General features: G+C 37.0%; 6 protein-coding genes across 13 annotated transcripts in view; 4 read left to right on the forward strand and 2 right to left on the reverse strand.

Moving 5' to 3' along the window:
* The first annotated feature begins 244 nt into the window (after positions 1–244).
* Positions 245–28,024, forward strand: phldb3 (pleckstrin homology-like domain, family B, member 3). 6 transcript variants are annotated; one of them, XM_079895143.1, is made up of 16 exons: positions 245–522; positions 1,841–1,906; positions 6,422–6,570; positions 7,370–7,480; positions 7,560–7,697; positions 7,792–7,920; positions 9,375–9,542; positions 12,803–12,913; positions 20,070–20,171; positions 20,277–20,358; positions 22,068–22,239; positions 23,298–23,382; positions 23,874–24,011; positions 26,066–26,273; positions 27,297–27,382; positions 27,557–28,023. In XM_079895143.1, the coding sequence occupies exons 3-16, from the start codon at positions 6,424–6,426 to the stop codon at positions 27,689–27,691; spliced, it is 1,812 nt and encodes a 603-aa protein (XP_079751269.1). In that variant the 5' UTR covers positions 245–522; positions 1,841–1,906; positions 6,422–6,423; the 3' UTR covers positions 27,692–28,023. The 6 variants fall into 6 exon arrangements, with proteins under 6 accessions (XP_079751269.1, XP_079751267.1, XP_079751270.1 ...); XM_079895141.1 differs by having other exon boundaries at positions 283–513; positions 23,817–24,011; positions 27,557–28,024; XM_079895144.1 differs by having other exon boundaries at positions 283–513.
* Positions 28,025–29,574: 1,550 nt separating this feature from the next.
* Positions 29,575–37,933, forward strand: LOC307171824 (polyadenylate-binding protein 4-like). Its single transcript, XM_079893696.1, has 11 exons — positions 29,575–29,800; positions 30,973–31,166; positions 31,255–31,370; positions 32,167–32,306; positions 32,387–32,481; positions 33,620–33,757; positions 34,029–34,124; positions 34,243–34,467; positions 35,753–35,831; positions 37,361–37,488; positions 37,822–37,933. The coding sequence occupies exons 1-11, from the start codon at positions 29,617–29,619 to the stop codon at positions 37,909–37,911; spliced, it is 1,485 nt and encodes a 494-aa protein (XP_079749822.1). The 5' UTR covers positions 29,575–29,616; the 3' UTR covers positions 37,912–37,933.
* Positions 37,934–39,245: 1,312 nt separating this feature from the next.
* LOC307171826 (polyadenylate-binding protein 1A) lies at positions 39,246–48,078 on the forward strand. Its single transcript, XM_079893698.1, has 15 exons — positions 39,246–39,920; positions 40,528–40,721; positions 40,803–40,918; positions 41,216–41,355; positions 42,628–42,722; positions 42,809–42,946; positions 43,054–43,149; positions 43,586–43,858; positions 44,588–44,678; positions 44,771–44,881; positions 44,967–45,115; positions 46,572–46,656; positions 46,755–46,885; positions 47,544–47,639; positions 47,746–48,078. Exons 1-14 carry the CDS (start codon positions 39,728–39,730, stop codon positions 47,631–47,633), a joined length of 1,902 nt encoding a protein of 633 aa, XP_079749824.1. The 5' UTR covers positions 39,246–39,727; the 3' UTR covers positions 47,634–47,639; positions 47,746–48,078.
* Positions 48,079–50,955: 2,877 nt separating this feature from the next.
* On the forward strand, positions 50,956–59,471 carry nr0b2a (nuclear receptor subfamily 0, group B, member 2a). 3 transcript variants are annotated; one of them, XM_079895148.1, is made up of 3 exons: positions 50,956–51,006; positions 57,884–58,514; positions 58,777–59,471. In XM_079895148.1, exons 2-3 carry the CDS (start codon positions 58,001–58,003, stop codon positions 59,016–59,018), a joined length of 756 nt encoding a protein of 251 aa, XP_079751274.1. In that variant the 5' UTR covers positions 50,956–51,006; positions 57,884–58,000; the 3' UTR covers positions 59,019–59,471. The 3 variants fall into 3 exon arrangements, with proteins under 3 accessions (XP_079751274.1, XP_079751276.1, XP_079751275.1); XM_079895150.1 differs by having other exon boundaries at positions 50,961–51,006; positions 57,919–58,514; XM_079895149.1 differs by lacking the exon at positions 50,956–51,006 and adding an exon at positions 57,606–57,749.
* Positions 59,472–61,760: 2,289 nt separating this feature from the next.
* kdf1a (keratinocyte differentiation factor 1a) lies at positions 61,761–67,720 on the reverse strand. Its single transcript, XM_079895147.1, has 4 exons — positions 67,440–67,720; positions 64,551–65,590; positions 64,385–64,462; positions 61,761–62,888 (listed from the first exon to the last, which is right to left on the reverse strand). The coding sequence occupies exons 2-4, from the start codon at positions 65,569–65,571 to the stop codon at positions 62,836–62,838; spliced, it is 1,152 nt and encodes a 383-aa protein (XP_079751273.1). The 5' UTR covers positions 65,572–65,590; positions 67,440–67,720; the 3' UTR covers positions 61,761–62,835.
* Positions 67,721–69,422: 1,702 nt separating this feature from the next.
* The window catches only part of tpbg1a (trophoblast glycoprotein 1a), a gene marked incomplete at its 5' end in the record, with an annotated part of 2,550 nt that continues 285 nt past the window's right edge, over positions 69,423–71,687 (reverse strand). Inside the window, one exon of the mRNA XM_079895146.1 lies at positions 69,423–70,782. Coding sequence (XP_079751272.1) covers positions 69,849–70,782 — 934 coding nt within the window. The 3' untranslated portion in view covers positions 69,423–69,848. The remainder of the gene's footprint in view (positions 70,783–71,687) is intronic.

Consider the following 71,687-nt stretch of genomic DNA (forward strand, 5'->3'; position numbering starts at 1 on the left):
TAGTTGTCATTTTAATACCAAAACCAAATTAATGTTTACTTCTTCCCAATATAACATTCTCATATTTTGATTGTTTAATATAATCTGAAGTGTCATTAAGCACTGTTGCTTCACCTGTTGACGGTCACATTCAGCTGACATTATGGGCTGTGCTTCAAACCCTAGTGAGTCGACTATATAGACAGCGGGATTGAGCGTCACGTGCGCGTGCAGCCAGCGAACTCCAACGCGCCGCCCACACGCTGTTTACGTAGGCGTCACATTAGGTTTGAGACGCGGCCAGAGACTCGCCGAAACTCTCTCTCTCTCTCTCTCTCTCTCTCTCTCTCTCTCTCTCTCTCTCTCTACAACGGCTGAGTGAAAGTTGGAAATCCCGCTGGTCATATCGTATCTTGTTGTTTCGGGAAAAGCCTGTTTAAATCCCCAGCACGGAGTTTATTCATCACTGTTGTCTCGCTATTTTGTCGGGTTTTTTTTATAACCCAGGACCGTTGAGGCGGAAGTTCTTGACAGGTATGATCGGTACGTATATATGAATTTATCGATAAAATTGGCGCAGTTAACTTTCTCTCGAAATTACGTATTAAGTCATACTTCAGATTTAGAGATTTTGATTCTTGAGAGAAGCAATTGATTGACAGGGATCTCCTGTGAGTGTTTTAACCTGGATCAAGTAACGTTAGGCAGTGTGTGTTTGTAATAGTGGAGAACCTGAATGACAGGAGAGGAGAGGCATGAAATATGGTAACTTACTAACTTACCATGAAATAAAATGAAATATGGTACTATATGGTACTCCCTGAAATTCCTATGAGTAAATAAAAAATACTATGATATCTATAACTTATATAATCATTCAACAGAATTGTATTTATGGATGTATTTTTTTGTTTAACGTACTGTTCATCTGCATTAATAACGGATGTTTTCACATTGAAGTGAATTTAGAGTAAATATTATGTGACAAAAGTGTGATTTGTATACATGTCATTTGCTGTCATTATTGTGTATAAACCAGCATTATATCAGCTGTACAACAGGGGATTTCAAACTGGATCACAGGAAAAAGTTGAGAGAAAAACAGTGTAAAAATGTAAAAAATAAATAAATATAATGAATAAATAAGAAGAAATGATTAAAATAAATTTAAAAATGTATAAAAGTAGATAAAAATTATTCTGATAAATAAAACATAACAGTACAGTACTATAGTGAGAAGGAATTTTTTTTTATAATTTAACATAATGGAAACTAAATATTTATTTTCCAAATAATATTTTAGACTCATTTATTATCTTATCATTATATTAATATTTCACAGTGTAAGTTGGGACTTTACACATGAAAATATATAGGCCTAACTGCCTTTTAAACATTAGAACATCCCCTTTCACGAGGATGCTCATATTTGAGGGTCCACGGCTAATAAAGATTGAAAACCCCTGAGAATAAACAGTATCACAAACTCTACAATTCAGCCCATCACTACTCTTTCTTTGAATAACTAAATTAACTATCTCTCAGAGAGTCAAGGCTACTTCAGGGCCTGTGTGTGAGGTCAATCTCAGTGAACACTGGCCTCATCAGTGTGTGGGTCACTCTGATATCTCTTTGTTTGCTTTATGATAAACTACAGCAAACCTGTTTGTTACGCTCACAGACTAAAGTGATGACAACATATGCAGGGAAGACGGCTCACATCTGAGTAAACATCCAGCTCATCTGATCATCTGGGCGTCCTGCGCCGTTCAGCTGTATTTCATGAGTGTTTCACTGAAGAATGTTGCACCTGTAATTATAACGAGGCGTGTTGAACGTGTGTGTTGTATTTGTTGTTTAGTTTGAGCAGTCGGTGTGAGGAATGCTGTCCTGAGACCAGCTTTACGCCAGAAACGGCTTTGTACAGGTAAGATTGACCAAATACATATGCGTCTGTAATAGTGATAATCTACTTTAATAAACAAGTTAAAATTTGACAGTTCCAATTACACTGTAAAAAATGATTTTGTAAATAAAACAAAGATTATTGAAGTATGAAAGAAAGTTTCTACTTCAAAATTTCACATTTAATTCAATGTGGTACTCATTATCTATATTTACTTGCAATTTCAGAGTGAAAATTGTTTAAAAGTAAATCCTACATAAACATTTTTTTCAGTGTATCTGCAGAAAACAAACTATGCATTTGTATTATCAGATTTCTTTTTGGCATGTACCATGATAGTACTATACTGCCCTACAAAGCAAAAAGGCAGTAGTGCAGAACTGAGAAAAATGACTTTAAAGTTATTCTGTCATCCAGCCTAAGTAGTTGTAGGTAGATTATTGGACATGTGGCTGTTTTGTTACTTTATATTAGCTTATTCTTTGTATATATCAATCCTCATATTTAATTTGATATTTTACCCCTATTTTGCAGTTACTGTATTCTTGCTTTGTAAATTTGCTTTGTATTACTTACCAAAAACGTGGCACAATACCAAGGAAAAAGGCAGTAACTACAGATTCTCCAAAAGCTATTACCATTTTTCTCCAAAACGACACACATTTGAGATAAGATGTTTTGTCACATAACAAAGGATGCCTTGAATGTCATGAAAATGATAATAACTCATTTTTGACCAAAAATGCAGTTACTGCCTTTTTGCTTTGTAGGGCAGTATAGTATTTCAGGTACAATGTAATTTATCATTTGGGGATGGTAATACATGATATTTGGGCATTTACCATGGCAGTATTGTGGTATGTTTTTTAATGAAGCTTGGGGTTCCATGTAAAAAAAAAAATGTTTGGCCAAAAACAATGATATTACCTTAATATTTGGACATTAGCCATTTTAGTACCAGGATAGTCTGTGTGTGTTCACACTTGTTGTTCGGTTTGCTTGGTTCGTTTGGTCCGGACCAAAGAAAAAAAACATTTTAGTCCTGGTCCACTACTCCGCTTAGCGTTCACATTGGCATTTAACACCGAACCTAAAGATACCGAACTTAAAGGCATAGGGATATGTTCACAACCTGATTGGTCGGCTTTTATTTCGTGATGGTATGTCATGATAAATGCCAGTGTTCTGGGATAAATGCGCTCGCCGTATGTGTGTAACTACATATGATGGTATGTTGACCAGCTGAGAACTCGTGAAGAGCTTATTAAATGTGTAAAGGAGTCAAAACAGCGCCAGGAATCCCTCCGTCACACACAAGCAAAGATCTGCTGTGAGGAGACGCGGTTCTGATGCTGTACCGAACTGTGATGGGCAACATCACGACTATGATGAGAAAAAATCGATATGCGTGATTCTGTCCTTTTTAGGGTCACATTTTGTGACATCGTGTCCCGTTTTTGGTTCGTTTACATGTCTTTGGTCCATGTTGCGTTCATATTTCAGTCGAACCGCACCAGAGTTCGTTTGGAAGCGGACGAGACTCATGTTTTCAGCGTCTCGGTCCTCTTGTTTGGTGTCACCAGGGCTCAGATGTCAGAGTTCACACTTATTTAATTGAATCGCACTAACAGAGCAATCGCACCAGGGTTCGTTTTAATCCAACCAAACATGCCAAGTGTGAACACACCCTTAAAGCACCAAGTAAAAAGATGTAGAATTTCCATTTGGAAGTATTAATTCAGTAACATGGTTATACATTCTCAGGAAAAAAAGGCTCTATATAGAACCCTAGTATGGTTACACGAGCGGTTTAATTCATAAAATAATCAAAATAAATAATTAAAACTAAATTCATAAAATGATCCCATGATGCAAACCCCAAAAAGGCTTGTCAGAAGCTTTTAAGGTTCTACATAGCAGCTTTTCTTGTGCTCCACAGTAAGGGTTTTTCTTCTGGGTTTTTATCTAAACTGGTTTTACAAGAAGATTTGGTGGAGCGCAACTGAGTCGTGTCGTATGAATATTGGGTTTTGTGGCAGGATGTGGAAGATATTTTGTTGACATACAGATTCTTCTGTCCGATGCCAAACACAATACGGACGGCGCGCACACACAACACTGACCCTATTTGCTGTAAAGAATCATGGAAGGAATGTGCATTGGGTTGGTGGCGAGTTACTGCCGAGTCAAGGAGAAATGATTATTAAGTCAGTGTGAACAGAGTCGGACTCGTCAGTCAGAGCAAGCGGTGTTAGTAATGACCAGGAGGGGCGCGTTATATAACAGGATGTTTATGCCACATTTTATCTCTTCTGCCACTCCTGTGCAATTACAAATGATTATTCACTCATTACACCCGTTTGTTTCACCCTTTTCTATAACTTTCACTCTTTGGTTTCTTTTGGTTTCTTTTGTGAGTGTATCACAGTGACCCAGAACTTTCATATCTGCATTTTCACTTTATTGTTTCTGGACTTCAAACCTTGCATGAATACTGCTCACTACTCTTAAGTTGGATTTTAGATAAAGGGCAGATAAGATTGTGTTTAGGCTTGTTGGCGTCACATGTGGCCGGGTCTTTTAGTTAACCAAACTAGACTTAACACCCAGGACAAATCTGGCTACAGGACAACATCTTGGTTTAGTGAGCTGTCTGCATAGGCAGCGTTTTATGGGAAAATGTTTTATGTTAAAATAAAACTTTTAGCCCAAGAGCAGATGAGATTTTATATTATTTTATATATTTATATTGTATATTATGCTATCTTATAAGACGCTTTCTTTTAGCAAAAGAGCAGATAGAAGTATTAGTATTGTTGTAATTATTTTATTATTTATATATTATTATTATATATTTAATATTATGCTGCCTTAGAAGATGCCTTCTTTTAGCCAAAGAGTAGAAATATTTTGTATGATTTTATATATTGTTTTGTATATATTTGTATTTTATATTATGCTGACTTATAAAACACCTTTCAGCCAAAGAGCAGATAAGATTTTATTTCACATTTTATATGTTAATATATATATATATATATATATATATATATATATATATACAGTACATACAGTATACATGAATTTACTATATTATTATTGAATTATTTGTATATTATTTCATATCTATATTTTATATAATGCTGCCTTATAAGATGCCTTCTTTTAGCCAAATGATATTATTTGTATATTATTTTACATTTATATTTTATATCATGCTGCCTTATAAGATGCCTTCTTTTAGCCAAATGATATTATTTGTATATTATTTCATATTTATATTTTATATAATGCTGCCTTATAAGATGCCTTCTTTTAGCCAAATTATATTATTTGTATATTATTTTATATTTATATTTTATATCATGCTGCCTTATAAGATGCCTTCTTTTAGCCAAAGAGCAGATAGAATTTTATTTTATAATATTGTGTACATGATAATTATTTCATAATTTTATTTTATATATTATCAACTTATATTTTATATTAGGCTGCCATCTAAGACTTTTAGTTAAATTGTAAGGCCGCATTGCATGTATCCTTTGCAGAGAAGGCAGTCCTATAATGCATTGCAACAAGTCTGTTTATCATCTCAACAATATCTCAACTACTAGTTCAAATCTTCCGGGTCTAGTTTTGATCAACAGTACATGTGGTAAATATACATACTAAAAAACCTGCTTTTGTCATGAAGGGCTAAGCTAAATTCGTGTTTAAACAAGCTATTGTGTGTTTCTGCTTTAGTGAGGCTGTGGTTAATCTAGGACTCCAGTCTCTCTCTCTGTGGAAATATGAAACCGGCCTGTGACATTTCAGAAGCCACTTCCTCCTCCAGAACGCTCTGTGTGCCAGTCTGTGTTTGGAACTCCTCATATCGGAGTTTTATATTTATCCTTGTGGCTCCAGTGCTCTGAATCCTAATAAGGCTTTGGCATGGGCAGGACTGATGGACAGGGCAGAGAGAGGGTGGGAAAGGGTTTTGACAATGGCGTACCGAGAGTCTGTTCCCACACTCAGCTTTGTCAGATGTGACGTTAAGAGCGTAAGAGGGCGATACGGGGTGGAGAGAACTAAAGCTCACAGACCGGCAAATACAAAAGCTTCAATGAACACACAGAGCCCATTTACAGTGAACTGTGGCCTTGTTGTATGGTATTGTGTAAAAAACACCTGAACAAGCTACAACCGCCCCCCGCTGTTGCTGTAAAGGCATTGAGCTAGTGTCTTTCATTTGTGCTTTCATCTTCACAGCCTTTCCTGTGGTTTGTTGAAACACATCTCACCTGAGAATTAAGAGCTGTTATGTAAAACGTTTTGCTGATTAATCTAATTAAGAAACATCCATAACACAACATAAGCTGGTTACCAGTCATGTGCATCTTTTTAGGACAGGATTTCACTGTTACAATGGTCAATGCATGTTAGCTTGAGCATCTGTCATTTGATCATTGTTTGCAGCCTCCCATGAGCCGGACTGAGTTACTGTAAGTGTCCCATACCTCCAAACTTAACTAGTCTCCACTCCTGTTTAATTAGACATGCCCAGACACAATATGGATACACAGAGGAGCCAGTGGGAGCCTGTCCGAAAATCCCCGTGGATCATGCGAGTGGCTGTGGAGCAAAGCCCCGCCTCTTCGGGGGCGGAGTCAGACACAGAGGGCAGCAGCACAGAGAGCGAACAGGTACATGTAATGCTGTCTTCCATTTAAAATTTATATATATATATATTCTTTTACATTAACCAAAGATTAGATACGTTTTACATTATTTTATATATTATTTTTTACATTTGTATTTTAGGTAACACTTTATTTTAAGGTGACGTTCTTACACGTTCTGTCATGTCGTTAGTCCCTGATTAGTTGATCTTTCTCCACCTGTGCCTGTTTAGTTCCCTCATTTACCCTGTGTATTTATACTCCCAGTTCTGTTCAGGCCTCTGTCGGTTATCGTCTATGTGAAGTGTGTGTGTTGATTCCCGTTTGACTGTCTCTTGGATCTTTTTGTTCAATAAACCTGTATTGGATTATATTCGTCTTCCTCGTCTGCCTGTCAGCAACCCCGCGTAACAGTTACTACATGTACTTACTATAGTAATAATAGTAAATTATGCATAATTACAAGTAACTAGACCTAAATCTATAGTAAGTACATGTATTTAATTAATATTACTACTCAGTATTTATTTAAGGACAATGTAACTACGTCACCTTCAAATAAAGTGGAACCATATTTTATTATTATGTTGCTTTCTAAGATGCCTACTCTTAGCCAAAAAGTAGATAAGGTTTTATATTATTTTATGTATTATTTTTCGTATTTTATATTATACTGCCTTCTAAGATGCCTCCTTTTAGCTGAAGAGCAGATAATATTTTATTTCACATTTTATATTATATGATCACACTTTCATCTTATAATCAGTCCTGCAACTTACCTGGCGTTTCAACCACATCGGTCTCTCATTCTTCACTTTACCAGTATCGGGTCAGACAAGCAGGCGGAGACTCAGCGAAGCTCTTGACGTCACCCTCGCTGGTGCAGCAGCACATCACAGAGCTCGACCAGCAGAGGGAGGAGCTGAAGATTGAGGTGAGCGGAGAACAGGTGTTTTCCCACCAGCAACAGCTCAGCGTGCAGTGAAGTGACCCGTGTGTTTGCTCTTCTGCAGCTGCAGCTGGAGGTGGCCCTGCTGAGAGGAGAACTGCAGGCAGAGCAGGAGCGACTGCGCAGACACACAGATCAACTGCAGGTGTTGCAAGAGAAGGACAGGCAAAGAAAGGGCCAGCGCTTGGCCAACAGACAGAAGGTCTGTGTTTGCTGTGCTCACAGCTTGATTTACAGATTATGCATTTCATAAAAAGCATCATTAGTGTTTGAGCTGGAAACGTGCTTTCCTTCAGGAGCGTGTTCAGCTGGAGGAGCAGCGTCTGAAGGTGGAGAAGATGAAGATGAAGTGTGAGGAAATGGAGAAACAGATTCCCTCACAGCCAGAAGACCAGCGGGAGCAAATGCTGCTTCAGCTGCAAAAGGTGATGACAAACTAGGGGTGCTCGATTACTCGGCCTGAATTTTCAGCATCATTACTGCAGTCTCCAGAAGTAATTATAATATGTTAATAGACCTTATTCACAGCAGCGCCATCTTTGATTTTTAATGGGAATGAAAGCGAGGCTGTGAGGGACAGACATGCATCTCTTCAATGGGCTGTATTGTTATTTAATGTGTTTTTGGATTGTTCTGCCCATGAAACACTGGAAAAATATCTTTCCAAGAAATTTCAGTTGACAAAAAAACTCCTGACAATATAAGCTGTGGAAAATTGTGAGTAATCTAGGAGCTTTATAGCTTTTTACAGCGGATGCCATTGGAAACACGGCAAGTCTATCCCTCACAGCCTCACTTTCATACCTGTCATGGCGCTGCTCTGAATAAAGTGTATTTGCTGCACAGTTATTATTAATTATTATTAGTGTTCAATTATTAAAGGTGACCTATTATGCAAAATTCACTTTTATATAGTTTTTTGAACATATGTATGTGTTACCACCCTATTGTGATAAAAATCCATCCACTCTGTTATTTTACCCATAAATCTGAAACAGTGTCTCAAAATGAGCCAGTTAGGAATGGGCTCAAATGAAACGTCACATTGAAACAAGCCCCGCCCACAACTGGCACAGAATCTGCCCTATTAGCTTAGCCCCTCCCCTAAATGAGCTGTGCGCAGTCCGCCATGTTTATCTCCTCGCCAGAGCATGTGTGCGATATCAGAAGTTTTAAAACTGATATGGCTTTAAAATGCATGCAAATAAAAAACGTTCATTATGACGAAGAACTGCAATGTCACATGAGCGTGACCGCGTGAGAGATGATGATCAAAACCAAACAGATGTTTTGATGAATAGAAAGTTCGAAAGAACAGCTTTTGAAGTAGAAACTTTTGTAACATTATAAATGTGCTGAATAAAATAAAAACTTACTTTCCACAAAAATATGAGGCAGCACAACTGTTTTCAACATTGATAATAATAAGAAAAGTTTATTAGCAGCTTATCAGCATATTAGAATAGGTCTGTTGGACCTGCGTAGACTGATCGGTGTATGGCATCAAAGTACCGCAAGAGTGATTTTAAAGCATATGGATTTGTGCGCTCTCTAATCGCTCTCGCGGTACTTCGATGTCATACACCGGTCAGTCTGCGCAGCGCCAATTCAAGTCGAACACACTTAAAGATTTCTGAAGGATCATGTGACACTGACTTCTGACTCAACCAGTCATGTGAGTCTGACTGACTGAGCAATGACAGATGGGAAGAGTGTTGTTTTGAAGCTACAAGTCAGTATTTTTGCAATTACTTTTGGTGCAGAGAAACAAAAGCATAAAAGTCTCTACTGACAGATTTATGCTGCATGCGTTGTCATGAACGGTGACTTCCTCCCTTATAATTTTGAAGAAATTTATCTGTATGTGTTTTATATTCAGGACAAGGATGCGCTTGAAGCCACAGTGCGAACTTTTGAAGACATGGAGTTTCACATTCTTGAGCTGGAAAGCGGGATAGAAGATGAGCGAGAAGGAGAGAATGGAGAAAGTGAAACGGTCATAGAGCGAGAGATAACCAGAGTGCAGCACATGCACAACGCATCTCAGGTGAGCTGAATAACTTTGTTTTAAGAAATGGAGTTTATCTGACAGTGTAGTTTAACTACTAGATTACCAACAACTCATCATGAACACAATCATTAACCATGTTTTATACTCCTGTCTTGTAGAAACTATTGCATGCTTCTCATTTTATTTGCTTATTTGTTCATGTTTATTACTATACGAGCACATCACACTTAGTGCCGCACAGTTCATGCCAAATCAGAGTTGTGAGTGCGACTTCAAGTGGAAGTTAATGGAAATTGGAAATTTTAAAAATTGGACACTCTCACTGACTTATGTCATCAGTAGAGGCAGACTGCCACACTGAGCATGAGTGTAAGTATTGCTCACACTGACAAACCAAACACAGTCACATGATGCAGTAAACAAGGTAATTACATCAGGGGCCACAAAAGAGAGAGACTAGACTGACTGAGAGAGAGAGAGATTGAATTGAATCAGGTTACATGGAGACTGTCTGCAGTGCTGCTCCTATAAGCTGCTTTAATCCATATAATTAATAATTAATAATATAAATATATTGCACTTAAACGATATTTAAAAATATTAATTTGAATAGAATTCATTACAATTTAAATGCAAACAATATTATAATAAAATGTAATATAATATAATTATATATTGCACATAAAAATATTTAAAAATATTATTTTAAATGTTATTATATATTACATTTTATTATAATATTGTTTGCATTTTAATTGTAATGAATGCTATTAAAATTAATATTTTTAAATATAACATTTTACAGTTTTACTTTTTTTTACTGTACTGTTGATCAAATGCAATTAAAATGGATATTTTTTATATTGTAAACATAAATTTTAGTGCCTCTAATTTTTTGTTTACATGTTTATTTCACTCATACACACACATGCATGTTTTTATGTTTTATATATATATATAATATATATATATATATATATATATATATATATATATATATATATATATGTGTGTGTATATATATATATATATACACACACATATATATATATATATATATATATATATATATATATTAGGGGTGTAACGGTACACAAAAATCACGGTTCGGTACGTACCTCGGTTTTAAAGTCACGGTTCGGTTTATTTTCTGTACAGTAAGGGAAAGAAATGCAAACATTAAACTGCAGGTTGTTTATTACTATAAACTTTTTTTTAACAATTTGTTTACACTTTTTTAAACACTTTTTAATAAAATATAATAAAATAGATATAAAATAAAAAAAAAAGAATAAGAAATAAAATACTGCTGCAAAGTTCTCCACTAAATAAAATACTCTCAGTCTCAAACCAATATCACATAATAAGATATAATGAAAAATATAAATAAATAACTATGATTACAGTGCAGCATTACCAATCCCAGCTTGTAGGCCTGCTCATATTTAAAAATGAAGGCTGGGAATCGATAAAAAAAAAAAAGAACTAATTAATTGCACAATTTGCTGTAATTAATTGCAATTCCTCCAAGCTTGTAATCATCAATAATTAAACTTATAATCACCTAATTAAATGAAACACGGGGAAAAAAGGAACAGAAAATAGCCCTATATTAAAATAATATTAAACATAAATATATCAATGTATTATTATTTTTCAATAATCAATCAACATAATCAATTTAAGAATTTTTTTTTTTTTTCACTTTTTTAATAATTATCAAAATAAAATATAGTCCAAAGCTATTATTACCAGAGCTTGTGATCAGAGCAGGTCATTTTACCATTTTTGCCAGCATAACTAAACCAGCTCAGCAAACAGAAGTGTACTACTGAGAAATTTCACCTGTTTTGGGTGTTTTGAGTGTTTGGGCCGTTAACGACAGAGCAGAACGCGCAGCGCAAACACGGACTCGAACATTGAGCAGAGAGCGCAGCGGGCCGACACACACACACACACACACACACACGAAACGGAGAGTGCGGCGGCGCACACGGAGCGGAAAAGCTTTTTTTCGCCCTGCAGTCTATTTTATTGGTTTAGGTTACAGTGACGACGGATAAAACACTGGTAAAACATTAGAATCAGCTGCAGGGCGGGATTTGCGCTGAACGCGGAGACTTCCGCCACTTAATATGTTCGTGTAGAAACACGAAAATGTACCTATGTTCCGCACACAAAATATTGCATGCAGTCATTCGGTACACACGTGCACCGAACCGAAAGCCCTGTACCGAAACGGTTCGGTACGAATACACGTACCGTTACACCCCTAATATATATATATATACACACACTACCGGTCACTATATATACACTACTATGTTTTAGATCGGTAAGATTTTAAATGTTTTTAAAAGAAGTCTCTTCTGCTCACCAAGGCTGCATTTATTTGATTAAAAATACAAAAATAACAGTAATATTGTGAAATAGTATTACAATTTAAAACAGCTGTTTTCTATGTGAATATATAGTAAAGTGTAATTTATTCCTGTGATCAAAGCTGAATTTTCAGCATTATTACTCCAGTCTTCAGTGTCACATGATCCTTCAGAAATCATTCTAATATGATAATTTGATGCTCAATAAACATTTTTGATTATTATCAATGTTGAAATGAATAGAAAATTCAAAAGAACAGCATTTATTTGAAATAGAAAGCTTTTGTAACAATAAACACTACCCTTCAAAAGTTTGAGGTCAGTAAGAATTTTTATTTTATTTTTGGGGGCAAGAAATAAAAGAAATCAATACTTTTGTTCATCAAGGATGAGTTAAATTGATCAAAAGTTACAGTAAAGATATTTATAAAGTTAGAAAATATTCTATTTTAAATAAATGCTGTTCTTTTGAACTTTCTATTCATCAAAGAATTTTGAAAAAAAAGAAAAAATAGGGGGAGTAAAATAGCAGGTTGTCCATTAACTGTACTCGTGTTACATCCACATCAGAAGCGTCTAGTGTCCATTGAGTATAATAGGAGTGATCTAGTTTTGTCAGGTCGTGCCAGCGCTCAAGGTGAGAGTGTCAGAGCAGTGCATAAGTGCTCATTGACTCAGCTGCTCCGTATGACAGATCTCTGACCCTGACCTGTCAGCTCAATGTGCCGGGTGGGCGGCACCACGCCGAATTTTCCTCTCTCTCTCTGAGTATATGCCATCAGTGCCACACAAACCAAACCATGGTTCATGAGTCCTTAACGCACCAGACCGAGGCTTATTGCTGAATGTGTAAGTTTCATATGAAGTTTCTGTTCATGCTGAAAATGTTTTAATGATCACGTCGCTGTCTTGCAGGAACGAGTCCAGCAACTAGAAAAACAACTGAAGGAAATGGAACAAGAAATGGATAAAGCTATGAATTCCCTCAGGCAAGAGAGAAGAGAGCTGCTCCACAGGTCTCAGAAGGTAAGACGTCCTACACGCTTCTTCTTTAGTAACACGACAAAACTAGGGTTTTATATGTTCTAAAAACGCGTGTGAAAACTCCTATATCTGTGATCTTCTGGTCTGTTTTGGGTTTCCTCCTTCAATGTGCGTCTGTGGGATTTTTTTCACCTATTTTATGGTGCAGCAGGTGAAAATGGTGCGTCTGATCACTTTGTAAAGTACCAAAACACCTCTCATCAACCAGTGCTAAACTAAAAATACTAAAAATTTACGTGAGTTGCAATAAATTAAATGTTTACAAGAAGAAAATCAAATATAACAAATTTCAAATTTCGTTTAGTTATAGTTGAGGTATTAAAATTGCTAAAGTTTAAAGTCGTCATGAAATCAAAATTGACCCTATTTACTTTGTTAGTGCATATTACTAGTCTTGTGGTGAACAATTAATCCGTGCAAGTTAATACACAGAAAAAAATAGTTTGTTGTGGTAATCTTTAATCAAAATCTGAAAAGTTACTTCCGGTCTGGGATGGCGTTCCTTCTCTGATGACGTCAGTTTGACGGCTTAACCACACGCCTCAAACCGTTAGTCTGCTATGAGCAGAGATGGAGAGGAGGAGCGCTAAAGTAAAACCCTGCCCTCTATTCAATATTTCGTTTCACTTGGAAATGCGTCACAACACTGGAGAAAAGTCGTTTGCAACTTCCGGTTCACGGGGACTTTTAACAGAAATAAAAATGTATAGTTTTTCATTTAATATTAACATTTAACAATAGAAACCAGTAACACATTACAAAAAGGTCTCATTTATTAACATTAGTTAATCTATTTACTAGCATGAGCAATACATTTTTACAGCCTTTATTAACCTTTGTTAATGTTAGTTAATTAAAATGTTCATGTTAGTTCATGGTGTCATTTTGAGAGCTGTCTCAATAGCAAAATCCTTCCAGTGCACTGAAACATAAACCCCCTAAAAATCCCACAATGTACCATGAAAACCAGGGAGCATCGATGTTCACTATGTTCCCTTACTGTAAATTCTGAAGCACGAAACATAAATTATGCGAGCCAACTCAATACATGACGCGTTAGATGTTTTAAAAAACTAACCCATTATTTAATTATATTTCAGCATAAACATACGTCGCTATACAGGCAGTGGGTCTCATTCAAGAAACATTCGTAAATATACGAGTAAATATGTGAGTGATTTGCGCGTAAAGAGACATTCCCGAAAACTCTTCTCCTGATTCACAAATACTTCGTAAACGTCAGATTTGATAGTGAAATGTGTGTGTGGGTTAATGAATTCCAATCAGTCGTAAATGGGACACGCGTGCACGCTCATTCGCAATTACCATAAATCCCGCCCATTAAAACCGACTGACAACTATATATGGGCATCATATTATGACACCAAACGAAGGATTTCAACATGTCTTCTCAAAAGCGAATGAAGAAGAGAAATTTCTCAGATGCAGAAATTGAAGTTTTATTATCAGAAGTTCATTCAAAAAGCCACATTTTATTTTCAAGCGTACATAGTGGCTTATCAGGTCCTAAAAAAAAGGATTTTTTTAGGTAATACCTAAATGCTTTAGATAAAAATGCTTGGCAGCATATTACAGATGCAGTTAATGGAGTTTCATCTGTTAATCGAACAGTCCAAGAAGTGAAAAGAAAATGGTTCGACATGAAGCTTGACTGCAACACTTGTAACTTGTGGACTTGTAAAAAAAAAAAAAAATTTAAAAAAAATTAAAAAAAAGAATAAACAGCTTGAATATAATAAATAAATAAAAAAAAAAAAAAAAAAAGACTTGCGGACTTGTGTTCCGTTTGCAGATGCTATTACTGGCTCTCGTAATAAAAGTAAAAAGAAAAACCGTATGTAATTACTATATATAATATTTTTTCAAAATGCTGTGTAAATATGTACCCGATTACGGTGAATTAAAAGGCAGCCTTATTAATGAGCAAAACGTTCGGATGTTAAACGCACTATTTACGCGTGGCTGGGAGCAGGTGTAGATTTCTTTCGTACCAACTAACATTTGGAAAATACGAACATTTTAATGAATCCGAAAATTTACGCCAGAACCACTTTACACACGATTTACACAAAAATTCGTTCTGCTCGTGTTTCATGAATGAGACCCAATGAACATAATCTAACTAACATTTATAATAAATTTTCGCGTTGAGTCTTTTGACAAGAGATAAGGCTTTAAGAGCTATTCAAAGCGAATGATTGTGGTCTTCCTAAACTCTATTTTAAACGTTTAATAGATATGAGTGATGCAATACCAAAATACTAGGCTGTCTAAAATAGGCGGAAATTAATCTGCACGCAAAGTCGGCGGTCGCGTTGAGCCTTCTGACAAGAGAAAAAGCTTCAATAGTTAACCAAAGCTAACAACTGTGGTTACATACATCTTCCTAAACTCCATTTTAAAGGTTTAAGAGCTATAAGTGAAGCAAAACAAAAAACGATGAGCTGACTAGGTTGTCTAATAGGCGGAAATTAGCCTAACCTGCACGCAAACTTACCTTCGTGGCTCACGGGCTTCCTTCTGCACCGAAGCATTACAGCTACTGATTTTTAACAAAACAGGCCTACTCAAATGTATCTAACCTAACTATTTTCACTCGTTAATGTCTAAAAAAACAGACAGAATTATCCAAAGATAGGCTTACTTGGCGCCAGTAGACAGACCTTTTTTCTCCCATAAATAAAAACCTTGCTACTTGGGGTATTTTACATGCACAGTGCCAATTTCGAGTCAGTAAAATAATAATAAAAACAATAATTTAATGCTGGTATCCAAAACATTTAATTCAATTCAAGTATTATATTAGATACATTTTAAACTTCAATGCACATGTATAATAAGCCTAGTAATAATAAGCCTAGTAATAAGTAGATATTTAAAATACATCAATAACTGATATCATAGTTTAAACACAGATAAAATCAGAGTTAAGGGAGCTGATTGAGACGAACACGTATTGTTCATTGTTAGTTCATGTAAACTAATGTAGCTAACTAATAATTACGCAGCTCTGTGGAATACTTGATTCTGATTGGTCAAACACACCATCCAGCGGTATGTTATTCCCCGATAGCAACCAGTAAAAACTGATCACACAAGCTCATCTGGGTAACTTAAGTCAGCGCTATATGCTTGCTAGGAACGTTTTTTCTTCGTGGAAGTTTTGCGTTTGGTGAGCTAATGAAATATTAAAACTCAAATCAATATTTTGATATAGTTATTTAATTATGTCATCCGGGAATCTCAGACTCGCTCACTCTTGTTTCATACAAACGCAGCTGCTGCTATTTTGCAATGATTGTTTTGTACACTGAAATGGATTATAAGATACAAACAGGTACGATTTTAAAACGAATCAAAATTACAATGAAAACTGAAAATATAACAATAAAAACTCATCTAAAATATTAATACAGTTACAATACTAAAATAACACTGTCCTCAAGAGGAAGAGGACGACACACACACATTCAGCTTTAATGCTAGCGTTAAGTTATGTTATAGTGATTATAGTTACACTAAAGTCAAGGATAAAGTAGGTGGAGGAATGAATTACGGAGAGGGAAGAGAGAGTCCGAGAGGGCAGGATTCCCAGAGAAGGGAAGGACCACAGGAAGTGTGAGAGGACAGAGCGATAGAAAGCAGATGTCCTACAAAACTCAACACACGTCTGGTGAGTGTTTCTGTCTGTATGTACTTCAAGAGATGTGTGTCTGCTCTGTAAAAATCAAATTCTGGCAAGCAGATATGACAGGATCAGGAAAGACAGGGAATGTGGGGAGGGATTTTTACAGAAGACAGGATTGAGAATGAAGCAGCTGTTAACTGGTAACATGACGGACTGTCTAACTGAATTAAGACTGATTTGTCTGTATGTACGGTCTGTAGGAAATAAAGACGTGTTCCTCGCAGCCGCTCATGTGTCTGTGAGTCAGAGGCTGCGATCAAGAGCTGTCTGGACCTTCTTGAATTATGGACTAAACAATTGGTTTTCCCCATGTGTAAAATTTGTTCTGCTAATAATTACCAATATTAGGAAAAAACTGGCTTTCAGATGACAGGAAATGAACACTTTAAGTAAAGATAGTTTGACTTCCCATTGCACTTTGTAAACGAGTGTCTGTGAGTCAGAGGGTGGGATGGATGCTTATCTTAAAGCTGCAGTACTCTTTAACTCCTTAAAGGGATGGTTAGGAGTAAAATCAACCTAGGGTCCTTTGCACCATGACCTCGAGCCAAACACCCCCAATGAAGCCTTTTTTCCTTTGGTCGAACATTATTAAAGTTAGAGCTTATTTAGAGATATCAGCCGGATGGCTTAGTGTAGGCGCTAATGGATCCTAGGCTGTGTCTCGTAAATTACCCCACTAATAATCCCCAGAATGGTACCAGACTTCTACAGAAGTACAAATAGGTTCTGTACTCATAAAACGAGGCATTGGAAAGTTTGTAAGTACATCAGGAGTTTATTTAAATAACACTTGCCTGATGGCTAATGCTATCGCTAACCCGCACGTCGAGGTCACTTCAGTGATTAGGGAAAAGCACGTAAAAGTGGGGGGTGCCGCTGGCAAAACCAGCAATGCAGGTTTGAGAGGTGGCGTCCCGACAAATCCCGCGAGAATCACGACTTGCTTTACGCCACATCACATACATCAACAACATATGAAGCAGCCTTTATGGAAGACACTAGCACGCATTTCAGACGTGAATTATGGCAGAGTCAACGAAGAAAACGAAGAAAGTGCGGTCGGAAGAATCAAGGAAAAGAAAACGACGGCTCTGCGTGTATTTACGACAGTAACGTTAATAGGGGTGGGAATCTCTAGGCACCTCACGATTCGATTCGATTACGATTCAGAGGGTAACGATTATCGATTATTAACGATTTTTTTTTTTTTTACTTAATTGGTACTTTTAAAGCAAAGTATTTATGATGACCCATAATGAACTTACTTCCATCTTCCTATATTAATTTTATTAATAAAACAAATGGAAGTGATTTGAACATTGCAAAGAACCAACAGGAAAATAAATGTGTGCCTGTACTAGCAGTGTACTTGTAGTAAATTAATACAAACTTCAGCATATTCTGAATCTCTAGCATTTAATAATAGACTTCTAACCAACATCCTCTTGTTATTTCCAATGAGCAATATAATCCTTCAGACAAAAAAACATTTTGCTGTAGCAAAATCACAAACAGTTTTCGTTAAAAAATATAGAATGATGTACCAGCAGCTCTCATATAATGCTTGTGGATTTACGCATATTCTGAATAATTAGTAACATACAAAGCCGCTCTTATACACAACTAAATAATAAAGAGTTATGACTTGAAATGTTTGCTGTATACCACAATCAAAAACAGCTTATACAAAAAAAGTGAATGAACATCTGCAGAGAGCACAGTTAAAATGTAACTTTTTGTGACTGGCATTGCACATATTGCAGGGCAGTATAACGTATGTATAACAGATCGGTTTACAGTATATTGATGTGAAAACTAAATACTGAAAGCAGCTTTCATAAAAAAAATACTAAATAGGTAACAATGAAATTGCCAATTTTCCATACATTAGCTTTTAACGAAGAGGGTGCCGTTCGAATTTGGCACTCAGCCATCATGCGTCTGTTATGTGCACGCCACAGACTGCACGCGCACACCACATCCGCTAGTTCCGCCTTTTGCGTTCCGTCAATATTACGTTATTAGAAAAGAAAAAAAAAATTGTTTAGAGAATCGATTTTTTGACATTTGTGAATCGATTCAGAATCGTCCACGTCCGCATCGCGATACATCTAAGAATCGATTTTTTCTCCCACCCCTAAACGTTAAATACAAGTACTCCACAGAGATTCTAGGGGTTGCTGTTTGAGAAAAACGGAAACTGCGTAGTGTGCCTTTAACTATCCCGAATAGTACTAAGTCAGTTATCACAAGGACAAGTACTTATAGTAACTCTCAAGGCCCTGATAGTGATATACTCACGGCAAAGTTCTTCTTCGCTGTTCGCATAGTCATTTTTATTAAAAAAAATAATAAGTTTGCTTTTTTTATATTGTATTTTATTTCCGTTAACTTATTTTAATTAATTAAACTTATTTAAATTGTATTTTTAGTTTTGTTTAACAATAACAGCACTGGTTGATGAGTTGTGCTGTTACTTTACTAAGTGATCAGACTCACCATTTTCACCTGCTGTACCATTAAACAGGTGAAAAAAATCACTCAATTGTCCTGACAATGAAAAAATGCTATTTTAATGAGCCATAGGAAGTTCCTAAAATGCATTATTCATTGAAATTCATAATTCTCTAGTGGGTTTTATGATTACAAAATGAACAACTGCCTTCTAAGATGCCTTCTTCGCATGCATCCATTATGGAGCAGGACGTCCCATAATGCAGGGGTTCACAAACTTTTTTGTCAGGTGAACTCCTCTGACCTAAAATATTTTCTTGAAGCCCCCTATGAAATTTTAAGTTAATATTTTAATAATTTAACAACACATTTGCATGTGCACAGTTCTCTAATGTGAGTTATTGATCACATGACTACCTGAGTGTCATGTGACCAATAACTCCCATTAGAGAACCATGAACATGCAAATGTGTTGTTAAATTATTAAAATATTAACAACAAATACAATATTTAATGTTTTTTTTATGTTTATTTATTTATGTATTATTTTATTATTTAATGTCTTTTTTTTTTTTGTTGATGAAAAGATAAAAATAATACCTAAAGTGTAATTTAAATGATTGTGTATTTTTATGCTCATAACATTTACAGCAACAACATTCTAATGCGAAACTGTATTGAAATCAGTGTTGAATGCTCTGTTTCTATGACACACACTTGTTGACTATGTAGACAGCATGGCAGTGCACTAGGTTTTAGAACAGAGCCTCTTTCCTCCATGAATGTAATTTAATGGCTTATTGTGATCATTTATGTTTTGGTTATTTGTTGTCTTAATAACTGCAGTTATTATTGTCTTGTAGCCTTAGTTTTTTGTTTAATATTTACCTCTTCATGTAACTAATATAACAGCATTGGTCAGGATGTGTCTCTCACTCACATGCTAAACATCAAGGACATTTACCTTTGTAGATTTTGAAAGAGAAGAAGCCTCTCACTGATTGGTCCAACATCACTGGATCCACCCCCTGCATGATGTCACTCAGCCCTCTGACCATTCACAAAGCAGCACAGGTACACTGTGAATGTGCATTAGATGGTTTGACATCTAGAACTTTAGTGATTCATGAGTTTGCTGCTGTCAGCACATTGACTTTGTTTTTAAAACCATGTTCCTAGGAGTCATTGAAGGATACGTCCAGCTTACCCCGCAGACGGAGCTCGCATAGGAAAGTCTCAGACAGACCTCTCTCTGCGCAAGGTGAGCAAACCAATGAGGTGAATGAAAATGTGATGAAATGCAGTTTAACTGGTGCTCAGACTGTAAGTAGGTCAAACAGCAACACAATTGTGCAAGACTATGAATGCACAGACAACAGGCAGCATGCAAAACAAAGTACAACAGCCAACCGTCATGACAGTCCTGCATGTCCTGGCTTATTTGCTGTGAAAAGCTTTTGTCAGTGTTTTCGTTAAGGTGTGCCAGTGTTGCTGATACAAACTGGAAAAGCGAGTGGAGCCACTGCAACTGCACACAGTTTTGCTTTTGTTTGTCTTTAATAATCCTGACAGTCGTTTATCTCATGAGGGAATTGATCAAACAAAGAAAATCTATGGAACAGTGTCTGTGTGCGAAGGTTCATGTGCATCTTCTTTACATAAATTAGTCTATTAGAAATCTGGTTACACTTTATTTTAAAGTATGTGTATTTGCAGTGTACTTACCCAAGAAAGTACTGGTAATATAAGGTAACAACATAGGTTACGTTTAGGTTTAGGAGTAGGTTCAGGGTTAGTACCTAGTTATAACCCAGTTATTGTAATTGCTATAATAAGTACATTGTATGTACATGCAGAACAGGACTGTAAAATAAAGTGCTACCTGAAATCTTATGAGGTAATGATTGAATTATGGGATGTGACTTTATTTTATTGCACTTCCTGATTTGATTTGATTCCACCTTTTATATGATGATGATGATGGAAAGAGAAATTATTTTATAGAGAAATTCTATTGAAATGTTGCAGTTGCCAAAGTGAACTGCGTGTGTGTTGCTTGGGTAAACCCTAAGATATGGGGACAAAATGTCCCCACAAAGACGGCAATATCCAAAATCCATTTTTTGGTCCCTATGAGGAAAACATTTTATAAATCATAATAAATTATGTTTTTTGAAAATGTAAAAATGAAGAAAGCTTTCTCTGATGGGTAGGTTTAGGGGTAGGGTTAGTGTAGGGGGATAGAGTATACAGTTTGTTCAGTATAAAAATAATTATGTCTATGGAAAGTCCCCGTAAAGCCCCGTTGAGCCATAGTAAAACTCATTTGTTGCAAACTACCAGACAATAAAACACCTATTAAGAGTGATTGAACCTCATTTCATAACTCTTCTTGCTTCTGTTTGATATATTGCTTGTGGTTTTTCCTCTCATGAAATCATGTGACCTCAAAAATATTTATTTTTTATTTATTTAGAATATAAAAAACTTTTTTTAGGATTTTAAAAGATGGGTAATCAATTATAATAAATGTAAAATTGATAGAAATGGGCAATTCCGCGCAAAACTGTCACATCCATAACGCCAACTAAATACCATGGCATTGTGTTGGCGTTATGGATGTGACAATTTTGCGTGGAATTGCCCAAATACGATATAGTGCATTCAGACCAGTATAAAGTGATCATATTCCCAAGTAATCTAATTCCCAAGTAATTCATGTTTTCATATTTTCTGAAATAAATCTAATTTATCATTATTGGTAAATCATAATCTCTCAATGTATAATGTCCACCAGCTCACCGAACTGTGTCCACCTTTGGAGAATCAGTCTCTTTGCAATAACTCCATAGTTTATGTTATTTTTAAAGGTGATTCTAATTGTATTATTTTTAAGATGTTTATTAGCCAGAAGCGTCTAATAAATGATTGAATGTAAATGTAACGTTTCCCGTTGCTTTCATATGCCAGTGTTGGTGCGAATGACTCCAGACAGACCAACCTCAGAGGCTCTGTCGCCTCGCCTTCCTCATCACACCCACAGACTGAGTAATGGACATTATAATGGGCTGAGATCAGCGCAGACCGATGGGAACGGCTCTCACGCGCCATGCAACAGCGCCAACACCTCCCGCGCGCCCAGGTGAGTGGCACAGAACAGCAGCCTGGCTTCGTGTTCCTATTACAATACTGAATAATCTGTACAGGAAGCTCTAACAGGTGTGTGTTTACAGGGGTGTGAGAAACCTTTTATTTGAGGCGTATGAATCTGAAGTGTTTGTGAGTAAACATTAAACTTACTGCGTGTGGGTGAATTCTGTGAACTTTACACCCTGGCCTGGAACATGATAGGAGAATTTTTAATGCAGCTTAATTATTAGTGCTTTATTAAGCACTATTTTAATGTAGCTTGTTTCCATACAACAACAATTTATAGTTCATGACCAGGAATATCGAATTTCAAAGGACAAAATACACCATAACAGTACCATAAAAACAGTCCATATGACTCGTGTCTTCTAGTCTTCTGTTCTGAGTTAAAGGTTTTGTGTGAGAAACAGACCTAAATTAAGTAAATAACATACTAGTGTGTCATATTCGGTTATGACGCATGTAAACCAATAAATTACATCAAACCTGGCACAAAAGTTACATTGCTTGGCCAGAAGGGAAGATGTTTAGATAAATAATGGCTTTAATTTAATTCAATTCAAATCTCTACATTATAATTTAGTATGTATTATATACTATATTACGCCCAGAAATATATATGAAGTTGTGTATTTAAGTATATCCAACTTTATTTGCATACATACAGTACACTTATGTAAAGCAATCTCTCTCTCTATATATATATGGTAACACTTTATAATAAGTATATAGAAACAAAGTACTTATAAATCATTAGCAAATGGTTAATTAATAGTTTATAAACTGTAGTTAATACATTAATAGACTTGAGTTCTTCATTCATTGTCACTGTAATTAACAAAGTGTTACTGTTTAATTAGCTCATATGTAAAGAGTTAGATAATGCTTTGTTAACAACTTATTAACCATAAATAGTTCTCACTTCAGATTAGGTGACGGAACATGGGAAAATGTCATTAATTACTTGTAATTACGTGCCTTTATTGGACATTAATTGCATTAGTATTAAGAGCTCCTTAAATGGGATCATGTGACCTTTCACCTTTACAGCCCTCAGAACATCTTGGATTTGGTGGAGATCGAACGGAAACTCCGAGAGGCCAAAGCAGAGCGGGAACGTCTGCTGAAAGAGAGAGTGAGTTACTGACCCGACACAACCACAACTATACTGATCACTGCAAACAAGACATCATCATCAGCTCACAAGAGACTTGTGTTTGTTTTTCTAATTTCATTTCAACAAAATCACACTAATTGTCATGCTGACTCACGTCTTCAGCTGTGATTCGATTGCATGTGGTCACATGACTTATTTTTAGGCCAACAGCGCGATTGTTCATGCAGCAGTTCCATAAACAACATTTACCTTTGCATTTACTCATTTAACAGACACTTTCATCCAATAGGCCTGTCACAATTATTGATTGATCAAGGTTATTCGATGAAATCTGAATTATGTGAGATAATTATGTGAGATTATGTGATGAAGTGAAAGTTACTGTTGAACGCTGCTGACTAAGTTTGGCCAGTTCATATGTTGTTTTTCCACCAATGAAAATATTTCCCAAGGAATCCAAACTAACACAGTCTGACGGCAGTTTCTCGTCTCCGTTTGTCTGGATGCAGGAGGAGCGTCAGCGGGTGTTAGCCGAGCAACACAGACAGAAGGAGCAGCAATCTTTAAAAACACACACGAATACATCACAACTAGAGACACTTGCTGAGGAGCGGCTGCAGATGAACTCACCGCACAGGATGCCCGAGGTACGTCTGATGATTATGACACTACTGAAATAAAATACACTTTCTGACATCATTTACTAGTGATGTAGTACTCGAGTCCGGTCTCGAGACCGATTTCTGCTTTCTCGGACTCGACTCGGACTTGTTCTTACAAAGACTCGGTCTTGACTCGGACTCGACTGAATTTGAAAACCAACGGACTCGGTCTCGACTCGGACTCGACCCTTCAAAGACTCGGTCTTGACTCGGACTCGGCATAGGCGGTCTCGTCCCCATCACTATCATTTACTCACCCTCATGTATTGTTTTCTTACTTTCGTGAAACACAAATGGAGATGAGGCAGAATGTCCGTGATTTAGTTTTACATATGAAGAGTTCAGATGCAAAAGCCTCTAAGTGCCATCTGAAATTTTCTTCTAGAATGATCATTTTTATCAAGCTTGTATATTTAAATTCAGTAATTTCACTTAAATGGCAATGAAAATGACCTATTAGTTGTCATTTAAGTGTAATTACTTAACTTAAATATACGAGCTTGATAAAAATGATCATTCTAGAAGAAAATTTCAGATGGCACTTAGAGGCTTTGGCATCTGAACTCTTCATATATTGATTTGTTCTGTCAAACTCAAAGTCTCTATGAGTCATACATACATTATAAGTCTTCTAACGTCACATGATGCTTTGTCAAGTATAGCACAGATTGCAGTAATAAACAGGAGGATAACCCTTGCACACTGAATCATGCTAAAAAATAAATGCGACCTCACGTTATGTCAATCACGCTCGCACACTGCCTCCGAAACTCTCGTCCGTCATAAAAAAATTCGGATCAGGTTCGATTTTCTGCGTTTTTCGCATCCATAGCAAGCATTTTGATTCAGAGCCACCGAATCACGAATATGAAAAAACGCATCTAAAACGCAAGCAAATTTCAGACTCAGTGTGCAAGGACCTTTAATGTTGCAAATTAATTATGAAGCAAAATCAATTTCAGTAAAGCAGCTGGTTCACACAGAACTTTGAAAATCACGAGACGCGGACAGTGGGATGGGGAAACCGCAAGGTCTCGAGAGTGCTGTGCTGTGAGTGATATTTGGAGATTGTGACTGTGATTTTGAACCTCTGTTTATCCTTGTTAACTGACCCACGCCTGTTTGGCTACGATTTTGGATTCTGTTTTTGCATTGTTAGCTACGGACTTATACATTAATCTCCTGTAAATATTTTTATATATATTTTTGCCAAATTAAGGGAGGTAGGGGGTTTGACGCCATTTTATTTTGTATATCTTTTCACATTGTTTTTGGTTTAGGGAGGTAGGTAAGGTAAGGAATGGTAGAGGTTATACAAAAGATTGTTTTTGTTTGTTATTTTGGCCTTGTCTGCCCCTGACGCTAAAACCCTTTTGGAAATAAACGCATGTTATTCTTGATATCTCTCTCTGGTGGTGAGACTCATTCATTTTCCCTTAAAGTGAAAACCACTAGACAAACAACAACAAACAAAGCAAATTTCATGAGTTCTTTGTCACACGATGACGAAACTCCAATTAGGTTTTGGAAAATTTATTTTAAGACGAGCCCCCAATTTCTGTTACGGCCGTCCCCCTAGTGGTCGTAACACGCGTCTTTTAAAAGTTGAACTTCAAACGCAACGGTCAAACACGTCCGTCTAGCGCGTTTACATACAATAATGGAAAAGTAGCGCAGTAGAATGGAAAAATGCGTTCTGTGTGAACGGCCTCTTATTCAGCTCTAGTCGGATTTAATGTCGATTCAATTCAGTTCAGTAATACTGTCAATGTTGCAATGGGGTCCATCAACCGTTTGGTACCGACATTCTTCAAAATATCTTCTTTTGTGTTGATCAGTAGAAAGAAACTCATACAGGTTTGAAACAACTTGAGAGTGAGTGAATGATGACAATTTTCTTTTTAAAGTGAACTATTCCTTTAAGAGTGCTGTTTAATATGCTTTCTGTTGAATCTGTAGAATGTCCCCCTTGTCCCTCCATCTGATCATTTTCATTTCAATTGTGCTTGTATCTTGTTTATTTCCTCTTCTTCGTACAGCAGGGTGTCCCGCTTTCTCTGACGGCGAACTTTGACCTGCGCGCTCACGTGGAGTCTCTGGGTCATAACGTGGCAGGGTGCATGGGAGTTAATCTGTCTCCCCGGCGGTGTGGCGGCTTTCTAACCAAGCGTGGAGGTCGAGTGAAGACGTGGAGGAGGAGGTGGTTTATCTTTGATCTGGACCACCAAAGACTGGCATACTACACCGGTGAGGAAAAGAGAATATATTACAACAACGCATCCATTAACACAGGGTTTTCCAGAGGGGGTTCATGAAAAGCTAATGATTATTAAATCCCAACGTTATATTATTATAAACAAATAGGGCTGCATTTGGAAATTTACATACACATTTGCATCATTTCCAACAGCACCAATATTCACCAAAATAAAAGCTCAAGGATTTGACATTAAAAAAGAAACAAAAACAATAAAAAATATATATTTACTATACTTAATTATATATGTATATACATATACTTGCATGTGATCTTTTTTTTCATATTTTGAATGTTTTATTGTTTTCTTATTTTTTCATATTCATTTTTATGTAACAGGGTGTCCGCGGATCCTTAAAAAGTCTTAAATTCCATAATGTAAAAATAAGGCCTTAATTAGCATTAAAATGTCTTAAATCTGTCTGAAAAATGCAATCAAACCGACTCCATAAAGAAGATTTTATTTTCATTTTAAAATCATGTAACATTACGTCTATTTGTCACGCAGAAAAAATAGGCGGAACCAACTTAAGTTTTAGTAATTATGTTTGTTTTTGAAATTGTAATAATTGTTATTTAGTTTTTATTCATTTTTATTTCAATTTTATTTGTACTTATTTTAGTACATCAAGTTAAACTAAACGAAAATGAGAAATGTTGCTTTGGCAACTAGCTAATTTTATGTTTTATTTAATTTAAATTATTGTTTATTTTATTAGTAGTTTTTATAGTTTTAGTTGACTATCATAACCCTGAATGTGACCATTAACCGACATCAGAGAACCGTGAACATGTGAATTCATACTTAAATTATTGAAATATTGACAATCTTCGGGGGACTGCAAGAAAACATTTGACATCTACAGGGTTTGGCTGACAAAAAGTTTGGGAATCGCTGGATTAACACGTCACGCTAAAAGTATTTCCAGTGTATGGTACACTTCAGATGAAATCTGATGAATGTCTGCTGCTTTCTCATTGAAATCTCAATGTTCTTCTCGTTGCTTTCTCAGAACTAGATGAGAAGAAACTCAAAGGGGTCATTTACTTTCAGGCCATCGAGGAGGTTTATTACGATCATCTACGAACAGCTTCAACAGTGAGTTCATACGCCTCCATATATGAAGTCAAATATGACCACAATCTGAAACGATAGACACAAAACTGTAACTCTAACCCTAATATAACTACATATTTTGTAAAACCACAGTTTAGCAGGGTTTCTGACACATTTCTGTATTTCCCATGCTGACTGTGTTTTTGTCATTCTCAGTCTCCACGGCCCAGCCTCACCTTCTGTGTGAAAACATACGAGCGGCTCTTTTTCCTCGTGGCCCACAGCGCCGAAGCCATGAGAATCTGGATGGATGTTATTGTGACTGCCACTGATGAACACAGCAGATACTGATGAACACTAGAAATGATGCTGAACAGATGATGAAGCCTGTAGATGAGATCGCTCAGGGACTTTAAGGGATGCCACAACACAAGACGAACATGAATGTCAGCGGAGCAGAGGACATTGGGATACGGAGTATGAACACTCATACACAGACTTGACCTTCAGTGGGTTTGTGTTCTGCTGCCATCTGCTGTTACACGAACAGAGCACATCACACACTGCACTCATGTGTTATGTTTCTTACATATTATTTATTATTGTTACATATACATTTTTGTCATGTTTTGCTATTGAAAGTTTTGGGGTAAAAATCCTGCAAAGTGTTAATAAACATTTACATTCCAAACAATGTGTCAGGACCTTATGTGACCTTATACAGCTGTTTCATCAACTGCAAAACCAACAGCTCTTTGTTATTTTGTGTAAGGAGCAGACAAAGAAAAATTAAATAAATAAATAAATTACATGCAAATAAATTTAAACCTAAAGGAAAAACAAGTTTGATTTGAAAATAATAATATGAAAATCTTCTAATATGACTAAAACAGGGCTTATATAATGTTTCAACAATAAAAAAAGAGTCTTCAAATATATAGTTCACTTAAAATGAAACTTTCTGTTTAAATAAATAAAGCTAAAGGAAAAAATAGTTTATATATATATATATATATATATATATATATATATATATATATATATATATATATATTAAAAACCTAGTTTTTCCTTTAGGCTATATGAAAATGTATCTTCACGTTTGAAATTTTTACTATTTTTTTAATTTATTATCAATGTTGGAAACAGTTGTGCTGGTTAATGTTTTTTTATAACCTGTGATACTGTTTTCAGGATTCTTTGATGAATAGAAAGTAAAAAAAGAACAGCATTTATTTAAAATAAATCTTTTGTGACAATATACACTAATGTTTAAAAGTTTGGGGTAGAATTTTTTTCTTTTTTTTAAAGAAATGTATACTTTTATTCAGCAAGGATGTTAAATTGATAAAAAAAAAGTGATAGTAAAGATGTATATTGATAGAAAAGATTTCTATTTCGAATAAATGCTGTTCTTTTATTCATCAAAGAATCCTGAAAAAAGTATCACAGGTTATAAAAACATGTTAAGCAGCACAACTGTTTCCAACAATGATAATAAATCAGCATATTAGAATGATTTCTGAAGGATCACACTGAAGACTGAAAATGTAGCTTTGATAACAAATAAATCCGATTTTAAAGTATAATAAAATACAAAACCATTATTTTAAATTGTAATAATATTTCACAAATGTTACTGTTTTTTTCTGTATTTATGATCAAATAAATACAGGCTTGAGCATAAGAGACATCTTTCAAAAGCATTAAAAATAGTATGTTTCCAGACTTTTGACCAGTATTTATATATATCTAATATATATATTAGACTTTTTTTTGTTTTGACAAAACAACACAAGTTTGACAAAAAATATAAAAATACATCTTGTTATAAGATTAGGATTGATGGGGCTTATAAAATGTTTCAACCAATTAAAATGAATTAAAAAAAAATAGTAAACTTCTTTTTTTTGATTTACCTTTTTGTGGAAAACAAAAAAAGTTGTTTTAATCAACTCGCGACTCTTTTCCAACAAAGTAACGTTAGTGACCGCAAGAAAAGTTCCATAAAGGAGAATTAAAATTTATCGTGCGCTGTAATTATAATAAGCTAAATAAAACATATAGCCATATATGCAATCATGCTATGTCATGATGTGATTTTATGTTGTTGTTTTTCAGAGTGCAGAATAAAACGACGATGATAAACGTAATGTTTATTTATGATCTGACTGAATCTTTTAAATCCGATTCGTTGTTCGTTATAAGCGTTTGTCAGATTGAATCTCGGCTGCTTTCAGTTCTGCGTCGATCATAAATTGTAATATTTCTATCTGATGAAGATGATGTTACCCAGCAGCTCGCTGTATGTGGGCGATCTGGAGCCGGACGTGACTGAAGCCATGCTGTTCGAGCGCTTCGGGTCTGTCGGTTCGGTTCAGTCAGTCCGAGTCTGTCGAGATAAAGTCACGTGCCGCTCGCTCGGATACGCCTATGTGAACTTCGAGCAACACACTGATGGTGAGATGATTGAGAAGATCACAATTTAACATTAATAATCAGTTGACCAGTGTGATTTCATAAGTTTCCTCTGAAGTATTTTTGTACTTAAGCAAGAAAAAAAAAAAAAAAAAAGTTCATATGTCACTCCAGTGGATGTCAATTTCTGTAACGTTAGGCCTAATTTCTTCTTTTTTGAATTTAGTATTTTTTTCATGCCATTACATTGTTTAGAGCATAAGAAACAATATTTTACTCATATGTTATGCTATATCCTCTGTAGTGGACACTAGGACTCAGTTAGGCTATTTTAAAAATAAAAAGGCATAAAATGACATTTCTTTTTTAATCAAACTTTGTATGAAGATGATTCTCAACTATGAAAGATATAACGGAATGAATTGATATACCATTATGCACTCAGATAAATGAAGCCTTTTAAGATTTACGCATTGAATAACCCTTATGTATTTTATTTGAACATGTGATTAAGGATTCTTCAGTTATTCAATTAAAAATATGTAGGGATTGTTCAGTTAAAAAAAACTTTTTTCAATTCAATTTCTGGAAAAATAAAGTATCAGAATGAATTTTCTTGAAACAAGAACAAATGTCTACCAATGGGGTCAGAAAAATACACTTAGCCTAATTCAAAGGAAAAGCAAGATTAATTTTCAGACCCGCATTGGCAGATATTTTTTCTCATTTTAAGCATAAACTCCCTTCATTTTGATATTAAATACCTAAACAATCTTAAATAATATACATTGTTTTCTAAAAATGTTAAAATTAAACGGGATTATATAGCTAAAAACAAATATCTGCCAATGGGATGAGAAAAATAAACTTAATTCAAAGAGAAAACAAGATTATTTTTCTTAACCCTGCACTGGCAGATTATTTTTAAAGCAAAAACATTCAAAATACATCAAGATTGCAAGTTATGTTCTTGTTCATCTCAAGTAAATTTATCGATTTAAGAATAGATTTTTAGATATTTATACTTCTGACAATTTTTTTGCAGTGAATATGGGACAAGCTGTCACATTTCTGATTCACGTCTTGTTTATTGATTTGGGAGGAATCAATAAACAAAAAGCATTTGAAAATCTGCACTTAAAATGATCCAATCATTCAAGAAATTCCTAATCACATTTGCTTCTTTCTAATGTTGGATCTCCTTCACATCGTAGCCGAACGAGCCTTGGATACCCTGAACTTTGACCTCATGCAGGGTAAGCCAATGCGGCTAATGTGGTGTCAGCGAAACCCTTCTCTGAGGAAGAGTGGCGTGGGAAACGTCTTCATTAAGAACCTGCAGAAGTCCATTGACAGCGAGGGCCTGTTGGACATCTTCTCATCATTTGGAAACATCTTGTCCTGTAAAGTAAGTAGGTCCTCCACCTCCAGCTCTTATATAAGATGAGATAAATATTCAGCGCAGGAGAATCTGAAGCACGTTTCTTTTCATTAAGGTGTCTAGCGATGAAAACGGATCGAAAGGCTTTGGATTTGTGCACTTTGATACGCATGAAGCTGCTGAAAAAGCCATCGAGAAGTTAAACGGCATGTTGATCAACGAGCTGAAAGTGTAAGTCGTGCCTATTAAACGCATTGATTTCATCATGTTGAGTCTTGGAAGCGGAGGTTAAAGAGTACCTGAATAACTTGGGTAAAAGTGCAGATACCTTACAGCAAAAAAAGTCACCAATTCCAATACAACTTGACTTGAGTAAAAGTCTTAGAGTATCTGATTTTAGCAGTACTTGAGTATTTTACTCGTACTGTAAAATAAAAGATGCACTGGTATTCAACACCTATAAGAGACAAGGAGATGTAAAGTCGAAATAAAACTGAAAACCTCAATATTGCAATAAATCAAGGTCGACACAACAGAATCTTAAGTCAGTTTAGCTCAAGAGCTCAAAAGGGGCATAAGCAAACCCATTATTCAAAAAGGCCTTCTATATAATATTAATAAAATAATGTTAATTATAATTAAAGCCTAAAAAAGTCCATGCCTACATGCACTGGGCGTCATGTCCTCATTTGAAACACCTGCAACTAGCTGATAATGCACTTACATTCCTGTATTTTTAACAAGTTTGGGTGAACAAGGGAAAAGCACACAAGATCTAGTACCTTCATTGTCCTGTAGATGGGGATATCTCTTCTTTTGTAACAAATAAACCTCAGCAGAAATCGGTAGGTGCCATGCAAAATGTTGCAATACTCATTTCAAATGTGTTGGAGTAAAGAGTATACTTATTCAAAAAATGTAGTCAAGTAGAGAGTAAAAGTAAATTACTCAGTCAAAGTACAAAGTAACCAAAAAGATACTGAAGTGCAGTAACTTTTATTTTCATATTATATGTTGCACCTTTAAGGTTCGTCGGCCACTTCAAATCGCAAAAGGAGCGCGAGGCTGAAATGCTGAATAGAGCAAAAGAGTTCACTAACATTTACATCAAGAACTTTGGACCAGATGTGGATTCTAAGACACTGACTGAGATATTCAGCAAATTCGGTGAGGATTTGTTTTATGGAAGTAATGAAACATTTGTCTCTTGTTCTGTTGCGTCTTTGACACTTTTCTTTTTATTTTAGGCCCAACCTTGAGCGTCCGGGTCATGACGGATGAGAGGGGAAACTCTAGAGGATTTGGTTTTGTCAGCTTTGAGAAACACATTGATGCCAAGAGGGTGAGAGATGAAACAGTGTAGTGAACCAAACGAGGGAAAAGAGTGATCTGTATTTTTGAGTGTTTATTGATTTTAACACTCCATCACAAGGCTATTTTATTCTTTCAACCAACAGCAAACCACATGCACAGGATTATGAATATTATGGGCTGCAAATGATCCTATAGGCAGCATTTGTCTGGTTCTGTGCTTTAAACTTCACAGTTTTTAGAAGTTAATGCTACTTTTTTAAATTTCAATTTAAACACAAGAGCCCCATAAGTTGTGTCCTAAATGGCACTTAATGATGAGGTTTTGTCACCCTCCCCTTCTGTAACATAGTGCTATTTTAGTATTATTAATGTTTTTAGTGCTGTCAAATCGATTAATCGCATCTAACATAAAAGTTTTTGTTTACATAATATGTGTGTGTACTGTATATATTATTATATTTATATATATATATATATAGATATATCTATATATCTATATATATAGATAGATAGATAGATAGACAATATATACACACATTATGTAAACACATTTTGTTTTTAGATATTATTAATATTAATTATTTAAAATTTTTCATTTGAGGTAATCTGTAGAATCTGCACTACATGGGTCTGTCCATTTAAAAACATATTTTGGATATACTTTTGCATGTGACCCGTGACCCTACAGAGGATAAGTGGTTTGATTAAAAAAAAATAAAAAAAACCTGGAGGGAGACAGAATCGTACTGGAATGGGACTGAATACGCCAGAGCGGTACAAAATGTAAAGTTTGCGGGAAGAAATATAACTTATATCTGTTTTTTTTTTTTGCAAGTGATAGTAAATAACTGGTCACATTTATTCTAAAACATCTATAACCGTCATGTTTACATAGCTCACCTCACACAATGTTGCACTTATGATTTCTCTCAGCGTAGGACAGGAGAGCTGTCAGTCAATAAATGAAAAAAAAAAAAGTAACTTGCGTACATTAAAAAAAAAAAGTAACTCTGATATTTAAAAGTAGTTCGTTACTTTACTAGTTACTTGAAAAAAGTAATCTGATTACATAACTCAAGTTACTTGTAATGCATAACCTCCAACACTGATAATAAGTGGACCTCAGGCGGAAGATAAATAAGAGAATTGTGTGATGTAACCCCAAGGCCGTGGACGAGTTGAACAGGACGGAGATGAGCGGCAGACTCGTGTACGTGGGCCGAGCTCAGAAGAGACGAGAACGTCAGGCGGAACTGAAGCGACGCTTCGAGCAGTTAAAACAGGAGCACATCATGCGCCATCAGGTACCAGTGACGCCTCTGAAACCTCCCGCATTTACTACCATTTATAACGATAACTAACAATTGCTCTAATTTTAAGAGAATAGGGAAGTGCTCACATTGTTGGAATCACTTTCAGCATTAAGTATTGTTATAGTCATCATTATAGTTATTGTTATAATGATCTTTGTTGTTTTAGTTATTGTTATCGTTATCATTATAGTTAACATCACAGTTCTTATTATAGTTGTCGGTCTTGTGAACGGGTCTTAACACGCTTTGATCATCCTAACAGGGAGTGAATCTGTATGTCAAGAATCTGAGCGACAGTGTAGACAGCGATCTTCTCCTCAAAGAGTTCTCGCCGTACGGGAACATCACCAGCGCTAAGGTAGGAATTCATTTTTCATCATAAAGAAATAGTTCATGTCATTATTTGATTGTAACCCAGTAAATGCAAATGAAACAGCAGCCGGAGATCCAGGATTGTGTTTTTTTTTTCCATTCAGGTGATGTTAGATGGCGGCCGCAGCAAAGGCTTCGGATTCGTTTGCTTCTCCTGTCCTGAAGAGGCCACCAGAGCCATTACTGAGATGAACTGCCGCATCATCGGCTCCAAGCCCATATACGTCTCTCTCGCCCAGAGGAAGGAGGAGCGTCAGGCCCACCTCATCCACCAAAACATGATGAGAAGAGCGAGCTTCCATAGGCAGCAGCCGCTGCTAAACCCGCTGGTGAGTCCACACGCTGAGCACTTCATACAGGTCGAGATTCACATCAAATACTCTCATCACAATACAGAGTGTGAAAGGGTTACTTCACCCAAAAATGACAATTCCGTCTGTAATTACTCTCCCTCATGTTGTTCCAACCCCGTTAGACTTTCGTTCATCTTCAGAACACAAAGTAAGATATTTTTGATGAAATCTGAGAGCTGTCTCACTCCTCCATAGGCTTCTGTGTTATTGAAACTTGCCGGCTCAGAAAGTTAGTAAAGACAATGTGTAAAATAGTCCAAGTGACTACAGTGGCTCAACCTTAAGTTTATCAAGCGACAAGAATACTTTTTGTGCGCAAATAAACCCTAAAATAATGACTTTTCTCCCCTGTGAAGGCCTCCCTCCCCTCCCTTTACCTCTCTAATTCTGTATTATTTATTTAAGTAGTTTAAGTAGTTTCTTGAGGGTTGGTTTGTAGGGAAGGACTACACGCCTGCGCACATATATTCAAACGCGCATACCTATAGATTGAACTCGTAATATGCATGTGCACGCCATCAGCGTTCTCACGGGTTCGCGTTTTTAAAGTTTGCGCAGAGAGAACTTAAAGAGTTTTCTGTTAAAACGGTGTCGTGTTAGCGGCCCCTAAGTTAATAACTAATGATCGTTGCAACGGAAGTGAATTTGAAGTAACTTTAGCTGGACAATAACTTTATTCTAGAGCTGCTATAAAGCCAAAACAATCTCTGTTACTTTAATTTCCTAGTATCACTGTAAAGCCGCTTTGGAACAATCTACATTGTTAAAAGCGCTATATAAATGAGATGACTTGACTTGACTTGCCTTTATTCAACTATTAATTTTCTTCTGTGTGGACCTTTGAGTGAGCTCACGTAGTGTAACGGCGCAGCACTTCTGGGTTGTACGTCTCAGAACGTAGGCTCACTATTGGCCGACGCTGGTCATGTGTGTGATGCGTGTGATGCTGGCCAATAGTGAGCCTACGTTCTGACGTACAACCCAGAAGCGCTGCGCGGTTACACTACGTGAACTCACTCAAAGGCCCACACAGAAGAAAATTAATAGTTGAATAAAGTCGTTATTTTAGGTTTTTTTGCACACAAAAAGTATACTTGTCGCTTGATAAACTTATGGTTGAGCCACTGTAGTCACTTACGGGGTTGAAACAACATGAGGGTGAGCATTTACTGACAGAATTTTCATTTTTGGGTGAACTAACCCTTAAAGAAAAGCACATGTGACGGGTTTTTATTATATGCTTGATCCGTATGTTTCACAGGATCAGAATCACTCTTCATACCACATCACCCAACCTCAACCCGGCACTCAGTGGGACACACAGAACATCAGCCCTCAGTGTGAGCAGACCTTCTTAAATAATACACAACGTGCTTTATTTAGAGCAGGGTTTCTCAAACTGGGGTTCTTGAGTGGATCGTACAAATGTAAAACAAAAAAAAATCTAAATAAAACACAAAAATGTATTATATCATAAAATAAAAAAATAAAGATAAATTAAACCATTCAAATTAAAACTCTTACTAAAATGAAAAGCAACTTTTTTTTTGGTTCAAAATTAACTTAAATTAATTTAAATAATAAAAAAAATCTCAAATTAATATAAAAATGTAAAAATTAAAATAAATAGGTAATTTGAAATAAAAACAATCAAAATAAAAACACTAGTACACAAAATTGTAGAAAACATTTCAGCATTATCCAATGTCAGAGAGCTGTAAACATGTGAATGTGTTGCTAATTTATTTATTTTTAAATATTAACTTAAAATCTTAAAACTCCCAACTCGGAAACTTGTATCAAAATTATTCCTGAGCTTTCCAGTGGTAAATAGGACTTGAAATGGCGTTCATGTCCAATTTTAAATTAGGAAACTCATATTTATGATAATTCCGATATCACAATAGAGAGAAAACACATAAAGTGACCAGGGTTGCACCAACCATTCACACCACTTAAACTGGAACGTAAAGTCCACACTAGAGGCTTAGTAACTATTAGCTAGTTTGTAACTAACTCTGTACTTAATTCCTTTGCACCATTTGTTCTTAATGCAGAACGTAGCTAGTAGGTCGTAAGCTCTCTGTAAAGTAATGCGTAGTTGCAAAATATGACATATACCCTCAATGATCCTCAATTACCCTTCAAATACGTGAGCAGAAATTGTTTAAATGCTGTGAATTTCAGTTTATCCTTCACTCTTAACTTCTTTTGCCTCACGTAACCAATGGTAAATATAAGTTTCCATTCACTACAATACTACATAAGTAGGCATTTTTATATGTAAATAACATTCAGAAACTGTATTTGAAATTAATAAAGATCAATAAATCAATATGGACATTACCTTTATTTTTTACATTTAGTTCATGTTGAAGAGCCTCTAACAAAATAATCTATTCACATAATGTTCTCTCTTAAAATGTAAGCAAGTGTAAATGTCAGCATTATCATATATGTCTAGAGAATTGAAGTCTGTCAGGTAAAACAAGAGCTTATTGATGCTGTTCTGTCAGTTATTCCAACCGTTTCTCATGATCAGAGGCTTCCATAATAACTATATAGTTTATTATGTGTACAGTCACGCTTCAACACAGTTTTATGGTGCAACGCAAAAATATTTAGTAGTGCGTAAGTTATAACTTAGTGCCCATTTACATCAAAACAAGGCTGACGCCACAGCTGGTGTAATCGGCCCTGTCTAATCTGACACACCCATTTAAGTTCTTGGAGTCTTTACTAATGAGCTGATGACTTGAATCAGGTGTGTTTGATTAGGGAGACATCTAAAGTGTGCAGTGCTAGGGGTCCTTCAGGGCCAGGATTGGGAACCACTGATGGATTTCTTTATCATCTGTCTTCCTCACAGTCAGTCTCACTCACTGGACGCCCAGCACAGCTGCAGTGAACGGAGAACTGCAACACATGTACACACCTGAAGATAACAACCATCGCAAGTTCACAAGCGCACCGCAGGAGCAATGGGCTGTGCAACAGGTGCACCTCACATCTCACTAAATGAGTCGCTTAAAAAAGCGCTATATAAATGATTCACTCACTCTCTCATAAAATAAATAATTTTTTTTTAAATACAAGCCATCAAACACTTACTAAAAACAAAGTCATACAGACATGAAATTAAGAGAAACATGGTAGGGCCCGTGGCGAATAAGATCATTGAAATGCTGTTAGAGATTGATGAATCTGAACTGATTCAGTTGCTGCACTGCAATGAATCTTTGTGCTTGAAGGTTTGTTCCCGTTAGTTTGGCTTTGGTTGCTTTGATGTATGATTTGTCTCTGTAGTGTGTAATTTTTGTGTGTGTTCAGGTGAATGAAGCACTTGCTGTTTATCAATCTTATCAGCCAATGAACGCGACACCGATATCCTTCACCAGCCCTGTTATTCTCACTGCCTAGGACAGATATCAATGCAATGACCACAGCGTATTATTTTTTTTTTTAATGAATGTTAAAATATTCTAAGAATATTCTTTTAATAAATGTAATTTAATGAGAAAAATATTGTTCTGCAACAATATAAATATATTTGCTTTTTTTCCAATGTCAATTAAAAAATGTGTTTGCAACAATATAAATAAATATATTTGCAATTTTGCTGGTTTGTTTGTTTTTTCCAAGGCATTTTTATTTTAAATGTTTTCTTTTTTTTAAAGTTAAAAATACCAATGCCACATTTAATTTCCCACATTGAAATCAAATTTGCGTCAAGGCAGATGTAACCTGTAGATGACAAGTGTCAAATAATAAAGATTATGAATATAGAGCAGTATAGCAAGAAGACTGCATATAATAAATGAGCTTTTTTTTTTATTAAAAGAAAAAAGCTAAAAACAAGGAGGCAAAAAGCATAAAGATATTTTGGTAAATTCATATGACATTGACATATGACAAGGGATAGTTCACCCATAAATGAAAATTCTGTCCTCATTACCTCACCCCCCTTCAGTTGTTCCAAACCTGTATGAGTTTCTTTCTTCTGTTGAACTATCCCATGACCGCTTTATCCAAAGCAACTTACATCATCACTTCACACATTCACTGGTAAACAAACACATGACCTTGACGTTCACCTCTTATTTAAATGGACACCCATTTTGGTCACATAAGAATCATGCTTTGGTAAATCGTAATTATGAAGAGATTATAACATAGTAAGTCATGAATGATTATGAGTTGAAAAGTAGAAATTATGAAGTCATAATTATTACAAAAAGTCGAAATTAGAACAAAAACCCTCGGTTTCAAAGACAAGGCTTCAACCTAGTCCCAGACAAAAATGTGTTTGAGCTGTTTTAACCTAAAGTCACCCATATTTTGAAATAAATGCCATTGTTTTGTCTCAATATGCACACACCAGTAAAGTTTTTTTTTCTAAGGCACGTTTATAAAAGCTACAAACCCATAATCTAAACCCTGTCTGTGAAACCAGGCCATAAAGTCATAATTATGACAGAAAATAATAATTTTGATTTTAATCCTAATTTAGATTTTTTTTTTATCTCATAATTATGATTAAGTGTCATAGTATGACATAATTTTGACTGTATCTCATAATATCCACATTTTATGTTATAACTATGACTTTTTACATCATAATTAAGATTTACCAAAGCATGATTTATTTCTAACGTAGCGGAAATGTGCTTCAATAGACTTTTATTCTATCAGCCCATTGACTCTTATTTTGTTCTTACGTAAAAAATATAAAAGCGGCTCACGCAACTTCCGGCGAGGACGCCTTCTTATCTGAGCCGTACTTCCGCTTCTCTCCCCCTACCTTGTGCGGTGCGAGAGAGAGCGCGTGTGCCACAGAGCCTCGGCACACTCATCTTATATAAAAAATCAAAAATACAAAAAAAAATCACAAAACAAGAAAAAAATACAAACAAAAAATCTACTTTTATTGCCGAGTACCTCGGTGAAGCAGGATCAGCGGACAGATTTGAGAAGTTTATTATTAAGGCAGCACCGCAGTAGGCCTGAGGAGATTTTAATCATCTTATCATCGATACCGCGAACACGTCGACGCCAAATCGGTACCAAACGCGTTTTAATTAGTCTCCAAGACAGTTCTTTAAGGGTATTTATCGTGTTAAAGCGTTTTCGATAGGTATTTAAACCGAGGAGATTGGAGCTCGTGCGTCGCCATTACTAAGCTCGTCAGTGTTTCCAGGTGTTTCGGTAGATTGCTCTTTTGTCGTACGGAAGAAAGATGAACCCTAGCGCTCCAAGTTACCCGATGGCCTCCCTTTATGTGGGTGATTTGCACCAGGATGTCACCGAGGCCATGCTTTACGAGAAGTTCAGCCCTGCCGGGCCCATTCTGTCCATTCGGGTGTGCAGGGACATGATGACCCGCCGCTCTCTCGGTTACGCCTACGTCAACTTCCAGCAACCCGCTGACGGTAAGCAAACACTCCCGGTTCATTTCTAACACGATGTTTTAAACTGCATTTAGATGTTCATCTAGTTGGGAATCACGGACACGTGCGGCACGTGACCGTCCTCCGTTTCGAATTTGAAGTTTAATATCTATGAACAATTCATACACGTGTGTATTAGGACTGATAGATGTCGTAGTTGCCGTTACTGAGGACAAGAGAAGTTTCTAATCCCAGGACATTAACCTCACGAACAGAAATCCTCAAATTTGTTTAACGAATCATGTCCTTTTACATATTTAATGTGTGTACCGGAAGCGTCAAGACAAATGCAGTGTGTAATGAATCTCATTCTGAAAAAAAAAAAAAATACTTGTGTATGTGGTTTGGAATATGGATTTTGTCCATGTCTTCATAATTTAATTTAACGACGACACAGCCAATGTACAAAATTGCAGAAATGAGTCGGCTACTTGTTTTACTCATGTACTCAGACTAGCGCTAGGGGGCGCTACACAACCCCTTTAAGTACAAATGAATGTTTATAGTACTAGCAATAACTGTACATACAAAGTTTGTTGGTCATAACCTAATGCTGACATTTAATATTTATTTTGATTATCTGTTTCAGCTGAGCGCGCCTTGGACACAATGAACTTTGACGTGATTAAGGGACGGCCCGTCCGCATCATGTGGTCCCAGCGAGACCCCTCACTGCGCAAGAGCGGTGTGGGCAACATCTTCATCAAGAACTTGGACAAGTCCATCGACAACAAGGCCCTTTATGACACATTCTCTGCCTTCGGAAACATCCTGTCCTGCAAGGTAATGAACGTGTGTTTGCGGTGATGTGCATGTTTCTGGTGTTTGGTGCTTGTGCTCAGTGCCGGTGTTCTCTTTCTGAAGGTGGTTTGCGATGAGAACGGCTCTAAAGGATACGGCTTTGTGCACTTTGAGACCCATGAGGCCGCAGAAAGAGCCATTGAGAAAATGAACGGCATGTTGCTCAATGACCGCAAAGTGTAAGTGTGCATTTGAATGAACTACATTGTACTAAATTGTCGGTTTGGAGTGAAGTGTGCTAATTCTGTTTCAAGCATGATTCATACTAATTTAAATTAAAAAAAAATTGTAAAGTTACTTGAAGATATTAGTATTTATCATGTAAAATTATAAGATTTTATACCTGTTCATTGAAGTGTTGGTGTTATGGTTATTTAAAAACGTATTACTCTTGAGTTTGCCATGAATATAGCCTCTATGGTCTTAAATAAATTCACTTATTCTGAATAATTATGGTAACTTATTGCATCTTAAAGGTTCGTCGGTCGCTTCAAGTCTCGCAAGGAGCGCGAGGCTGAGATGGGCGCCCGTGCCAAAGAGTTCACCAATGTTTACATCAAGAACTTCGGAGAGGATATGGATGACGAGAAGCTGAGGGAGATATTCAACAAATATGGTGGGTTTTTGCTGCTTGTAAAAGCCTGTTCACACCAAGAACGATAGCTATCCACCTTATTCTGCTCAGTCTAAATGCGCGCAGCCATGACGACGACTCCGGTTGCCTACTTCCGGTTCGTAGCGCTTGACCTGTACTAGCAGCGAGAGAATGAGTTCAAGCTCCTCATGTGCTGTTGTTAGTAGTTTTAACAATTCAAAGAAGATTTCAAACTTTTTAGAAACTGAGGGTTTCGAGCATAAGATAAGGAGATAAGAATTTATTTTTAAAAGAGCCGTGAGTCAAAAGAACCGGCTCTTTTCAGTGAGCTGAGTCAAACGAGCCGAAATGTTTACTTTTCACATCACATCGTTTTAAAAATGAAAACAGTACAGTATACAGTAGTCATAACTTAGAATTTTATTATAATTGTATTTCATATAATATACAATAATGTATTTTTTACTTGTCCATAACAACCCGAAAACTTGCCTGCTTGCCTTGCACATCTAATTAATGGGCAAAGTTTTCCGACTTTTTTTCTTATGCTTCAGTCTTAACGCAGCTAACCACTCTAAACGTTTACTTTATTGAATGAATCTGATACGGAACCGGACATGGGCATTATCTCCTTATGCTCGAAACCCTCAGTTTCTAAAAAGTTTGAAATCTTCTTTGAATTGTTAAAACAACCAACAACAGCACATGAGGAGCTTGAACTCATTCTCTCGCTGCTAGTACAGGTCAAGCGCTACGAACCGGAAGTAGGCAACCGGAGTCGTCGTTATGGCAGCGCGCATTGTTTAGAGCAGAATAAGGTGGATAAAGATGATTATAACTATATTAGCATCCACACCAGTGAACAATGTCGTTCTGTTTATAAGGGTGCACTGCAGTTGTCTTTAAATCGGGATGGATTCTGATTGGCTGTCAATGTTTTTATTGTTCATCAGCTGGGAAAAAGTAGTTTTTTCAGTAATATTATAGATTTGACTGCACAGACATTGTTTATAGCTTAATGCCATGTTTATTAAATGCTTTTAAAGTTTATCTTTGAAAAAAAATCTTCATCTTCATTAAAAATATTCAGTAAAGTGAAGAGACTTTAACTTTATTTCAATGAATTTTTTTCTCTGTGGAGTTATATTTGTAGTTGTGGACTCTGTTGTTCTATAATTAGAGTGAATTTACAACTGCATCTTTATCATTATAGTTATTGTCCTATGTGTGAACGGTCTGCTTTTGACCTTATTGCATGAATCAGATCTTTGACGTGTTCTGCTGTCATTACAGGTCCAGCACTGAGCATTCGCGTCATGACCGATGAGAGCGGCAAATCTAAAGGCTTTGGCTTTGTCAGCTTTGAGAGGCACGAGGACGCCCAGAGGGTGAGTAGAAACAGATTAATATCATTTTGTAATCCTCACTACTGTGACGAAGTGTTGTATCCTGATGCGTTTCCTCTGATCATCAGGCTGTGGATGAGATGAATGGAAAAGAGATGAACGGAAAGCAGGTTTACGTGGGTCGTGCGCAGAAGAAGGGCGAACGTCAGACAGAGCTCAAGCGCAAGTTTGAGCAAATGAAGCAGGACCGCATGACTCGCTACCAGGTAAAAAATGACCCGTGCTTGACTGATATGAACATTAGATGATGCAAATGAGGGTGGTGAAGTTCTTAATGGGTCGTTGACGCTTGAATTCATCTTGTTTTTAACAGGGAGTCAATCTCTACGTGAAAAATCTGGATGACGGCTTGGATGATGAACGCCTGCGTAAAGAATTCGCACCGTTCGGCACCATTACCAGTGCTAAGGTACAAACAAATCCAATAAATTGCCATAAGCTTTATTACTTTTACCCCTGGTTTCACAGACAGGGCTTAAGACTAGTCCTAGACTAAAATGTAAGTCTGAGCTGTTTCCACTGAAATAAACTTGCACTGACTGATCTTAAAAATATATCAGTGCCTTTTTAGTTTTAAGATGCACATCGGTAATGTTTTTTTCTAAGCATGTTTATAAAAATTACTTAAATGTCCTAATTGATCTATGGTCTAATCCTGGCTTAGTCTAAGCCCTGTCTGTGAAACCGGGCCTTAAAGTCTCAACTTTCAAATTGTCAATTTTAAATTGAATCATGAAATCTGTCTCAAATCATTGGTTTTCCTCAAGGTTTGTTTGGATGATTGATGTATAATCCCTCACAAGCATCAGAATTGATGGCTGTTGAATCTTTTGTGATCCACTCAGGTGATGATGGAAGGTGGCCGCAGTAAAGGTTTTGGGTTCGTCTGCTTCTCTTCCCCTGAAGAAGCCACTAAGGCTGTGACTGAAATGAATGGCCGTATCGTCGCCACCAAGCCCCTGTACGTCGCGCTGGCCCAGCGGAAAGAAGAGCGCCAGGCGCACCTCACCAGCCAGTACATGCAGAGGATGGCCAGTGTCAGAGCCGTACCGAACCCCGTCATCAACCCCTACCAGCCCGCACCTCCATCTGGATACTTCATGGCAGCCATTCCACAGGTCAGATAACACTTTTCTGTTAAAGGTGTGGTCACATTCACCATTCGTTTAAATATATTAACAGCAACGGTTCATTAGAATTTGTCATGTTGACCAATGAAAAGCTGCTTGGTTTGAAAGCTTGATCTGTGCGAATTCAAATTTGGTTCAGCTATAAAGCGGCTCTACAGAAGGAAATGGTGTCGTTATTCAGACCAATTCAAGTTTTGTTTTCAATAAATAGTGTCAGTGCAGTTATAAATCCTGTGGTTGATTGAAACCGAAATGTACATTTTGAAAATCACTGGGAACATATCTACACTCGCTGTCGAATAGGCCACTCCAGACTAAGCCATGTTTTTGTTAATGGGTGAAGATCCTCTATTGCCTTTATCGCTGTTCTGATGGACTGTGATGGCTTTAACTGTTACGACTTTTTACTTTTCACTTTACTCTTATGAAAATATTTTTAATGAAGTAGGACCAGATTTAATTTTTTTTTTTTTTTCTTTATTCAAAGATAAACTTTAAAAGCATTTAATAAACATGGCATTAAGCTATAAACAGTCGGTGCAGTCAAATCTATAATATTACTGAATATTAAGTTTCTACTGAGCAAGAAAATAGACAATTTAACTTTTTTTTTTTTTGTCTGAAGTTTTGCTAATTCACTTGAATCACGAAGTGATAATTCAGAACCGGTCGTTATTCCTCATTGATTCACATTCCCCTCTTTTGTGTGATTGACAGGCTCAGAATCGTGCTGCGTACTATCCCACCAGTCAGCTCGCACAGCTCCGCCCCAGTCCTCGCTGGGCCACTCAGGGTGTCCGCCCACAGCGTGAGTAGCTCCCCCCCTTTTCCTCCTGGTACACTTGCACTGTAAACCCTAACGGTTCATTTCATTGTTTTTGTTTCTCGTTTCCATTGCAGATTTCCAGAATATGCCCAATGCTATCAGGCAATCTGCACCCCGTCCACAAACCTTCGGTGCCGTGCGTCCCGCCTCCCAGGTCCCCCGAATGATGCCCTCCCAGCGCATGGGTGAGTGATGAACCTTGCTGTTATACATGCAGCAAATCCATTACTCAAGTTCATTGATTCTGAGTGTCCTCTTTCTTCCTGGCAGCGTCTCAGGCGATGGGTCCTCGTCCTTCTGGCGCAGGTGCCGCCACGGGTACCGCTCAGGTTAGAGGAGTGCCACAGTACAAGTATGCTCCAGGAGTCCGCAACCCGCAGCAGCACATCCCCAATCAGCAGCAGGTTCCCATGCAGCAGGTATTAGTTTTACATTTGATGGCACTTGTCGTTGACTCCCCAAAATGTATGGCTGCAATTTAAAATCATTTGAGAGAACTAGTGCATCCCAATATGCATCCTTGTGCACAATTCTGTGATATTTTGTAGTAGTGTTCACACTGAATGTTCCAAAAGAATAAGTGCACTTTAAGTATCCGGATGATGCACTTGTAAGTGTGGAATGTTGGACTCTTCATGCACTCAACTGACACACTTAAATTAAGTAGCCGAATCAGGCGTTGATGCTGGATGACAAAATAACCTTATACATTTCAGTACAGAGTACAGTGCATAGTGCGTCATTTGGAACAAAAAAAGTTGACATTTTTGCATATCTTCAGAAAATGTCAACTATTTTCGCACAGTTCTATAATAAAGTAGGATCTATATTATATCCAACATTATCCACATAAACGCACTGAAAATAAATGGTGTACTATTTTTACTTTGTAACTATAGCCGCTTTCCGACCGGAGGAACCTTTTCACAGTTCCTAGAACTATTGGCTAAAGTACCCGGATGTCGGCGTGTTCGCACCGCAGGAACTAGGAACGATTTTAGTTCTAGGAACTCCATTTGTAGGAACTAATTTAGGTCCTACTTCAGAGTAGGGTCTAAACCAGCACTATAGGAACTATCCGTGACGTTAGTGTATGCTGATTGACCGAACGCACGCAGGAACACCAGCACCCGCCATTTTTAAAACAGCTATAATGTAAACACACAGATTATAGCCTATATATTTACTCCAGAAACTAACTATACAAACATGGAAAACAGTGATAGATGGGTCTCTAAACCTTTATGCTGAAGAGAAAATCCAACGCAACTTTGAGGGGACCAAGTCAAACATGATTATGTATTTCTGCTCAGCTAGCAACACTGGACATTAACCAAATGGCATAGGCTAATAACCTTTTTCATATACTGTCTACTTTCTATAACAGTTCTATCTAATAAGATATTAAACAGTACTGTTAGACAGATCGCTAACTAATGAACACAGAGAATGCGAGCATTGTTTGCTCTGGCGTTCTCAGCGCCGCCAAAATAAAGGTCCGTCGCTCCGTCAAAATAAGTCACCGTGCTTGCGTCACTCCCTTACCCCTCCTACCAGTTCCTATGGCCACTTGGCCAGTGCGAACGCAAACAGCGAAACCGAGTTTGGGGGAGAGTAGTTCCTAGAACTGTTTAGAAGTGGACAGTTCCTATAACTAAGTTCCTAGAACTACTTGGTCGGAAATCGGCTAATTTGTGAAATTTACTAGCAGTTTTCTAAGGATCAGCAAGTAACATTGAACTAAATGTGAAAATTAAGTAGAAATACTGATTGTATTTTCTTGTAAAACATACTCTAGTAATGTTTTATTAACAGCTTTGACGAACATGAGCGTTTTCAGCTTCTCTAATGTTAATATATTTGACTCCTGTTCAGCCTGCGGTCCACGTTCAAGGTCAGGAGCCACTGACTGCGTCCATGTTAGCTGCCGCCCCTCCACAAGAACAGAAGCAGATGCTGGGTGAGTGGTTCGATCTGTCTCGCTCCTGTTTTGCTTCCCTTAATTGATTAGAAAAATGTTTATTTTAAATTTCATACATGCTGCTCTCCCCGCCACAGGTGAGCGCCTGTTCCCGCTCATCCAGAACATGCACCCCAGTCTGGCTGGAAAGATCACTGGTATGCTGTTGGAGATCGACAATTCAGAGCTGCTCCACATGCTGGAGTCTCCGGAGTCGCTGAGGTCAAAGGTCAGTTGTCATGTGATCTTTTCTTTTTTGTTTTTCAAGTTATCGGATTTGTCCTAATAATAGAGATGTCATTTCTCACTGCTCCTAGTGAAAATGTGCATAAAAACTATCAAGAATGTGTCAGTTTTCTTTTTTTTACCAGATATTTGTACCAGAATATTGTCAACTAATGTATAAATGGATTTTTAAAAATATATATTGGTTAATGTAGTGTAATAGAACTGCACGATTAATCGTTAAAACCTCGCAATCTCGATTCAAGCACCACCTCGATCTCATTTCTAAATGACAATGATTCTCCTGTGTCTTTTAAACCTTTGACAAAATCATACCGTAACGTTCAAATCTGTTGGTGCTGCTGACCCAGAGAGACTTGTCACGTATGAAATGGCTTTACAAACATTGTCTTCAATCACACTATCTTTTATTTCTGTGTATTTCATATCACAGAAGTACTGGGATAAGTTTATAGTTCGGATATAAACACTGCTGTCTACAGAAGCTATCAAAATAGAGTAAAAGTCACCTTTAGGAAGTAACGATTACATCATTAAGCCACCAGATGGTGACAAGTGACTTAGTCTGTTCAGAAACGTGGGAGAATAGTGATCTCTCTACAAGCAGGTCTAGTGTGTAATCGCTGTTACATGTATTCCAGGTGGATGAAGCAGTAGCGGTGCTGCAGGCTCATCAGGCCAAGGAAGCCGCCCAGAAATCAGTCCCCAGCACTGCTGTGCCGGCCGTCTAACACAAGGTGAGAGAAGATGGCTTTTGCAAATTCGTGATGATTTTATGCATTCATTTTTCTCTGCTTGACATTGTTTGAATACACCTTTTCTGATTGATTTGTTTATTTCCAGAATGAACCTCTCTGGCCCTGACTTCACCAAGAAGGACGCATTAAAAAAAGAGAATAAATATAGAAAAACCAGAAACTCAAAACAGAAAAAAAACCCTACAATGATTACATCCAAATATTTTGCCAGGTCGAGAGAGCTCTTGACCTTGATTTATAATTAAAAATGTACAAAAAAACAGAAAACTTTTAATTTTGAAAATTCCAAAACATTCCTTTCTTTTTATTCCTCTTAATTGAATGCTCATTGTCAATTGTGTTCTTGCAGTTGATGGCTGAACATTTGGAAAAGTACATTGGATTAAACTGCTTGAATAAATAAAACTTTAAACATTTATTGTTTGTTTTGTTATTTTAATAATTTGACTGTTGTGCTAAAAACCTTTGGATGAGTTAAAGCAGTTGCTTTCATTCTCAGAAATGCTCATTACAATTTTTTATTTTTAAAGGGGATGCACATTAGTTTCATGCAAACATTTACAAATGTGTAAGCTTGGCATACTGAATGCTGCGAAATTCATTTATTTCAGAGTTCACCAACTGTAAGGTCTGTGCCTCTGGGTTAATGCCCTGAAGGACGCGAGGATGTATTGGTGAGACTGGGGTCAGTTGTAATGCAATCAATGTCTTCAGTCACAAGCCTGAGTGACAATGCTTGGCACATGATCAAAGGAGTTTTCCACTATTGGAGAACGTTAAGGTTCATGGGGTTGAGTTAAATATATCAATTGCACATGTTGCATTCAGTTCACATAGTTGTATAGCGCTTTATCGTTTCAAAGCAATTTTACAGAAAATGCATGCTTCGTTCTACATTACAATTAAGAGTGATCTGTTATCAGAGGTGATGTCTAAAGTTATGTATTTTAGAAATGTACATATAAATCACACAGCTAAAGATTTAATTTAAAAGAAATTTAAAGCAGAAACAGCTCATTGAAGTAATGAATGCATGTTTAACATGATTATGAGTAAAATTGGTGCATGTTGCATTGGTTTATTGTATTTTTATTTTTCTCCTGAATGTATGCATAAAATGTTCACTAAACTTTCTTTGATTGTTATTCTATTGTGCTTAGTAACACCTTTCAGGTTTTTGCCATCGACTTAGTTAAGTGGAAATAGTAGTAGGCTACTAATAGTACTAGTCCTATCTAGCTATTAAATGGATAATAACATTTATTCAGATAGTAGCCTACTACATTATATAGCCTACTTATTCCTATTAAATCGATTTTTAGAACTTATTCATTAGTTACTAGTACTTTTTGATTAGATTAGTACACATTTTTAGATCAGTAATTATTCCAAATGTTACTAGTAAATTTTGAGTCTAACTCTACAAGTGGGCCATTAGTCATTGCAAGACGAGTAAAAAAAAAAAAAAAAAAAAACGTTGTAAATAAGATGTCGTAATTTCGACTTTTTGTCTTAATTCTGACTCTTTATGTCATAATTATAATTTAACAAAGCATTTTTGTCGAATGTGGCGGAAATGGACTTCATAGGGAACAGCTTGTCAAGACGACCGTTAGGATCAGAGAGCCGTTTTAAGCGCGCGACCATTGCGGGTGTCTACTATTTAGTCAGGTTTTAAAGCCTCGACATTAACATCACACATCTTATTTGGTGAGTTGTAAACAATTATTCTTACTAAGCTGCAGTTTGTTTGTGTTTCTGAACGTTAATGTGAACGTCAGAATTCCCTAAATGTTTGTTCACGCTTTGTGTAACGTAAGTTACGTTGTTACGCAGTGTTGTTGATTAAAATTGAGCATTATTCAGCAGAACCATCGCAAATATTATATATATATCACACATTGCGTATATGAGTATTATGTTCTATAGGATTATTAGGCCTGAAATAAAACCTTTAATTGAAAAAAACATTTACCTGATAATTAACGTTTACGTTAACGTTACTTATACTGACTGCAGGAAAACGGGTTATTTGGGTTCACCAACCAAAGAAAAACTAAACGATTTCGACCTGGCCTTCAACTTTACAGCTCAGTCATTCTTATGACCGTCATAAAAGCTGAAATATAAATAGATGCAAGGTGCTGTCACTGAGGAACATGAATCACGTCCTGTTGATAAGACTTTTGTTGTGTGGAATATGAATAATTGTGGCATTTGACCTGAAATAGTTGAACTATCACACAGTAGGCAGACAGGCAACTGTTTTCTCGATTCTCAAGTTCAAGATGATGTTAAACCTCTTGTTCTGTTGCAATAGTTATAGGTCAAGGCTGCAGAAAGTCATCTAGTAAATATCACAAGGGAATTTAATCTTATAAGTTACATCTTTACATTTACAGCAGGTTTATGCTGCTCTAAAGGTTTATTTGTCCTTTCAATAAATGTTTAAGGGCCTAACGATCACAAAATGTTGACTTGTACACACATATTGGTACAGTGTACATGAATGGAGGATCAGGCTAATCCACAGAAAGCTGCAGGTTCAGATGGGGTCTCAGGATGGGTTCTTAAAGGGATAGGCTAGTTCTCCCAAAAATGAAAATTATGTCATTAATGAATTACTCACCCTCATGTCGTTCCAAACCTGCAAGACTTTCGTTCATCTTCAGAACACAAATAAAGAAGTGTTTGATGAAATCAAGAGAGATTTCTGTCCCTCCATTGAAAGCTATGCAACTATCACTTTGACGCTTCAAAAAGTTCATAAAGAGACCGTAAAACTATATATCTATATGACTTGAGTGGTTTAATTAAAATCTTCTGAAGAGACACGATCGCTTTATATGATGAACATTGCATTTAGGCTTTTATACACATATAAACATTGATTAACGAACATAAACGGAAGCTCAACCGAACGTGCTTGATGCACGAGAACAAACCTCTTGCAGAAGCTCAAACGTGATGCGTAACACAAGAATGAACCTCATTGGTTCTTGCTGAAGCTCAAACGTGATGCGTAACACAAGAATGAACCTCATTGGTTCTTGCTGAAGCTCAAACATGCTGCGTAACACAAGAATGAACCTCATTGGTTCTCACACATCAAGCAAACATGCTTGAGCTTCCGTTTACCACAACTGATGTGTGAGTTGATGAACAGTCAATAACTATACAGCATTTTAACATACTGCATCTGTGTGATTTCTTAACTGCACAGCTAGTAATAGGAAAGCACTCTGGGTTGTCCTGCCAGCACAGAAGATAATCGAAGTAAAACTACTACTACCAGAGGACATCTATAGATCACGCTGTCGCTGTCTGATGAAAACTATCATCATCTGTAAGAACCACACACACCCATGCCATCATGTTTAAACTACTCCTTTCTGGCAGATGTTACAAGGCTTATAGACTGAGGAATAGTTTTATTCCCAGAACTATAGATGCTCTGAACCAAGCCAACCATATCGTACATTCTTTGACTTTTTAAGTGTCTGTAACCTTTTACTTGTTTGGCAAATATACCTGTTACCTGTTCAGAGATAATATGCGGTATTAAGAGTTTTGCAGTATAAAAAGACACACAAAGAAAAAGTAACTTTATGGACGTGAGAACATTGAATAGTTTGTTTTTTTTACCCATGAGAACAACTTGCATCATGCATGGCCAACAAAATGATCTGATGATGAGATACAATTATTCAGTTGGGCATGCAAGTTGGTGTCCATGAAGAAGATCTTTATATAGAATGCCTTGCAAAAAAATAAGTTAAAGTTCAAATGTGTGTTCCTGTTGGCTCTGGAACATTCTCATGTTGTGTTGTTGTTGTATACAGAAGTGTTTTCTAACCCTGTTCCTGGAGTTCCACCAACATTGCTGGAAATGTCCCTAATCAAACACACCTCAAGCACATTCACACTGTGTACTATTGAGGACCTCCAGGAACACAGTTGGGACACACTGTTTTAGATAGGCCTATATAATTTATGAATAATATTTTTTTTTAATATATATAGCCTATATTATATATTAAGAATGCCAAACGATTCAAAATTTTAAGCTAATTAAATACATGATGTGTCGATTAATATTAATATATATATTTTAATATATTATAAATATATTTTGATTCAGCATTTATTACACACTTTTAGGCTTCAATGGCCATGAAGGTGAGTACATGATGACAGAATTTCCATTTTTGGGGAACTATACTACCTTTAATGTTTTTTTTTTATTAATATGGAAATATGAAGTATTTTTTTTTAATTGAAATTATATTCTAAATGAATAAGAAACTAAAACTGCCAGTGGGTGGCCGTAAATGTCTCAGGCCTTGTTTACACTGGCAGTGAAATGTGACCCAATTCCGATTTTTTGCTCATATGTGACAGATCGGATGTGTTCCATGACAGTGTAAACAGGGAAAAAAACGCATGCATTTGGATATTTCAAAATCGGTTTCAGGCTTCATTCATATGTGGAAATAAATCAAATACAAATCAGATATGTGCCAATGCGACTGTCATGTAAACAGGCAGATCGGATTTTCTGAGGCATTAGGCTATGTCGTAGATTTTTCCCTAAACCTAAGTACCTAAGTCTACCGGGGCCGTCTCCAATCGACTATCCCTAATGTCTCCAATCGACGCTTAAAGGAGAACTCCGGTCAATTTTAACATTGAGCTCATTTTTTTGTAAATTTGGAGTGCTGTCAGTACAGAGAACAACGACAAAAATCGGTGTTGCCTACACCGTGTTATCCTCTTTTTAAAATTTGCACCCTGTTGACTTCAATGGGGCAAGTTTTAAACCTGCTTTTAGCCTCTTAACATCCTTGATGTGTCATTACAAGTGCACAGCCATGTGAGTGATTCCTTCAGAGTGAACACGGTGAATCTGACTGCAGTAGATGTGAAAGATATGAATAAAAGTGATGTTATTTCAGCCAGCGCACATACCTGTATTTACATCCTGTTTTTGGTTGAAGCCCACAGTAATCGATTGTCGAGTTCACGCGCATAGGTTTAGTACGTACGATCATGCGCCCGAACTCGACAATCGACTACTGTGGACTTCAACCGAAAACAGGATGTAAATACAGGTATGTGCGCTGGCTGAAATAACATCACTTTTATTCATATCTTTCACATCTACTGCAGTCAGATTCACCGCGTGTTGACTCTGAAGGAATCACTCACATTGGCTGTGCACTTGTAATGACACATCAAGGATGTTAAGAGGCTAAAAGCAGGTTTAAAACTTGCCCCATTGAAGTCAACAGGGTGCAAATTTTAAAAAGAGGATAACACGGTGTAGGCAACACCGATTTTTGTCGTTGTTCTCTGTACTGACAGCACTCCAAATTTACAAAAAAATGAGCTCAATGTTAAAATTGACCGGAGTTCTCCTTTAATATGCAGTAAGGTCTACCTAACTTGCTTCCCTAACTAGCTTTCTTCCTGCGCAGGGACAAATAATCGACAAACAGACTTCAGCAAATGTCCTTTAAATGCTTTAATCACGGCCGGAGGATCTCTCGAGCAGAGTCTCCCCCAAGAAGAAGCAAGGCCGGAGGATCTCTGACAAATTCCATTGAGAATCTCACCAACTAAAAGAAAACAACAGTTTTTATACAATAAGGAGGTATGGCAAAAAAGTCATACTGCATTACATAATTTCCCCAAAATTTGATTGGTTTTCATAGACAAACCCTTCTGTTACCAGGTAAAGCAAACTTTGTTTTTAATGATTACTTCATTGTTAATCACAAGGTTCAAATTTAGTCATCTGTCTAGTTTCAATTCCCAAATGTGTTATTTATACACTCACACAACCAAAGTAAAAGGGGTATGGCAACACAACATACAGCATTCAAAAACACAGGACAGAATGTTTTAGTACATTGTGTTTCAAAAAAGGAAGTAAGGTTAGATGTTAGAGACATGGTTAGTTTGATATACAGTTTACTATTTTATCTATTAAAAATCCACCACAGCTATCTCCGTGGTTTAATGAAGAGAGTAATCTCGATGCACATCTGCAAATGGACGGATGGCCAGACGAAACGTTGTGTCGTCTTAGGAGAGGAATGTGGACAAATGTTGACACAACATAGGCTATCAAAGGTTGGCTTGCTCATCCTAAAATTTCGGACCCGCTGCTCCTCATTAAAGCCCGCCACAATATGCTCCCACCAGTCCTGAGAACTCTCTCGCCCACAATAACTGAAGTATATGTGCAATAATGCAATGATGATGGCATTTCCGTCCTCCTCCGCCTCAAAATCATGGTGATGTTTGGCGAACTTCCATAGACAGTATATAAACTGGACACAACGGAGTTTGTTAAACACACACACATTGGTTTCAACGGAGAAAAGTGAAGTCAATTAGAAGCTCTCACTTCCTGATGGCTGAGCGTACTGCGCAGACTCAAACTGAGCTTGACGACGTAGATGTGACGTGAGCAACCCGTCTGTCTTCTAGTAGCTGTGCCAAGAGAAATCTGAATCATTCCCTTCCGAAACTTGCAGAGACAGAGAGCGTGAGTAGGAGGTGTCCATGAGCTAGGAGCAGGAGCAACTTTTGCTAAGTATTCTGATTAATTACTTTGTCATTTTGCCTCCACGTCCCCCCGATTGCCCGCAAGCTTCTCCTCCTGTCTATACGGTAATTTCTCTACTGTGCGACAGAGAGTCGCGTGGTTATGACGCAGTTGTTAGCCTATTTTTACAAAAACTGCATCTACAGGGCCATAACGTAAGATACAAGGTAATGGAGCCTTTTATACATTTTCGTGTTTCTTTAGAAATAAATAATGGACAAATGGAGTCTTTAAACACCTCAGATGTAAAGTTATTCGCTGTCAAAGTGACGCCAAAATGAATGGGAGTCAATGGAATGCTAACAGCAGGTGGGGGTCCGCTAATCAATGGCGGCCCCCGGGGAAGCTTCAATGTTTTCCGAAACATTGCCCCCCTGCGAACTTCGCATAGGCTATATCGTTTGTCCATCTGTGCAAGAACCACCTTTAAGCATGCGCGATGTTTCAGATAGTATGGCAAGTGTAAACACATGAATTGGATATGGGTCACAATTGAAAGAACGTGTAAACGGACGGTCTAAAAAATCGGATATAGGCAACAAATCAGAATTGGGCATCAAGACCTGCAGTGTAAACGAGGCCTCAATGAGTAAGTTATTGTCTTAGTCCGAAGGTACTTATTTTGAATAAGTAATTCACAAGCGCTAAAAAAGTATGTTTTTTATAGTATAGGTGGGTGTAGTATGAATGTAATCTGGAGATACTATATCCGGCCATGTTGTCATTATCATGTGACCTACCTGTTGCGTCGCTTCACTGCCATTCATAAATCTTCTCTTTTGGCTTCATGGTATCTTGCCGGAATAAGTCATCCGGGTACTTTTTGCCTAAACTTTTATGTGAATTCAGACTTCTTTTGTCACATACTGTTGTTTGCCTACTATATAGTAGGGAAGCTTGCGATTTTGGATGCAGACATTGAGTCATTCATTCATTCGATTCGTTCAAACGGCTGATTCATTCAGAAACTAAACACTGCTGTGTGTTTCTCTGAGACGCACAACAGTTCTGCTCTGGCTTTATAGGTAATATTTTTCGTTGACAAAATGTAGCAAAAGCAAACAATATTGTGTCTAAAATATAACAGGATTAACTTCTTTTTTATTGAACTGTTGTCTAAAATCAATGTCACATGTGCACTCGTGCTATTTGGGACAAAAACATTGCTAGTTACTCGTGTGATATTGATTAACTATATCATGATGAGACAGAAACATTTTTGCCCTGATATCTTGAATTTAAGGGTCATTCTAACTGCATTCTATAGGCTTTATCAGTAGGCAATATATGTCTGCACGCACAAAAGAGTTCTATCAATATAAAATCCTTAAAAAAAATAAACATAAACTTCACTTCATTTTCAATAAATTTGAGCTCATAAACATGTTGTTTACATAGTTGTAGAATAGAGTATAACATGTCACCCTAAACTCACATCAAAACAAGCTATTTATTTATTTATTTTTGCTTTATATTTAATCATTTCTAAAATGGCTCCAGTGGTCAGTTACATCAGCAGTTGTCTTTTTTTGGTTTCATTTGTCTGGCATGAGGAATTTTACTATCATGCTTATGATAAGATGGTGTCCTCAGTGTCTGTCTCAGACTGTCTCGACCTTCAATAAACATGGCCTTATCAAACACATTTACAACCCGTGATTCAATCACTATGATTCAGACACGGATTTGTGTGCTCTTGACTCTTCTCAGGATGTTCATGTACAGTGTAAACCACAAAACAACAACATCAAGAGGTGGAATATATCTGGCATTCTGTTTAATTTCATAAGGAATATAATTGACTTGGAATTATGACAAATATAAGATGATTTATCCGATGTTGTTTCTGCCAAAAACCATGAGAGAAATTTATATGAAGAACAAATGTTATGAAACTATATGCTGTACTAAGTGGTTTTGGTGAATGTCTGGGGGAAACATAAATATTCATAATGGAAATTTAAGTGGAATCGTACAAGTAGCTACTTGTTGATTTGATTGAAAGCAATATAGTAATTAGCTTATCTGGTTAAGCTCTCTGTGCTAGGCACTGCAGAGATAATAAAACAGGGCAAGTCTCACATGACTGACGACGCTACAGAAAAACATGTCAATGGTAGCGGGAATTTTTCAAGAAAGTGATAAAAGGTCTGGTGGAATTTTTTTTACTGATTCTGACTGGCAAATGATTGATGTTGATTAATTTTCTTTGTAGACTATGCTTCATTGATCACATTACCACCTTGTTTGTGTGTTCATTTGAATATGATTCAAGTGTTTGATCACTTCAATCTTTAATTGTTTGATCACTTCAATCTTTAATTATTTGACAATCAGTCAAAAGTCATTTTATCTGGCTGATTTTTTTATGTTTTCTGCAGAGAGTCTGAAAACAGTAAAAAGCAAACAAATAAAATTGGAGGTAATATAGATAGAAAAGGAGTAGATTCAATCAGCATTAACAAAATCTCTGTGTTGCACTTAAGAACAGTCCTTACTGTGGTAAAATCACTGTAATGCTTATTGTTTATTGAAACCAACAACAGCATTGAGACACCAACGTGTCATTGTTGTAAAAAATAATTCTTAATAAAGCAAATTGCAATATGGTTTTACAATGACTTTGGATGTGACATTCAAGCACAATTTAGAATTCAAAACTGTGTTTATTAAATTGTACTTTTGCAAACAAATAATCACCCACACGATCATAGTCACTGTGACTGGTAAAAAATTTTTTTATATATATATATATATATATGGGATTTATAATGTTCTTGCTTAAAATTTCATCAGAACACAATAGAAAAAATGCATTTTTCCTCATAATGGTGACACATTATCTACGAGTGGGTGCTAACCAGCTAGCCAACCTTGAGACCTTGGAAGTACAAGGTCAATATAATGGAAGAGAAAATCCCACACAGCTTGAAAATCTTTATTATATAAATACAATTCTGTTAAAGACCTTCAGGCATTGGATTTTCTCCAGTAAATTGAATCTTCACGGCATAGTTCACACCAAAAAATAATAATTCAAATGATCATTAACTCACACTCCAATTCCAAACCTTTCTTTCTTCTGTGGAACACAAATCAATATTATTTTGAAGAACTTTGGGAACCAATGTTAGGGGACAAAAAACAGAGCCATTTTTCAAAAGGTCTTTTTTTTGTGTGTCCCACAGAAGAAAGAAAACGGTGACAGAATTGGTGAACTGTCTCTTTAATGTTTGTGTGAGCTTCTAATCTTCAATAGCTAATGAAGTAACAGTCATCCTTCCCGTTCTCAAGGGTCAATAACCTTTTACATCTCTCTGTTCTAGATTCGACTGTTTGTAGGTTTATAGGCGGCACGTCTGTAATGATAGGGACCATATAACTTGAGGAGTCCTTGGTCGCTTGGTACAGCCTGGTGTAATGACTTCAGCAGAGATAATATTGCCTCACCTAGAGTATATCCCAGCCTACAGTGGGTTTGTATTTAAGAGGCCTTATCACCATTTACCCAATTGCTAAACAGCACAGGGCAGTTGTTTTGTTCACAGCAAATGTAGATTGACAGGTCAAGGTTCAGGAGTTAAACCACATGAATGCTTGTTATAAATAGGAGCCGTGTCAGTGACAGATGTGAGTCTCTCACAGCTTCAGTCTACATGCGGTTCGAGTGTTAAGACACTGAGTTCTAGAAGATACCACGCATCTGCGCCATCTGATCAGTGACAACATGGATTGCGAATGTGATTGTTCAGACAACAGTAACGGACAGGCGAACGCCATCCTCTTTAACATCCTCAGCCGAGGCGAGTCGACTCAGAACGAGATGAACTACAAGCGGGTTCCTCAGTCATGCCACTGCGAGAAACGCAGGAACGTATGTCTGAAAACACCCAACGAGACGTGCCAGGTTGCATCGGATGTGCTGGTCAAGACGATGCACTTCATGAAGAGTTTGCCGGCGTTCCAGCAACTACCACCCAAAGACCAGCTATCTCTGTTGCAGAACGGCTGGGCGCCACTTTTCATTCTGGGTCTGGCCCAGGACAGATTTCGTTTCGAGGTTGATGACATACCGGCACCCAGCATGCTGGAAAGAATTCTTCTCAACAACCTCAACAATCAAGAGCAACCCACGATGGCTGGCGTGCAAACCCTAAAAGCGTGCCTCATGAAGTTCTGGAGTCTGGATTTAAGCCCAAAGGAGTACGCTTATCTGAAAGGCACTGTAATATTCAATCCAGGTATGTTTTTCAAAATCAAAACTGTGTTGCACAAACTATTTAAACTGCCTATATTTTAAATATTTGTTTAATGGCATCTTTTTATGAAATACACCACTGATGTCTCCATGAAATTTATTATTTTCTCAATTTTAGCCATTCATACATATATTTAGTTATTAAAACAAAATATATGTAGTTATATATATTTATTTTTTACCCAAAAGTATTGCTTTTAGCCACAGATTTTATAATATGCTCACCCAATATTTTCTATCTGCAGATGTTCCAGGCCTGAAGGCATCTCTGTTCATTGAGGGTTTGCAATATGAAGCTCAGCATGCCCTGAAGGAGGTCCTGGTGCCTCTTCATCCAGATGATAAAGGGCGATTTGCTCGTATCCTCCTCGCCGCATCCACTTTAAAGACCATCACTCCGAGCCTCATCACAGAGCTCTTCCTTCGGCCGGTCATTGGTCAGACAGATCTTCTGGACTTGCTGATTGACATGCTGTTCACAAGGTAGTGAAGCAAAGACTCACGGACTTTCAAAAGAACATTATTTTCTCCAGTGCTGATGGGAAAACTGAGGTCCAAGCATTGGATGAAAATCATACTTCGTTACGTCTGAAAAAAGTCACAGACTTTTGCACATCTTTATTGTTTACACAGTTTAATGAAATTACTGCACCTTTGTAATGGTATTTAGGTCACAAGTATGTGATTTATGTCTTAATATTGATTGTTGTTGTTTTTTTTGTGCCTTTTGATAGAAGCATCGTTGCAGCTTTTTGTATGGGATGGATTTTAAAACTACAAAGTATTCCTTGATAAAACTGTAGAAAGCATCTCTGTGCCTAAGGGGGGGGGGGGGGGGGGTTCATGTATTGTCTCTGTGAGAAAGCTAGATTGAATCTGAGGAAAACATTTGTACGTTCATAATTATACTGCAATTAAATCTATTTTTACACATTTTGCATTATCACTCTGAGTCGTGTTTGCCTTATACTTCTAAATCACTTTTATAAATACTTTTTTGTACAAATTGGAACAATTATCACAAATGACATTTTCATTCATAAGAGAAACCCTAAAACAATTTAATCACTGCACATCAGCCCCATACAATTATTTGGAGACTTAAATTATATTTAAAATGGGAGAAATTGAAAACGTCATTTTCAAAGCAAATACTAAAGCATTTGCTCCAAGTAAAGATGCACAAAAACACTTGACAAAAGAGAAGATTGTTCGGTTTGAACTGCCAAAACATAAGATCTAATGTTGAAAATGTGTGTTTGTCCGATGTTAGTGGAACATGTTCATAGTTACTGTGATAAACTACACCTGAACTCTCACACTACTTAAGCAGTATATATACACTGTGCACAGTATAACACCCACATGACTCAACAACAAAGCACAATGCGCACAATACTTTGTCCTACAACGTAAATTCAACTTGACTTGACATTCCATTTCCGCTGAGATGAATGATGACTGAACACCACCCTCTTAAACATGCAATGTTGTGCAATGTAACAATGTGGAATATTTTTAGTTTTGCATCCTATTTAGTGATTAGTAATCTAGTATTTAATTCCAATTTCAAGCTGTCAAAGCAATTGCAAACAATAGTTTATGCAGCCTCATGCTTTGCTAGTGTTATACAGCTTCGTTTATGAAAATGGTCAAATTGCGCAATTGTAATAAAAAAAGTTGTGTCTGCTGCTACGTGTTACCAGAGGAAGTCTCATGGTGACACTACAGGGTCAGTGGCACAAGGGTAGATGCAGCGTTTGCACTGCACGTACCTGCACATTTGTTTTTATAGCAGATGATTGCTCAAGTGACTTACAAGAAATTCCATTCAGTCGCTTTAATGATGTCAGGATATAAATTGAGCTGCAATATATATATATATATATATATATATATATATATATAAAAAAACAGGACTAACTATACTGCAAAGCACACACTGTATATTTCAAGTTTTTTGTTTTTGTTTTTTAAAACCATGTACAATTGTTTACAATTCTAAAATGTTTCAAACATTGCATGTTTGTAAAATTTAAATAAAAATGGTTAATTTGCATTATTTTAATTAAATTTGTGTTAGAATTTGAATTCACTTTGAATTGTAGGATAGTGTGACCTTAGCATGCATGGACAAGTTATGCACATTTTATGCATTTAGAGTATGCACACAATATGCAATATACAATATATGCCTGGCCAAAAAAAAGTTGCTGTTTGGATTAAAATAGGCAAATGCTTAAGAGTCTATGACTGGATCATTATTGCAGTGGTTATTATGTTGCTATCGTGTTATGTTTGGCAACAGTTCTTCTAACCCTAATTGACGGAGTGTGTAGCTTTTCATTTCTTAAACAACCATGTTGGAAGACACATCATGGCCATATTCCAGGATGACAATGTCATGATTCATCAGGCTCAAATTGTGAAAGAATGGTTGGAAAGAACTGTTGCCAAACATATCACATGCTAGAAACATAATCTCTACAATAATGATCCAACCATTGACTCTTAATCATTTGCCTATTTAAATCTTTTTTTGTGTGTGTGTATATTGCAGAATTAGTACTAGTATAGTATATTGGATGTAGTCTAAATGTACAACTTTGGACTTATGTACATTTTCTGTACAACAACTACACAATAGTAGTCAATGTACAGATTTCCCAAACAAAACCTATGACAACACACACACACTATCTCGAATCACCCAGTGCCTAGCGGCTCTAGGTTCAGGTTCCGCTGTCATGATAATGTGTACAATGCTGCCCTCTTTTGATGATTAAGGCCCACACAAACAAAAAAGCTGTTTCACATAAATGTCTACACATACAATGTGGAATACTACCTATGCCCACTTTTTTAAAATATAGTACATGCAACAATGCATTATAGAAATAGAACCATTACATTGCAATCACGTCTTTCACTATGACATCCATCCATTCATCTCGGAAATAAAATTGTTTTTTTGGATTTTAAGTCATAAACATCTGAACTTTTGCCATTCTGACCAAACAATTAGCCTAGCTAAGAAAGATGTTCATGCTGTGTCATTGTGTATCACACATTTTTCCACTGTGTTCTTGTCATGCCATTAATGGGGTATGAAATGTTTTAAAATCCAAAAGCAATACAACAAAATGCTAGCACACATATTTAGCTTCCATGTTAAAAAAAGAAAATTAGTAAATTCTTCCCATTAACCCTTAAAACTGTATTTCATAAATCACAGAGGTAGCTTGACTAGTAAATCAGAGTATCTCTTTTACAGTAGGCAGCATAGTGTCAAAAAGAGGACAGTTGAAAGGGGAATTTTCTCTGGAGTTTGCCCCTCCTCCGCAAAGTACAACTCCAACAAACACTAGGATTTTATTTCCTTTCTATTGTCAAACCAGCCAAACAAGTTCATAGCAAAGTGACCTGAGGGAAACAGAGGGAGGAGGCGTACACCAATGCAATCTTCCGAGAAAAATGCTACGCTGTACAGAGAAATGTTCTGTGGTTCACACGTATGAGTGTAAATATGTTATTCATGATACAGTACTAGATTTGTTTTCTAAAACAACACAGCTCACTTTAATAGACAAAACGGAGCATATAGTTTAAATTAATACAACAATGAGTAAATACAAAAAATGAGGGGAAAATTCCCTTTTTATTTCAATATAAAAAAAGTTACCAAAAAAACTACATCTATACAAGGTATTTTAAAACTCCACCATACAGATGTGGGTGTATCCTCTGACCGTGAACAGTCTCAAAACAACATTAAATTGCATTAAATCGTTTAAACAAAGAACAATTGTTCATCTAAGGTGACATTGAAGGACGGGCTAACAGAGCAAAGCAGTCCGATGAACAGCAACTGATTGAAGTCTTTTTGTTGCTATTAATCAGTGCTCAATACAGGCATATTAATAGATACATCACCACTTAGGACGACAGCAGACTTGTCTCCGAAAGTATAATTAGATCCAATACTTAAATACCCTTTGATGCCAGTGTTTTGGTGAAGAAACTTGTCCATTATGTAACTATTTATCTGCATGGCTTCTGGCGAGGGTAGAAGGGAACCATCAAGTGCAACATTTATTTTGCAACAGGCTCCTTTGTTGAACATTACACTCTGTAGGAAGATGACAGAAACTGTGCCTAAATGGACATCAGCAGTCTTGGGGCATTCAGACAAACACAAACTGTCCTTAGCATAATAACTGCTTTCACTGAAATATAAGAGGAGCACAAGGACAGTAGAAGAACACTAGTAAGGCAGTAGTAATTGAGAGCGAACAGCTGGCGTGTTAGCGCAATAGCGGAGCCCCTGATGAATCTGTGGCCGAGCTTGAGTAGTAATCTGTGAAGGAAAAGAACATGTTGATATTTACAAGCGGTTTGAAGTTGGCGTATAACATGCTAAGTGCAACTCTGCATGCAACAAATGTTTTGAATTAAGGTACAGTCACATGTAGTGTTGCTAGGTGAAATTTAGTATGCAAAATCCAGTAGATTCAATGGGACACGGCACAATGATGGTCTTACTGTGGCAAAATGTAATCGGGTTCGAATTTGGTGCACTCTGATACGTGAATTCAGAGTCGATCGATAGCAAGCCTCTTGATTTGGCAGTGACCTCTATGTGGGGGGAGATTCGTAACTTCGCAACAAAGCAAAATTAAACATCCACAATGGACGGGCGCTCGTTCTGGCAGTTATTTACTCTAGTTTTGTATAAAGCTCCAGTACATTAGTTTTGTATAAAACTACACATCAATATTATAAAATGATTTCATTTTGTTTATTCACTTGCTTTGGATGTTTACTTCGTCATCATTATTAGGCTACTTCATGGTATTTTGTCACATCTGGTCCCACTTTCTTTCGCCTACAAAATTTTGCAGAGCAACATTAAATGTGACGGCACCTTCATCTCAATTGACTGACACTTTTCTCAATAATCAATAGAACTGAGTTACAATTTTAAGGAAAAACATTTTTCAGTACATAGTTTTGTATAGTTTGTAAAGAGACACTGCACTTGTTTTTTTTTACACATCTTTTGCATAGAAAGATTCCATAGCGCAACAATTCCGCAGAAAAGTGAGACCCCTAGACATGTTACAGAATGAGAGCACCACCATTATTGTGTGGAATGGTAGATGTGATTCGATATGGAGGAATACTGGATAAACTGCTTGGAGGCGAGCTAAGACCCCTCAAGAACTTTTGTAAAATGAGGTGAGAAGCTTCAGTGTTCACTGTCAAAAGCTTTAGGCTCAGCAACTACAGTTTATGGAGAATGGATGGGTGGGTGAGGACATTATTCTTGGCGGGGAGGGGTGAAGATCAAAGGCAGGAATGCCCATTTGAAAGTAGAGAATGAGAGACATTTAGAAATGTAACCATTACAATAGGGCATTGAGAAAAGAATACCCCATCCTCAGGGTGCAACTCCACCATGTTCATATCCCAACGCAGGATTGACATGGCACCATGGGCTGGGAGTAAATTATCTTTTCACATCAAGCCAAAGGCTAATTCAACGTCGCCTACAAACGGCGACAGTCACCAGATTACAGTGTCACTTTTCAGACTTTTCCAAGACCCAAAAAACACTGATTCAACATGTTCAATTGGCAACAAAAAAACAACAACAACCGACATGGGTTACACATTGATCCGACAAAACAAGCTAAATGTGTCAGTTGCCTTCGGTCAATATCTGTGCAATGTGAATTGGCCTAAACATGGACTAGAACAGAAATGTACTATGTACAGAATGAAATGTACAGAAATTGCCCCAAACGTACTAGAACAGAAATTATAAGGAGAACGAAGAATGTTGATGCTTACTTTTCCCGCTGGGGCCTCTCATATTTCGGGCAAGCTCATCCGACGGTGTCAACTCTGACACTAGCACCTCGGGATCCCCTGCAGGGAAAGACAAATATCATCAAAAGACATTCAAACATCGTCGTTCCCTACTGACACTCTTACAAACAGAACTACCATCACTCACCATCACTAAATGTAAAGGTCATGGTCTCATTCCCACTGTCGGGCAGCGTTCCATCCCTCCTCCCGTTAGTATGCTGCATTGCATCATGCGATTTATAGTCTTTGCTTTTGTAACCTTTTGAGGACTTGTTGCGGGTGCTGATGCGTATGACACCGTGCACAAGCCGACACTCCGCTTCCTGCTCCTCCAAGTTGTAGTCCTGAGCAATGCTGTTGATCAGATCGCTGATCTCATTGGTTTTACGAGAGAAGGACACATCAGACGTGCATTTTGCCAGCTGCTCAATCTGGTGCATTTTATAAAGTTCTAGGAGCTTTTTAGTGATTAGCGAGTCGATATCAGTGCCGCCATCATCCAGGTCATCTAGATCCAAATCCTCTCGAGAGTAGATACTGGTATTACTGATAGGCCGCTGGTTGTCACCCTTCCCAGCCGTCCTGGTCCGTCGTGGATGTGCCTCTGAGTTGGCAGGGTACTCCACCTTCTTGCCAGCAAGATAGACGTCGCCATACCTGAAGCTACCAGAGCTTGGTAGCTGCTTCGGCTTGCTGGGTTCAAAGGTTACACCACACGTGGGGTTGGTCAGTGCCAATCCATTGGGCTTCCTGGGTTCTGGCTCAGGTTTTAAAGTGTGGTCAGTGCAGCTCTCATTGGGTGGCAAGCAAGGTTTGCGTGACCCATAAAGCCCACAGGTGAGAATGCAGCACAGCAGAGCTTTGCAACCACTCCAGCCGAGGGAGGCACACGAGCCACAGGCTTGAGTACCCTGAGAAGAGTCTGCAGATCCTGGTATAAAGCCCAGGGTTTCCGAGCCTCGTCCATTGGCGTAGTGTGGATGGGTTTTACGGGTGAACTGCGAGTCTATGCTACGAGGTTGCTCGCTGTAGTTCTCCTTGCAGGTCTCTTGACTCGTGCTGCTGTCCCTGGAGTATGTGCGGTTTTGCCTGTAGCCATCAGCCCTAGAACGGCTTGAGCTATGAGGACGTGTCTTGTGATGTGTTCCTGTGCTGTGGCCAGGCATAACTCACCACATTCAGGACCTGCAGGAATGTGGACATTAATGCATCAAGATTTATCGGAGCTGAGAAAGTTCACAAAACATTGATTCCTAGGCATGTTTCAAACATCTCACTTAAAAAGAGACAATATTATCAGGTTGCAGAATATCAGGTTGCAGAATTCACACTGCACACATAAAAAATGCATGTAAAGATGAGCTGAGCCCATTTTTGAGCCCAACATTGCATGCATGATTAAAATACAGCATTATCAACATCTTTTGCGACTTAAAAAACATGCATGTCCAGCGAAAAGCACTTATTAATCAGAAAATCAATTTGAATCCAGGCAATTTAAGCAGTTTACGACATCACTTCAGATTTACGACATTTTCAGATTTGCCCATTTAATTACGACTTCTATATTAATGTGGTCTTTCTCCTCACTTGAAGTACATTTCATGACCATTAAGTTTGTAGTTCTCAATCAGGTTTTTAATAGCCTAACCATTTTTTGTCATTTATGGCTGAACAAATTAATAATTGTGTATGCTGTTACAGTTACTCTCTTTAGATGAAAGATATGTGAAACAAGCCTTGTTATACAGTATTTAAAAGATATGTTCAAAGCAGAAACGACAACAACAAAAAAATCACTGTTAACAATGACTTCAAAGGAACATGACAAATGTTATTAAGTGAATATACATAAACATAAAAGTGTTAAACAGGCCTTGAACTCTTCATTCTATGGTCATTGCACAATTTTACTTCCTCAACCCTGGAGATATAACAGAAATTCAACAACCGTGTAATGGTGAAATCAAATAATGAAAGAAAATACTTTCTAAATTATAAACCAATCTCTAAATTATATTGAAAAATATACAATTGGCCATATGCGTCAAACTACCACGCAGTGGACATGTTCATACTGTGTCTATGCGTAGCCTATGTGTCTGTGTCTACAACTAAGAGTTAAAAGGCATTCCAAACATGTGAACAGCAAACTGATCTGTATCTAGATACCATAGAATGGTTGTTTATTAATACAAGCCTGGAAAATGTGAACATGGTTCAGAGCTGTTATATCAGCACAACCATATCAAGATATTAAGGTTACACATGAAAAAAAGCTAATATTGAGCTGCATCTTATGTAGCTCTTGCTTAGCATGTTTACATTTAGAAAAGAGGGTTTTCTTTGGTGGGCAGGAATTACTCGATAATCAAGTTATTCATTTTAACATGTGTTTTTAAATACACTCCCTTGTGACTTCACCTTTCATAGTCAGTGTTTGCCTTGAGGTTTGCGTTCTTTGTCAAGAGTGATGTGTTTTTTATGAATATGGTCACCGATTCTCAGAAAGCGACATGCCAGTTCAAAAAAATTCCAGATATAGATGATAAGTATTCTCATTTGCCATTAACCTTTGACAGATGATCTATCAAATGGATGGGAATGGAATGTATAGACATTTCTGCTTATTCGCTTCTGGCCATTATCAGTGAACATAGAGTTAAGTCGGATGTAAAGCAGGCCTGTAAGTATGCTCTGGCCAGTCACAAACACTTTATTTGGAGTATTTTAACAGATGGAATATATGTACTGCCTTTATTGACAAAATACAGTTTGTCTGTCAAGTACAATATGAAATGCTTCATTGTTTAGTCTTCAGTGTAACTAACTGTTCTCTTATGCCATGGCAGTAAAAGAACAATATTTATCAACACAGAAATATGCATGGCTATCATCATTTGATATATCCTTTATATCACTGCAAGCGGCAAACTAGAACGCGTCCACCAGGTTCCATTGATTGCGAGCGTTCTAGTGAGTCGCTTCGCGTCGTTCGCAGAGCAGATGGTTTGTCAAAGTGTCAGACACTTACCGCATAGGCTCGGATGAAATCCTCAATTGTTTTGAACGCAACTTCTAGTCGTTCAAGATCGCGGAAGTAGCCGAGTGTGAAATATGTTCCCTTTGACTCCTTAAAACTTCCACTTCAGCGAGCTTTGTTTTGATTCATTGACTGAAAATGGGTCAAACGTTTCGATTTCGTCGCGCAACACGCGCTTTCAGATTCTGGTCATACTAAAGCTTTGATCGGTAAGATTCGTTCCTTCGCCCCGCCGTGCCGTATTTTACCTGCGGCTACAGGTAAATCCAACGCCCACTTACAGGTAAGCAGTGACGTCAGGCCTTTAAACGGATGTTGCTTAAACCTCCTAAATACCTTTTGTTCCTTGACTTTTGCTTTCCTTTTAATCAAGTATAAACCTGACTATAATATTGTCAGCGTTTATACATAGCCTATAGTGTGGAAAAAGTATGTTCTTGGTTAATTTGTGTATGTTCTTATAAGAGAAAATTAATTCAAACATTCACTTCATGATATTACAAGTGTCATTCATTCTTGACTATAGCTCCAAATAAAAAATTCGGAGGTATTTGTCTTGCACCAAACTCAAAAATACATTTGTAACAGGTCAATTTCTAAGAAGTTCTCTTGATCTAATATCCATTATTTGCATAAGGGACATGCAGTGCTTATCTAATGTTAAATATGAGTAACAGTCTATTCATAAAATAAAAAATAAATAAAATATTCAATAAATAAAAAATATACATGCAATTTCAACAATATTAGAAAAGAAATAGAAAATGTGTTCCTGAGGGTTGAAACAGGTCCTGAAAGAAATAATTCCCACAGTCATTGAAATTCTGAAATACTGAAATTCCCAAATCTAAAAAAGTCTTGAAACAAATAGAGATCTTAAAAAGTAATAGAAAGTTTGAGTTTCTGGTTATGCTCAGTGTGAAGTATTTCCTCTTGAGAAGATGATTTTTTAAAAATCATTATAAAATACTCATGAATAACTGAAAATGTCATGGAAATTCATGGGTCAAAAGCAGAGGGAACTCCAAATAGAATGTACATTTATAAGTATAAATATTCTCTGTGGAATGATGCATATTAATAAATGCTCTAAAAAAAATTATATAAATGCAGACATTCCTACACTACAGATTCATTGACATTGCTTCACATAACAACATCAACATTTTAGTTTCCTTTGAGTGGACAACGTTTTAATGTTATGCTACATAACTGTGTATGCACACACACCAGATGTGTTTCCCCCCCCCCCAAACATGCTGTAAAATACTGCTTTGCCAAAAGTGTAGACACAGATTAATATGGGCTGTCTGGTCTTGATCAATTGCAGTCATTAGTTCTAGGCTCTAGCAAGCACACATGCGCATGGAGAGATTCACTATGTGCTCGCAGGGAACATTAGACTCCAAATCCTTCATTGTGCCCCATTTCCCCCAATACACCCTTTCATTTCCCTCCTTTCCTCAACCGTAGCGAAATATTGAGGACACAATCTGTAGCAGCGAATGCTGTGGGCCGCACCAACTAATGTGATGGAGAGCAGCGTTTCAATCTGCTGAATAGGTTATGAAATATAATGGAGAGTATAATTCAGTCAGATAGGGTTAGATGCACATGAGAAGTCATTCAGTGCGTCTTCAGATCTCCTTTTATAAACCCCAGAAAGTTTGGCAAGACAACAATAGACTGATAATTCAGATGATGTTTTGAGCTCATCAATTCATTTTTTCAGATATAGTAAATAAATAGTAAAAAAAAAAAATAGTATAATTCCAGCATGTACATGGTGAACGTGATTTCACCAAGTACAACATGTTTCTGGATCGACATCTTTGTTGATCCTGGAACAACATTCCAATCAACCAATCAGATTTGAAGGACAAGTTTACAGTTTATGTCAAGTTTAGGCTTACAACCAGGGTTAGGTGCTTCTACATCAGTGTTATTCAGCTATCATTTCCCTCTGATTGTTGTTCCAGGATTAACAAAGTATTTTGATCCAGGAACATGTCTTACTTGGCAAAATCACGGTAACCAGATGTACATTTAGGGTTTTGTGGCTTTTAGTCCATGTTGGTTAATTCTACTGTAATCCTACACATTGACACAGTAGATAAAGTATATGCTTTTGCAATTTCTCCTTGTGATAAACAGACCAAAAATTGCGTTGACTCATATGGATGTTGTCCAATCTAATGTATATTGTATTAGCCTACATCATGCATATATGGGAATAACATAAGCCATCAGTCAGCCATCTCTCTACTTGGTATCTGCTGACCACTAGTCTCAATGACATGATTTTCCTTGATTTGGTCTATTTAGAAAAAAAGTCCACTTTGCTACTGACTGCAATATTTTTCTATTAAAAATGGGTTAATTGTGCAGTTTGTTGTCCAGTTATAGTGTCACATCCGATGGAATCTGTGTGATACGGGAGTCAGAAGGGATGTGCCCCAAATGTGGGTCCATTCGCGGCTGACCCTGCCGAATGTTTGGAACATGCCCCAGTCGTGGGTCAGAGTCAATTTCGTAACGATAATGATACCCCTCCAGCACATTTTGGCATGCTTCATGTATGTCTGTGATCCATTTCTTGATGCCATTTCTGTTGAGGTAGACGACGAATAGAAAGACCATGCCGACGAATCCCAGCACTAATCCAAGGAACACGTAGGAAGTATGTAGGGACAAGTCTGTAATCTCTTCGTGCGGTTTACCGTAACACCCCAATGCCTGTGCAGTGAGAACCCGCAAAGACACTTCACGCAGCGCTGTGGGATATTCGCAATACAGCCTGTCTGCATCGCCCACCCTGACCTTTGAACTGTTTAGCCAGTTCACAAACTCTTGTGCTTCACACGTGCACACGTAAGGATTCTGACCCAACATCAGACGGACCCGACCGAGTCGCTCCAACTCGTGAAGACCCTCGTCGCTGATAGTTCTGAATGCATTTCTGCTCAAGTCCAGCTCCAAAAGTTGTTCAATACCAGAGAAAGTGCTGTTGTAGACGGCCACCAGAGAGTTGTTGTTCAGATGGAGATGCTGCAGGTTTGGCAGAGGAGAGAACATCCCCGGGGGTAAGAAGACGAGGCGGTTGTCCGACAGGTCAAGGCGCAGCAGATTTGTGAGCTCGCCCCAGCGCAGGGCAGTGATGAGGTCAGTCAGAGATGTGTAGTTGTAGAGGGACGAGCGAAGGCTGAGCTCCTGCAGGGGGCTTCCAGGCACGGAGAACGCCTCTGGGTGGATGAGCACCAGCGGGTTGTTGTTCAGGATTAGAGAACGCAGCATGTGCAGCGAGGAGAACGCATGCGATCCAACCTCCATAATGCTGACAAAGAATGGAAAATGTTTTTTAATGGATTTTACATTTTTTTAAATGATTTTTAGAGGATTCTAAATGGTGGAATGTACAAAAATGAAAGAGCACGACTAAATCTATACTTTCAGAATAGATAGATAGATAGATAGATAGATAGATAGATAGATAGATAGATAGATAGATAGATAGATAGATAGATAGATTGATACACAGACAGATTGATTGACAGACAGATAGATACATAGATAGATCAATCGACAGATAGATCGATAGATTATAGATCAGTCGACAGATGATAGATAGACAGACAGACAGACAGATAGATAGATAGACAGATTGATTGACAGACAGATAGATAGATACATAGACAGATAGATCAATTGACAGATAGATGATAGATAGATACACAGACAGACAGACAGATTGATTGACAGACAGAAAGATACATAGACAAATAGATCAATTGACAGATAGATAGATAGATAGATAGATAGATTATAGATATATAGATAGGCAGATCAGTCGACAGATAGATAAATGATAGATAGACAGACAGACAGATAGATGATAGATAGATACACAGACAGATTGATTGACAGACAGATAGATAGATAGATAGACAGATAGATCAATTGACAGATAGATAGATAGATACACAGACAGATAGACAGACAGATAGATAGATAGATAGACAGACAGATAGATAGATAGATAGACAGACAGATAGATAGATAGATAGATAGATACACAGACAGATTGATTGACAGACAGACAGACAGATAGATAGATAGATAGATAGATAGATAGATAGATAGATAGATAGATAGATAGATACATAGACAGATAGACAGATAGACAGACAGATAGATAGATAGATAGATTTTTATTATTTATTTATTTACTGACCATATCTT

Source organism: Squalius cephalus (genome assembly GCF_949319135.1).
Source record: "Squalius cephalus genome assembly, chromosome: 15".
NCBI classification, from domain to species: domain Eukaryota; kingdom Metazoa; phylum Chordata; class Actinopteri; order Cypriniformes; family Leuciscidae; genus Squalius; species Squalius cephalus.

Bases quoted from the DNA above. Each gene is read 5' to 3' on its own strand.
- nr0b2a (XM_079895148.1), top strand. From the start codon at position 58,001: ATGGATTGCGAATGTGATTGTTCAGACAACAGTAACGGACAGGCGAAC. The intron at 58,515-58,776 runs GTATGTTTTTCA...TTCTATCTGCAG, and splicing joins CACTGTAATATTCAATCCAG to ATGTTCCAGGCCTGAAGGCA.
- LOC307171826 (XM_079893698.1), top strand. From the start codon at position 39,728: ATGAACCCTAGCGCTCCAAGTTACCCGATGGCCTCCCTTTATGTGGGT. The intron at 39,921-40,527 runs GTAAGCAAACAC...TATCTGTTTCAG, and splicing joins CTTCCAGCAACCCGCTGACG to CTGAGCGCGCCTTGGACACA. The intron at 42,947-43,053 runs GTAAAAAATGAC...TGTTTTTAACAG, and splicing joins ACCGCATGACTCGCTACCAG to GGAGTCAATCTCTACGTGAA.
- LOC307171824 (XM_079893696.1), top strand. From the start codon at position 29,617: ATGAAGATGATGTTACCCAGCAGCTCGCTGTATGTGGGCGATCTGGAG. The intron at 29,801-30,972 runs GTGAGATGATTG...TTCACATCGTAG, and splicing joins CTTCGAGCAACACACTGATG to CCGAACGAGCCTTGGATACC. The intron at 34,468-35,752 runs GTGAGTCCACAC...TATGTTTCACAG, and splicing joins AGCCGCTGCTAAACCCGCTG to GATCAGAATCACTCTTCATA.
- phldb3 (XM_079895141.1), top strand. From the start codon at position 6,424: ATGCCCAGACACAATATGGATACACAGAGGAGCCAGTGGGAGCCTGTC. The intron at 7,698-7,791 runs GTCTGTGTTTGC...GCTTTCCTTCAG, and splicing joins GCTTGGCCAACAGACAGAAG to GAGCGTGTTCAGCTGGAGGA. The intron at 23,383-23,816 runs GTGAGTTACTGA...ATATTTCCCAAG, and splicing joins AACGTCTGCTGAAAGAGAGA to GAATCCAAACTAACACAGTC.
- kdf1a (XM_079895147.1), bottom strand. From the start codon at position 65,571: ATGCCTGGCCACAGCACAGGAACACATCACAAGACACGTCCTCATAGC. The intron at 64,463-64,550 runs GTGAGTGATGGT...CTTTCCCTGCAG, and splicing joins GACCTTTACATTTAGTGATG to GGGATCCCGAGGTGCTAGTG. The intron at 62,889-64,384 runs GTAAGCATCAAC...TTTCCTTCACAG, and splicing joins GAGAGGCCCCAGCGGGAAAA to ATTACTACTCAAGCTCGGCC.